This window comes from Stegodyphus dumicola, chromosome 4, assembly GCF_044657685.1.
Source record: "Stegodyphus dumicola isolate Sdum_Otavi_A_Nest chromosome 4, ASM4465768v1".
Classification (NCBI taxonomy): domain Eukaryota; kingdom Metazoa; phylum Arthropoda; class Arachnida; order Araneae; family Eresidae; genus Stegodyphus; species Stegodyphus dumicola.
Window position 1 is genome coordinate 98,283,914 of NC_140771.1, and position 72,089 is coordinate 98,356,002.

The following is a 72,089-nucleotide window of genomic DNA, read 5'->3' on the forward strand; positions in this document are numbered from 1 at the left end:
AGGAAAAAAACTTAAATACAATTAGAACGTTTTCTGCTGTTCCTTGTAGTTAATATATATATGATAGTGAAATACTGCTGTAAACATAAGAAGCATATAAATAATTTAAAAAAGCTATAAAATAAAAAAGTGATATTAAGTAAATAAATTAATAAGAATAAATGTACAAAATAATATCCGAAAATTTTACTAAAACCAATCCATAGTGAACTGTAGAGAATAGTATATTAGGTACTGGTGCCAATGCTGACTATGTAATTACACTAAAGTATGTTATTGTATATTAATAATTAAATCCTATACATATTTTACTAAATATCTACTAAATTATCTACATTACATTGTTGAATATTATGTACAAATAGAAATTCTTATATTTTACTAAGTCTTACTAGTCCAAAGTTAGTTCATAGTAATAAACTTCTGAGTAGTTGGAGAAAAACCCTACAGACTTTCCATTCTTGCTGTATTGAAAGAAGCCTTGTAAGATAAAATTACAAGTAGTTAAGGAATTATTCAGCTCCATAAATAGTTTTAAGATAGTCTCTAAGCGTCATCCTCATTATCTGCATAAAAGTTTGATCAATTTAAACAGAAAGTTATTCGCAGCAGTTTCTTTTTGGGCAGTGTCTTGCGATCTTCTCTATTTTACCAAGGACTATTCTATTTTTGAGTGTGCTCTATTTTACCAAAGACTACTCTATTTTTGAGTGTCCGTATTGGCAAGGCGCAGTCCGCTGTTTTCTTCAAGTGCCACACTCTCGTATTAACAGAGTGAAAGTAATAATGGTTCTTCTCGCCTTCTCTTCGCACTCTCAGAAGGGAGTATCCCTAAGTCTGAATCTCTCGAGGTATATTGAGAATGGGCCATGACCTGGCAGGTGTTACTAGTACGGTGAGTCTTGATTCCGTGCTAACTTTTGGTTAGAAGGCGAATGTCTTTTGCGCCTATCTTTGCCTCTAACTATCTATTTTGTCGATTTTGTAGCAAGCTTGGGAGATCTGCTATTTTAATACGAGACCAAGGAAAGTTTAGTAACTTGTTCAAGCAAATCAGTTCTATTAGCTGCTTATTTGAGCAGGAGGTCCGCAGCTTTATTGCCTGAAATGCCTGTATGAACGAAAACCCATTTTAGAGCGGATCTTTGTGAAATAGCCGAGTGCAAAGCCAGACTTTTTGAATTCAGTATATCAAAGGACTTCTACTGTTTTGCCCTGCGATAGCTGTCAGACTTGATTGCTGTGTATGGAAAATTTCTGCTGATGATACGTGTTGTGTGCCTGCTGCTGACATGTATTAGCAAAACAACAAATAAACAGAAACTTGAATATCGTGTATCATTACACTTCATATAATAGTTTCGAAAATTCTTAAAACTATTACTCGGAATAAAATTTTGATCATCAATTCGTATTAATCAAGAGTCTGCGTTAGCGATAGAATTTACTCCATATTGTTGGAGAAAATAAAAAAACAAGTTTATTTTTAAAACCATTTCCAGAATTTCATGTCATGAGACACCTCAAATGATTAACAACACTCTGTGCAATATATCTGCATGCTTTGGGTGAAAAACATAATGCTTAAGTTATTAAATTCTTAACATTAATTAAGCCCAATTCTTCAAAATGAGTGGAATTTATGGTAGGTTGCTATTTTTGACAAAATAAAATACAGTTGACAGTTAAAAAATACTGTTTAAGATATCAAAGTCTTTTATTTTGGACAAATAGTTAGGAAGGCAGTTTATAACAATAAAGCGTAGGGAGGCGGCACTTTTTATCTTGACTAAGGATTTTGATTAAAAAAAGGGAGGAGGATTCTATTTGCTTTTGAGGTGGACTACAAAAGCGCCTACATAGCTATATATATAGCCTTTTACTACTGAAATTGAGCCCTAAATGAAACTATTAGTCTTCAACTATTACCTCCTGTTGTGTCATTTCTTCATTCAGGATCTGTCTTTCTATTTGCTTTTGAGGTGGACTACAAAAGCGCCTACATAGCTATATATATAGCCTTTTCCTACTGAAATTGAGCCCTAAATGAAACTATTAGTCTTCAACTATTACCTCCTGTTGTGTCATTTCTTCATTCAAGATCTGTCTGCTTCTTTTAACATTTGGCTGCTTCCAAGATATCCAGTCTCATGTTTCGAATTATCAACCACAATTAATTTCTATATGACTTAATTAAATTAACTATTTTTTAATAAATCGTTTATGACAGTTACTGACTTTTGTATGATCATTGGTCCTTTTGGATCTTAAGCTAGTTCTTAGATTTACTATCTATTATTCACGGTATCAATTATGTTAAAATAATGAATTTTACTGCATTTACATTCTGGTTTATGAATTTAGTATTTAATATATTTGTGTGATATCCCAATATTCAGTACATTTGTGTAAAGATAGTAAAATTTGTAAGTAGTTAAAATTAGTTCTATGTAAGTTCAACATAATTTATCGTAATAACGAATCTTCTGATTTCCATTTAACTATGAACTGCTTATTAGATAACTAATTGTATGACGACAAAGACCTGAACATTTCGTTTGAAGGTATGAATTAATTACTCGAATGAAAAGAGGTAAAATGTTACCATAATTAATAGGTCCAGAACTACATTAAATAGCTTGCAAATAATTTACTAATAAATATTATGTCAATACGTCTCTTACTATAATTCTTATAACTGATACACATTTTATTTAACTCGATACGAAAGGGGTTATTATTAAATATTATTTATCACATGCACTCATATATGAAGTTATTTACTATTTTGCTACTTTCCTGATTTGCTTATAGCTACTTAGCTCAACTTTATGGTTTGGTTTGATGATCATGGCAAAGAACTCAAGGGCTATCTGTCTAACGGGAGGGATGTCTTTATGGAGGACTTTTAAGGGAAACTGTCTCCTACACACGTTACACATGCGGAAAACCACGAAAACGCCCATGCAGTCAGCCCACTCACCAGGATTTCATCCCCGGACCGAACTACCAGTGTTCAATAATTTTACCCCTCTGCCGCTGATGGACCCAAGAGCTGAACTTTATAAATTACCGAAATAGTCTTTTTTTAATAATGCAGAGAAAATTTGATGATATCTTGATGAAATTTCTATGATCACACTTAAAATAAATACCTTTATTGATCCTAAAAATTGAATAATTTGTATATTATACAAATTAGACAAAATTCATAATAAAGACTATAAATATGTTTCATTAAAACAAAAATTTAAATAATTTATATCACTCTGTAACCAAATGAAAATAACTTATTATATTTTATATTGCTTTATAACATTATTATATATTATTATATTTTATACTGCATATTCTCAGCCTACAAATTCTATTATATAAGTATAATCTGAGACATATTATTTGTTATCTTTTTATATAGACAGCAGAAATTAAAAATAACACAACGACGGAAACTCAGACTGAAGACGTTTCGGATGGAAAAGAAGAAAGATCGTGTCTTACCAGTCATATGGGTGTTAACTTTATAACACCATCAATGGAAATGTTATCACCAGCGAAAAAAAAAATATGTTCAACATCGAAATTTGCATTTTCGGATGGCTTGAATAAGTATGTAAGCAAAACTTTGAAAGAAATTACTAAAGAACATCTTCCTTATTTACCTGATAAATTTACTGCACTTGAGGTAAGAAAGGAAGAGATAATTCTAAGCGAAGTTATGAAAAGGAAGCATGACATGATTGAAGAAGATAAAGAGCTTCCATTGATCTCAAACAAACATGAGCTCAAATCTGTACTCTATACTTCTGATACTGTAGGAAGCAAAGATGCGTGTATCGCCATTGACTCTGATAATTCAAAAGAAAATTCTATACATGTTGACGATGAGAAAAATGAAGTTAATTCTTTAAAGGATGGTAATATAAAAAGCGATAGTATTATTAAGAATTCTTATGAATTAACCGCACTTAACGAACAACCTAATAAAACTAAAGAAAATGAAACTGATAATGAAAAGAAGAATGAGCAGTTTCGTGACATAAGTGGATAAAATCATGCTTTCCAGTGATAAAAGGAATTGAAACAGTGAAATTTTTTGCGTATGTTATTTTTATGTTCTTTAAAGCAATGTTACATGAAAATGTATTTAGTGTATTGTGTTAATATTCTTTCTGATGTATGGATGAAAATCTTCGGCTCCAAATAAAAAAGGTTTTTTTTTAATGTAAGTCTGAAAAAAATTTGTTAAATCAATACCTTTGAAGAAGTCCTTAAAATTTGATCTTCTATCAGCTAATTAGGTCTTTTTAAAGTTTAAACCTGCAAACATTATATTTTAAACATTTGGCGAAGTTTTAAAGCAATATATAATACAATAAGAGAATATTTTATTTTTTGAGTTGTACCTTTCACTAGAATAGCCCTCTAAAGTAGCCAGTACTTTTCTGCACGTAATTAATTATGATATCCAGTGTTACCTGCAGTCACAGGTTTTGAGGTGACCACCTCTACAGAAGACCAAAAATTGTTTGGAATTGTGAGCAGTTATTTGAGAGAAGTATCATTCGGAATGCATTAAATTTGCCGCGAATAAAATATCGCGAAATTTAATTGCATTAACTGCATTAGAACTTCTCAACACTGCCAGAGATTGGGCTTCTGTTTCAGTTAAAATTTGCCTTGTATGATTTGTTGCTGCCTGTATTTTAAAATATTTCCAAAGTGAGCATTATCACTGAAAATGCTTTTGATGTAAGTTGTCAATGTTTTATCTGGGTGATGTATCACATGATGCTTTTCATCTTACCCCATTTTGCACTAATTTCGAGGATTAGAGAAATATCTTATTTTCTCATACTCTGAAAATACGTTCTCGACAGTAATTTGTGTTGTTGCCTTGAAGTTGTTCAGTTCTTTCCTACTGAGCTCATATTTACAGTTATCTAGTTAAGTCTTTCACATCTCTGCTGTTATCTATTTATACCCATGGTTTTACATAATGACAATATTGTTACGTATTTTCTATTTATTTAGTTTTCTATTTTTAATATAATTGTTATTAAAATTGTTTTATATTCCCGTGCAATGCAGCACGAGACTTATTTGAAGAAAAAGCTACGCCGAAATAATTAAATACAGGAGCACGCGCTTTAATAACAAATATCTCGTAATTGTTTCCTAGGGCTTTGCACCTACTATAGAAAATTCGTGAAGGACTTTTCTTCCATTGCAAGACCCCTTCACAAGCTGACAGAGAGAACAAAAGTTCTTGTGGACAAAAGAATGCGAGGATGCATTTAACAACTTAAAGAAACCTTTAACATCTGCTCCAATCCTGACGTATCCTCAGCTCGACAGATCATTTATTCTTGACACAGACGCGAACAATGAAAGTGTCGGTGCTGTTTTGTCCCAAGAAATAGACGGCCAAGAACGTGTAGTAACTTACTAGAGCAAGTGCCTGTGTAAACCAGAGAGGAATTACTGTGTTACCAGGAAACAGGTGCTCGCCAAAGTCTTAGAACATTTCCGTCATTATCTATACGGTAGATAATTCCTGCTCCTCACGGATCATGCATAATTGGTGTTATGTCGTGGAGCAAAAACAATTTTACTTTACACCTGACTGCCACTGGCTCCGACATAGCAATGTGAATACTCTACATCTAAAATTTTAAAACACCATTCCAAAATTTTAAATGTTTATTTAATAGAATTCTATTCATATATTTGCAAGTTATACACTATAAATACAATAAATAAAATTTGAATTTATCTACACCAGCGTGAATAAGCCTGGCATAATATTCAGAACTCGACGCAACTTTAGGAGGAAAATTACCGCAAATTCAAACACAAGGTTTCATCCCTTCCAACGCAGCTAATTTTCTAAATATATTTTACTAATATCCGCAGCGGGACAGCGGATTCATTTCATTCACCCAAAACTCAAATGTTTTAACGCAATAGTATCGCAAAGGAAACATCGACTCAAAATCAAAATATTAAAATCTATAGAATATCATCCGCTGTTGCCATTCCAGCACTGCCAAGTTTTTCTTCCTGCAGCTGTTGCCAGACTTATCCTCGCTTTATGATGAGAGGTACAACAATTGGCATGGCTTTTAAATCTCAAGAATCCTGAGGGTCAAATAGCCAGGTGGATACAGAGATTCCAGAAATATGGCATCACTATCCGTCATCGGAAGGGATCATCACATGAAAGCGCCGATGCCCTGTCTAGAAGACTTTGCCCAGAAAGCTGCCGATATTGTTCTAGGAGCGAAGCAAAATGCGAGCTGCTGAGTTCGGTCGCACGACACATTACGACATAAACATCGGCTGATCGAGATCCATGGAATGACAGAGAAGTCAGGAAAGACCAGCTGGAAGACGGCGACATTAAAGCTATAATTGAATTGATGGAATTTTCAAACAGAAAGCCTACCTGGCAGAACATTTCGATATAAATAATAAACTTCTTCGAAAAGTTTTCTACGGGTTCTAGGATTCAACATTTTAGTCAATAATATATGACTGAAAGATGTTATTTGCCTTATTTTATATTTGTTTGATTTTATGATAAAAGAATGTATTATGATCTGTTATATATGTGTGGTTATATATGCGACCGCTAATAAAAGCATTTAAGCATTTGTATATTTAGCTTACTTGTATAGTTAAAACGCATGTCTTGAAGCATGCTTTGTAATCGAGAATAGATTTTAAATGAAGATATTTAAATTAAAAAAATAAAAAAACTTCTAGTAAGAAGAAAAGACTATACTATAAATTTCCTCCATATGAATGAGAGACCATATAAAAGCACTTTATACAAAATTGTTTCTAGTTACAGTATTCAATATGTTAAATAGGGATCAAGCGATTTCACAGCCTTCTGAACATCTTCGCTGTCTTCTTCCAGGTCCTCATTTCTTTGGTCTTTTTCACTGAAATCTGTACCGAATACAGTTTCATCTTTTACACCTGTTGTATTCCATACTCGAATACTCCCATCATATGAGCCAGTGAAAAGTTTTCCCGGTACAGTCTAAAGAAATTATACACTATTTCAGCAATCATACTGTTAAAAGATATTTAGACTTCGAAAATTATACAGTTTAAAATGAGAAAATAAACATAATTTTACAAATAATATCATCAGAATTTCTTTTGTGTTATATATATATTTTACAATGCAAAATCTCTATCTCTACATATAAAAGAAAGAGTCTGCATGTGTGTGTGTGTGTGTCTTTCGTTCGCGCTGCACGTAAGCTAATAGACCCACGACTACGAAATTTGATACATAAGTGCATCTAGACAAGTGCCAGTGCACCTCGAAGTGATTTTTTTTTCCAAATTCGAATTCGAATTTTTTTAATTTTATGTTTTGTGACGAAATCGCGTCATTTTGAGACATAATGGGCTATAGGAACGCGAGATTTTACTCTACACACTCCATTTTTACATCGCCATGAAACTTAGGCACTTAGCTATTTTAAGAACTTAAAAAATAAATTTCGTGTTTCAATAAATCGATTAAATACGAATTTATTTAACAAAGTGAGCTTAACACCTTTTCAACGGGATTTTTTCTAAAAAAGTTTATTTTTAAAAATGTACAGTTTATTTTTCTTTGATTTTTGGACACGTTAAACTTTCATCCTTGCGACTGTTTTTACAAAAAGAATTTTGGAAAAATGATAATATTTTTAAAAAAAATTAAATGGAGCTTAAAAAAATTAAAAAAATTAAAATTTAAAAAATTAAAAAATTTAAAAAAAAAATTAAATGGAGCTTCCGAGTACACTTCTCATATCTCACATCTTTAAAAATGTGATTTTGGCAACAATTTTCCTGTCTTATTGTCGTTGACAGATTTTTGATGAAATCGCATCATTTTGAATAGTTTCATTCTTTTAGAAATATGGGTTCGGCAACAATTTTTCATCGTATTTTTTATGTCACTGTTTTTAATCGTATTTCTTATGTCACTATTTTTAAGAGATTGGCATATTTAGTTGTCATTTTTTATATATATAATACAATTTTATTGATATTTTTTTGATAAAGTTGCCCTGCAGAGTAAAATTCTCCGTGGAATTTTTTTGTTTTTTTTAGTTTATTTCATGTTAATTTTTGCTTATTTCACTGTTTGCAAGATATTGAAAAATTTTGCATGATTTGGTTTCTTCAACGAAAAGTTGGTTAATTTTTTTATTAGGATAATTAATATTTGTTTTAAGAGATATAGCTCATTTCATTCTAATTTTTTTCTCTTGAAAATATAAGATAAAATGGCACAGCTTTAGTATAGCCCACCCGGAATTTAAAAAAAAAAAAAAAAAAAAAAAAAAAACCGCCAAGAGTGGCGATAAATGATATGATCTGGTAACCCATACTATTCGCCAAACGCAATGTAAACAAGAGGATGGAGTTACGGTTACAGCTAATTTAGTAGTCAGTTACATTTATTCAATTTCAAATACAAATTACCGACATATCCGTTTACTCAAAGTTTAACCCTTTGAAGGGCACCGGTATATAATATATACCGGTTGTTTGTCAATTTTTTAACCTCCGAAAAAATGCTAACTTTTCTACACCAAAAGCTATAATCGTAAGTGTCTAGTATTTTCTTTCGATTCTAAATGGCAACATCACTCTATGAATGCTCAATATTTTACAGTTATGAAATTAATTTACGTCGTTCCAAGGTATCATGTTGGAAGATTGATAAATTCTATTGGAGGGAAAGAAAAAATTCAAAATCTGCAAATATATGACGTACACATGCTGAATCTTACATATTTACTTCATTTCAGTCAGAAGTGATAATTAACAGCAAATTATTTATACGATTTTAAAACCGGTATATAATATATACCGGCGCCTAAACTGAGGGTACCGCGCCAATAGATGGCAGCACCAGTCTTCTCCTTTTCTATTCTGTGACGTGACAGAATTTCTTTATTATTATAACAGTTTATGATGTAATAATATTTCATGATTAACTTATAAGTCGTTTAGGATTAAATATTATGTTCATGGAGGAATGGGGAGTTTTCTGACTCTGCGCTAGGACTGAATACAAGTATATTAGTTTCATTTATTCTTTGTGTACTCAGCTCAAGTTTCATTCGTCTGTGTTTAGCTAAAATTTTTATTTCAGCACTTATCTCTTTCCAAAGAGAAAGACTCATCGATTTCAAAATTCCCGTCTGGGGTCAAAACTTCACACAATTGTGGGGTTTAAACGTGGCATGCTAGCCCCCAAAAGACACCTGTTGCTTCCTGTTTTCCAAAATCCTAGAATGTAAGAAAATGAAAAGAGATGATTGACAACCAATTTGTCTTTCGGGAACCAGGCCTTCTTCCCTTTGTGAAGTGTGATAAGATCACACAAAGGGAAAGCTCACTTAAAATGGAAATGTACTTAAGGTCCATCTCATAGTGTAATCACAAAAACTGCTGATTTGAAAGCATGCTTTTATTCTTTAGGGAAATTCTTTTTAATTCTTTGTTAATTTCAGATGAAAGACTAGAGAACACAAGAGAAATTTGCGTTCTGGTTGATACAAATAGGTTGTTTCACAAATAAATTTTCACAGTTGGTGAAAGGAGGAAAAATATTTCTAAGCCCCGTTTTAGATGCAAACTAAAATTTATCCAAAAGTTGAAAAGGATCCCCTATGAAGCCAAAGGGGTTGAAAATCAGAATAAGAGCTTTGAGGTGTATCAAATAATAAATTTGTTTAACGGTGTTTCTTCCTGAACAAAAAGATATATTACAACCTATATTTACAAAAAATAAAAAAGGGACACTTACGGTCCTCCGTGATCTAAAGTGTGTGTGCGTGAAGGGGGGCAATTCTTCGTATCATAGTATGAAGCATGGTTTTTTTCACATATTATCTAAAGCATAAAATACAACTTCAAAAATGCAACATAATTTCTCAGCTGAGTCGGTCGTAGTGCTTCATTTTTCAATTTTTTTAAATTTTCGGCTGAGTTACATCTGCTTGTAATATTATACTAGTTCAGTTACAGCATGATACGATTTACACAAGCAGTGTTATATTTGCTAATTTTTTTTATAAAATAATATTGAATTTAAATCAAGTTGAAGAGCTTTTTACCCATAAGTATGTTCAGCTGGGTTGCATCATCAAAGTGCATAAAAACATAAATTTTATTTTTAAAATTTTAAATTTCTGCCGAAATTTAAGAAAATTTTGTCTTTAGACTTACATAACTATATTCAAGCACTCATCACTACAGACGCACATCAAAAGTACCCAAAATTAATTTAAAAAACAAAGATTAACAATTAGCAACTACCTGGAAAAAAATGTCCTAGAGGGGCGCCGGTATAAAATATATACCGGCTCTCAAAATTCCGGATCTCGCTCTAGAATTTTTTTAAGTCTCAATTTTGTGTCCTTAGGGTCCATAAGTTATAGTTCATGCAAAATTTTACCACAATTTAAATTATTTTATATACCGCCCCTCAAAGGGTTAATGCACGAGCCCTGTATTCTTACTTTTCCGGTATGGTATAGATTTCTCTTAAAATTTGTCTCACGCTGCGTTGCAGAAGAAAATACAACATTTTAAATTAGAATTCTACTAAAATTAATATCTAAATACACAATTCGTAACAATGTTATTGGCGATTGTTTAACGCTCAGATACCGTGAATACTATTTTTGTATATATTTTTTTGACTACTATTTTTGCGTTTAGTTATTGCTTGCTCTAAAACTGCTGTTAGTGATGTTGTAATTAAGTATCAGGAGATTATAAAGGAAAATTTAAGGTGGGAGTTTTCAAACGAGCCTAAAATTTTGGAAACAGATATTTTATGTATGAATTAACAAGAGATTATCAACTTTTTAGAGGATTTTTGATGGATTGTCGATTATTGAAGGATAACGTTTTCTGTGAAAAATGTAAGATACCATGCTGGTTAGTTAGTCAGGAAAAGTCATCGAATGGTAGTACTTGCAAGAAATGTACGGCTGAGAAATCAATTAGGCTAGGATCTTGATTCGCCTGTAGTAAGCTCAATTTTTCTATATATATATATATATATATATATATATATATATATATTTTTCTACAACGCAAATCAATGGAGTTGCTTATGCACGAATTTCTTCAATTCTCCGATTTCTTTTAAGTGAAAGCATATTTCTTAGTATATGAGCAATGCAGAGTTTATTCAATGTCTGATTTTTAAGTGAAAAGAGATCGCTATATACATGTGCAAAGCCAATGCAGTGCGCAATGCCGAGGTTGTGCGCGGTGCCTAGTTTGTGCAATTCTAGGATGTTTTTTTAAGTGAAAATAGATCGATGTGTACATGGGCAAAGCCAATATAGTGCGCAATGCCGAGGTTGTGCGCGGTGCCTAGTTTGTGCAATTCTCGGATTTTTTTAAGTGAAAATAGATCGATGTGTACATGGGCAAAGCCAATGTAGTGCGCAAAGCCGAGGTTGTGCGCGGTGCCTAGTTTGTGCAATTCTAGGATGTTTTTTTAAGTGAAAATAGATCGATGTGTACATGGGCAAAGCCAATGTAGTGCACAATGCCGTGTTTGTGCAATTCTCGGATGTTTTTTAAGTGAAAATAGATCGATGTGTACATGGGCAGAGCCAATGTAGTGCGCAATGCCGAGGTTGTGCAATTCTCTGATATTTTTAAGGTGGAAATAGATGGATGTGTACATGGACACCGAGCTTTGATGTTTTTCGAGCGAATGCGGATCGTTGTGTACAAAGGAAAACGAGATAATGTGTGATGACGAGCTGTAATGTAACGTATTTTATATGCAATGTTTAACATATCGTTTGTGAATTTTAAATTTGTATTCTTGTTTTAATTGTGAATTATATTTAAGACGTCATTTTTCATTTAAATTGTATTTTTAATTTTTTGGTTTTGATATGTTTATAATGCTTTCCGACTTACGATATATATCGATAGCCCGACGATCTACTCAACAGTAGCAAAACTGTAAACTTTGACCCTATAAGTAACTTTTATCTCATTATTATAATACGTAGTGTTTGCAATCGTAATCGCACTTGATAATATGAGTTCTTTGATAATACAGGGTCTCACAAAAGTGATGGGACACTTGTGCTTTACAAAAGGAAACTGTAATAAAATAAATTAAAAATACATGTAAAACTTTTTTGTGGGTGTGTTTCATACTTAAATTTAGTAACAATTATTACATAACATACATTTTATCAAAATATTAATTTAATAAAAATACATTTGTTTAGAACGGAGCAAATAATGGTTCACATAAGTGATGGGACACCATTAGATACTACTACGTATTATGCAACAAAAATCGTCTGAAGTAAGCAATAAAAATACTTTTTGGGGTTTTTATTTTTACTCAAAAGCAATTGGCAATAATTTATAAAATCGTCTGCAGTATTTCTCTCCAGTTTGTTTTGGAATTTTTGTGTTTTTTATCTCTGTGCAGCCATGAATGCTAAACGAAAAGAAACTTTGCCTGAAATTCGAAAATTAGTTATTAATTTGCATATTCAACATTGAAATTCTATTAGAGAAACTGCTGAAATAGTTAACCTGAGTCATTCAACAGTTTTTAATATCATTAAACGATATAAAAAGAATCATATGATTCAGGATAAAAGAAGACCTGGCCGACCATCAAAGCTATCCAATGGAATAAAGGGAATTATTGTTCGAAATATTAAAAAAAAAATCCAAGAATGAGTGCTCCTAAAGTTGCTGTTGATTTACAAGCATTGTATGGAGTAATTGTTAATCCTGAGACTATTGGAAGAGTAATTCGATCTGCTGGATATCAGGGTAGAGCAGCCAGGAAAGAATTCTTCGTGACTGAAGAGAATAGAAACCTCAGACTGGCTTTCGCAAAATCCAACATAAATAAGAATTCTGATTACTGGAATGAAGTTATATTTGCTGATGAGAGTAAATTTAATATATTTGATTCTGACGGTAGAATTTTGGTGTGGAGAAAACCCAGGGAAGAATTTCGCAAACAGAACTTGGTGCCAACAGTACAACATGGTGGAGGAGGAGTTATGTATGGGGGTGTATGTCGTCCGCTGGAGTTGGTAATCTTGTTTTTATTGACAGTATAATGGATCAGTACAAGTACATTGACATTTTAAATCAAAATTTAAAATCTTCAGCACGAAAATTGAACCTTCATAACGATTTTAAATTCTACCAGGACAATGACCTCAAGCACACTGCTTTGAACGTTAGACTCTGGCTGCTGTATAACTGTCCTGAAATAATAAAAACACCACCACAATCTCCAGACTTAAATCCCATAGAGAATATTTGGCAAGAATTGGAATCAAGCATTCGCAAACACACCATTTCTTCAAAACAACAATTAAAATCTGTGCTTCAAGAAAAATGGGGTAAAATCACTCCAGAAATCGCAAAAACATTAGTCGAATCCATCCCAAGAAGATTAAATCATGTTTTAAAAGTAAAAGGAAATCCAACAAAATATTAAAACCTTTTATAAAGTAAAATTTTTGGATAAATATTTGATGAAAAAGTAAGTGTCCCCATCACTTATGTGAGCCATTTTTGGCTCCGTTCTAAACAATTCTATTTTTATTAAATTAATATTTTAATATTTTGAGAAAATGTATGTTATGTAATAATTGTTACTAAATTTAAGTATGAAACACACCCACAAAAATTTTTTACATGTTTTTTTAAATTTATTTTACTACAGTTTCCTTTTATAAAGCACAAGTGTCCCGTCACTTTTGTTAGACACTGTATGTGTGTGTGTTTGTGAAGCATTGCTTAGTGTTCCTAATTTGTAGCATTTATTTTCTTATAATATTTTCTTTCGTTGGCAGAAATAAAATTTTTTATTTATTTATGTGTAGAATTCTAGTATGCCTGCCTACAGAGAATATAATTTGATTTAGGGATTTAAGAACCTGTTTTTCATTAATGTGAAGTTTAAAATTTTTAGAAAATAATGATAATTGTCTACTTACTGGTATATAAGGGATCATGTTGTTACGTAGCAAAACGTTAATTTGTAAATATGATAAAATTGATATGTTCCAGAGTATTAATTGAAAAAAAACTTTTTTTATTTGTATAAATGTTAAAGCTTAAAAATCTTTGAAAATACTAAAGCTGTATGAAATACAAGTATGAGAGACTGCGACGTTCTTTATCTTTGTAATAACTGGTAGAATTCGCTTACTGTATCATGATAATTTTAAATATAAACAATTTATTATACTTATTTTCAGTTACGCCTAAGCTCAGAAATGTAAATTTAAAGAATTTGATGTTAATTTACAATAATAAACAATTCATTATTTTTTAAAGAGAAAATAGAAATCACGCGTAGCATGGAGAATATATTGTGACGTCACACCAAATTATTTATTAAAGGTGAAATAGCTAAAGGTTTCCAGTATTGTTTTTAAAATTACATCCTTTTAACCTTAATCATTTTTATTAATCATTTCTTAATATTTCTTTCTCTTAAAATCGTGTATAATAGTCGTAAACTTATTTCTATTATCCACGATTTCTGGTGAAATCAAGATGGCCGCCATTTTTTGAAACACGGAGTTTCGTCGAAAATCTGGATGGCAACCCTTTTTCAAAACAACGTATTTCATGTGCTTTGGCGACAAACCAAATTCGCCAAACTTTGAAGGTGGCCTATACTAAAGCTGTTCCGATAAAATATCATTAATTATACTTTGCTTTTCAGAATTTTCTGTTTTTTGTGTTCTTTTATGTTATTTATTGCTCATTTCACTGTTTTTAAGATATTGAAAAGCTTTGAGTGATTTTTTTTTTAGAAAACAAAGTTCTTAACCTCCTTTATACCATTTGAGTTCTTAAGATTTTGCAAAGGGAAGTTGGTTAATTTATTTATTAGGATAATTAATATTTGTATTAAGAGATATTGCTTACTTCATTGTAATTTTGTTATACGTAATAACTTTTTTTTATTAAGTTGTTCTGCAGAGTAAAATTCTACGCAGTTTTTAAATTTAACGGTTGGTGTTCCCTTCAGTCATTTTTCCGGTACATTTAAAAGCCAGTCGAAGGCTGGCAGCGAAGCTGCTAGCAATAAATAAAAACGAAAAAAATTGCAATACATAATAGGAAAAGTAAGTTAGAAAAGCTAGCAAATGTGGTTTAGTCAACTTGAAGACAGGAGAAGCATTTTGCAGATGCTTTCTTATAAATACAAGCTAATCGGCCAACGATGTTTTCAACAATTACCAATAATTTGAAAAAAAATCCATTGATAATTCGATTCACAAATACCATTTAGAACAGTGATTTCTTCTTCACGAAGAGAAAGGAGTTAAAATTACCTGTGTATAGTATAAGGTTTTAGTGTAATATTTTGTTATTTAAAAAGGAAATTCAATGATTGTGATCAAAGTTCCAGTAAATATTATTATATTCAGAGATGCTATTGATTGTATGATTGTATGTAGAATCAATAGGATTTTTTTGTAGCAGAAGTCATGAAAAATGTGCAGTGTTCTCGCCGCGACTCGAACCTCTCGAATACTCTCCGAGTGTGCTGGCCATTACACCGCGAAAGCATGCTAAGAAAGTGGAAGAAATACCAACACTTGGTTTTAAATACATATTCATAATTGTTTTACTAACTACTGAATTGATTTTATTTCTAATATTAAATATATTTAAGTGGAAAATTTGCCACTTCAGAATTATACGACATTCAGACTTTTTCCAACAGAACTGGAAGTAAATGATTGTTTTAATCTGGTACCATGATAGTTCCATTTCAGACACCTTGTACCAAAAAAAAAAAAAAAAAAAAAAAAAAAAAAAAAAAAAAAAGGGATAGTTCTATATCTTCGGTTCTGCTGGAACGATTGTCGAAATTTAACTTGCGTTTTCCATTTCTCGAAAGCATGAATTAGAATATATATATTATATATTGGTATGTTATTTCAGAAAATTCCGATTTTGTGTCAAAATAATTATGTTAGGAAAATGCTCTATATAAATCTATTATATATCTTAAGTCGCGTTTTCGAGATATAGGAAACGAAAGTTAAATTTCCGCAATCGGTCCAGTAGAACGGGAGATATAGAACTGCCCCATTTTTCTGGTGCAAGGTTTACTTAATGATAACGATATTTGCAGTGGCAAGGAAACTTTGGTTAAAACCTGGTATTAAAAAAAAGAAACGGTAGAGTTCAAAGTAAACAATTCACCCGCCAAGCAATCCAAAAGGGCTAACAGAAAATAATTAACTGAAGTTATGCTTGCTGTTCCAAAATCTAAGTTCCTTCAGCGAAGAGAAATTCATATAACATCAATATACCTGTTTAGCATATATTTAGAATGGTGGTATTAATTCAGTGAACTTATTCTATCATGGCACTTTCATGCCATAACTTTTATGGCACTGAAGAATCATTTGGAAGAATGAGTTTACAAGCAAGTAGGCAATTTCGAAAGCAGCATGATTAGTGCTTATTTCAAGGCACGCGATCTTTGACTCCGTGAAGAACATTTTCATGAAATTGTCGTTTGGAAGCTGGGACAATAACACGGCAGAAGAAGAATAACCGTTTTTCAAGAGCGATTCCTATGCGTAATAACTGTCTTCTGCAACAGGACATTTAACTACTTGGGAACTGAGTTTAGAACTTTCAGCGTGCAATGAAGCCTTTGTTTCGTTGCAAACTATATACAGGAAACTTGGTGAGAAAGTTTTATGCCAGAAAGGCAATGTGTGCGTTTTATTAACCTTGCAACAAAAGCAAGTCTAATGAGTTTAATAAGTCTGCCGCAGACAACAGCAGAGCACTTGCACCAATGGGTTCGGGTTTTTTTCAGTGTGAAATGGAGGCTTTATTTAAACAACTGATATTAATATCACATCGAAGGCGGGCCCAAAAGACGTAAAATATTACCACCATTACAGAGAATATGATATTAAAATTCATAACATATTTTCACTTCTTACTAGTCTCACAGAACGATTACAGAACTATTTTTCATGGTAAAAATATCTAATACGATAAAAAGGAATTTTCTTACTGAATCGTTCTTTGCAAGGGGTTTGCAGAAAGAACTTAAATTTCATATTTTTCTTAAAAGGTATAAAGTAAGTAAAATTATAGTTGCCTACACTATTTGATTTATTTTTCAAATTATAAAACATGGATTTAATAGTAAACTGTTCAAGAAATCTTTAACCTTGCGAAAGGTTTCAGTAACATTAATGAATAATTTCAAGCATAAATTTTATTTACATGAATCCAAATATTTTTTCGATATTTGTTTAATTATCAGAAGATTATTTTTACTCTTATTTTTCGGAGTAATATTTTATTTTCTATCTAATCAATCATCATTTGCATCATTAATTATGATTGTTTTGCCAAATTTTTGTCAAATTTTCAATTTAAAATAAACTCATGGTTTTGATGAAACAAATTTGAGGTTGTCTTGAACGTCAGTGGTACATCAAACCTTTAATTTCTGAAAGTTACATAGAAAGAAAGAAATTTTGATCTGATAATGCAGTATCAGATCAGCATGGCGAATCTCAGAAATGTATCATGGAAGTCTTTGTTTTCTCTCGAGTTAAATTTTTACATCGATTCAGGCATTCCCATGCTGTAGAATGATTCTTTTTTGTTCATCGGAGACGGAATTTCTTAACATTTCTTTGAATAGCCATTACAGTTAATGCCAGAAAACGTATGCTATAATTGTTTACCCATGTTTTAGCAGCAAAAATGAATTATTCTAGTGTAATCTCATCAAATACATACAGAACATTTTCCATGCTATGCTCAGTTTTGGAGTAGTTAAGCTTGGTTGAGAGAAAGCCATTCACTGGAATGTTTCAGATTCATGGGTAAGATCAATTTTTCACCCCCGGTGACAATCCTACTAAATATGTTTTATTTCAGTGTCTAATCAGTAACGATACACAGACTATTGCTTTGTTCTTTGCTCGCTTTCGAAAAGTTATAAGGAACGCGAAAACTGCCTTAATTATGCAATTTTTTTTAATTTCCAGAAGGTATATACGCACTGTCGACCAGATGATTTTAAGTGTGTCAGTTGCTTTCTCGCAAAATTTATCATGAATGTTACTCATTACCTAGTATATAAGAATTTTTTTAAATTTACGAATAAATTACTTGAGTAAGCAAACATTTTCCAATGCACATGAATTAACTTTTAGAAAAATTTATCACGTATTATAAACTTCAATCATAATTATTTTGACTGTGAATTAAATTATAATATATCATAATAATTTTCGATGCTAAGAATATGATTATGACACAGTATATGAAAAAAACATGTGTAGCTATAACTAAGTAAGCAAGTTTAATTTTCTTCAAATAAAACAGGATGGCTCTTACCTCTACGCAAACAATTGCATTTTCGTGACCTTTGAATATTCTTTTGAGTGTTCCTGATTTCGCTTCGAACATTCTAGCCATTGTGTCTCCACATCCTGTGTATACTGAAAGTATAAAGAGCATTTTTAGAGAACAGACTTAAATAAAAATTTAATTAAAATCTTTCAGATATATCATGATTTAAGGCAATTATTCATTCAAAATTAAAAAAAAACGCGAATGAATATTTAAACAATAAAAATTTCTAATTAATATTATTAAAATGAAAATAAAATCGGATATTTCCTGATAAATTAAAGTTTATGGACTTGAAAAAAACTGTTATGTTTACGCATTCCATCAGATAGGCGAATGGAAGATACTGTATGTCGATGTCCAGTGTATATTCTTGTGCATTCTCCAAATTCTAGAACCCAAGACCGTGCTGATTTATCTGAGCTTCCCGAATATAACATTCTTTTATGGATCTGTAACAAATAAGTCAATGAGTTAAAATAAATTTAAATCAAATTGTATATAATATCTTATAAAAATGATTCGTTAATATTTTCATTAAGAACACCAATTAGCTCAAAAAGAAACACTATAACATACATGTGAAATTTTCGTAAAACAGTCATAAATGCTGAAATTATGAAATAAAACACTAACCATAAAAGCATGAAAATTCTCTGGAATAATCAATAAAGCGTCTCCCGTTAAAACAGCAAAAATCTTTATTTTAACATTTAGAAACTTTCTTAAAAATGTTTTAATTTTACTTCTTCTAATTAATATGGGAAAATACTAGGAGATTAGTTCTATTTTAAGGTTATTTGACTATGACAAAGTCACAAGGGCAATCTGTCTAAGAGGAGAGATATCATCTTGGAGGACTTTCTGGAGGAATTTCTGACTTGTAGTCATGTTACACATGGGGAAAGCTCTGAAAAATAATCATGCAGCTAGCTCTCTCTCCTGGGTTTAAAGGTCAAATCAGGTCGAACTACCAAGTTTCCATGGTCTTAACCACTCGAATACTAGTGGGGCAGTTCTAGCATGAAGATCATTGGGTATCCTTAATGACAAAATTCTGCATTTTAAAAGTAGCTCCGGTTATTTATCCAATTGCCGTCCAGCCGATATAGTGGTTAGCAACGTTGACTGCCGTATCGATGGGCCAGTTCTCGAATCTCGGATAAAGCGTGGATGTTTGTAAACGTATAGTGTTTGTGCAACAAGAGGATACTCAAAATACACGCTATCCGAAATTTCCTCGAGAGGTTATGGCAGGTGTAGATAGATGGAAAAGCATCGGATAACCCCCTGGGATATTCTTTCAGTTCCTACCTGTATCTGAAGTCAAACCATTTGTGTGTATTAAAAAGCAAATTAGTGTGCTGCCCCCAAACTGTATATCCCATAAATATCAAGTGAAATTACTGGTACTTAACCTTCATAGTTTTATATCATCGTAATTGTTTAAGATGCAATATAAATCAACTATCATCAAAGAAAAAAGTTTAAAAAAAAACTTTCTTTCAATCTGTTTCATACGATCATATACAGATCGCGCCGCTCAGACGGTATAGTGGTTAAGGTCCGAAGCGATACCGAAGGGTCCGGGTTGGAATCCCGGAGAAGGCATGGATGTAAATTGTCTATTCTCTCATAGGAGGTATAACGGTGGCCGCCTATTAAGTGCCTCCAGAATAAAATGGCCACCACTTTCGGCCTTAGGAGTGACCAATGCTAGAAAGGCAAGTGCCCACCGTAAAAAAAAGAAAAAAAATCAGATCACGATTTACTATGAAACTGAAGTAAATTACCCTAAAATAATTGAATAATGTTAACCATTAAATATTAGTTCCAAATTTACCATAAGGCAAAATATTGGTCCTTCATGACCTCTCAGTACTTTGAGCGCTTCTCCTGACATAAGGTTCCAACTTTTTATAAGGCCATCTCCGCCAGCTGTGTACAATACTTGCTTTCCATGATCAAGAGCCAAACAATTTAGTGGAGCAGTGTGGCCTCGGAAGATCTATAAAAAGGCGTATTTATTAAAAGCACAGACTTTATATGGGGTTGAAAGATTAGTCAATGGGAAACGTAAGGTAACAGAATAGAAACTACATAAAAAGGAAGACTACAATGATTACACACAAACAGTGAAACTGATCAGTTATGGAAACAGAAAGAAGGATGAAATGGTGTACATAAAATGTTTCTTCGAAATTCATGACTTAAGCATCAGATTGTGCAAAAAATGACTTACGTAAAAATTACCGAATTTTTTTACTGTAAAATTTCGTAAGAAAGTTTATTTACATTATTTTAATTTGCTGCACTTTCCACAAATATATCAGTTATAAAAATACTAAAAATGTGTACAGCGTATCTTTACAGTGCGTAAGATATTATTCTTCAATTGAGTTGCATGGTGTTAAAAACGCCATACTCATACTTAAAACTAATTGAGTGACAAAGTCGGTTTTTGAATACCGTATTAATCTAGTTATTTTACGATACTGAATTGCTTGGAATTGTTGGAAAATAGAACTAATATTTTAAAAACAGCAAATGTTCCAAATATGAGAAAAATAATTTCACCTACTGAAAGTACGGTTTTAAATATTTTTGTAAAAAAAATAACGCAATATCCTTGAAAGATATTTTTATTTATTTTTTTACAAATTTATAGTTTACGTTTACAATCATAATTTTAAAATTAGTTTCCATATCGTTTAAATTATTATATATAATTCATTAGCCTCTTGAATTAAATGTTGATGGTTAAATCTAATTAATTAATATTTTGTGTTTTACTCGTAAACTGAAATAGTTAAACTATTCATATCATATTTTAGGACATAATTTTAAAGACGTATGACTCATTTTTTTTAATATTTTCATATAAAAAATATTTTTAGAAGAAAGTCATTTTTCTACTTGTAAAACAATACAATACTCCATATTAAAAGATTTCATTCAAATAGTCATCAAAATCTCAGCTCTAAAAAAAAGGGGGATGGCATGAAGTTCAATAATTAGTCAGTCTGTGTTCACTATTTTGAGAGAAACTGAAAAACAAGAGCCCCTCTTTTCGCGAGTTATAATTTTATTCTTATTGAGATGGCAACAAATTAAACTTGTAGCTGGGCCTCTATATTATTTGGGAAAAGTTCTTTAAGCTTATCTCCTCGAAAATTGCACCTATAGGAAAAGAACATCTTGTTTCTAACTAATTATGTATGATGCATATTTATTACATTTTAAATTTGTAAAGAAAAAATTGCATTCTTTTACGCTTGTTCTCATGGTGGAGGAGGTTAGTAAGTCTAGCCAACAAAGAAAAGATCTGTGGTCTGAAACCTGCGAGGCCACATTTACTTTTTGCGTTTTCCGGCTCCGAAAAATCAGACTTGCTCGTCGGTACAAATTTATGAGCATCATTTAAAAAGTTTGATTTTGGTTTCAGAAACATTTTCCCCTTTAAAGCATTGAGATTTTTTTCATGGAAATCTGATTTGCTATTTTGAAACCTTAGTAGTGGAATATACATGGTTAAGACTTAATATTTAAAGTGAAACAGGGCCTAATCTATCATTTTCGAGCTTCTTATATGTAATTTTATACCTATATTTAATTGTAAACAAATGGGTCAATTATATCAACGTAATACATGAAGAAATTTAAAGAAATTCTAACTTACCTTTAAGCATAAGCCTGAGTCAACTGACCACGAACGAGCTGTGCAGTCAGCAGAGCCAGTAACGAGAATGCCAGCACCTAGATCGAGTCCAGCATCTTCGTCCATTGGTACATGTATCAACGGATAAGTACCTTTTGTGTGACCCTAAAATATTTTTAGATGTGAAATCTCGTTTGACTAGTTATTTTGTATATCATGCATATGAATATTTAAGTATCTACCCTACTATGAAGAAGGAAGGAAGACATATTAATGAGTTTCCATGAATTTTTATGAATTTTCATAATCATGTGTTCCATTCCCTTTTTTATTTCATTTTTAAGTAAAGACGAATGAATCTGAGATGTATTGCGGATAATTTCTAAAAACAATTCAGATGCAGGCTTACTCTTGGACAAAATATCGCTCGAAAAGAAATACATTTTAAACAATTTATATGTTATTCTGTTCTTTATGAAATTGAACGCACACGGATAACAAAAAAATAAAATTAAATATAAAGAAGTTTTAAAGTAAATCTGATGCGAGAGATTAAATTATTGAATATTTATATCGAAACTTCTTAAAAATTGAATTAAATATTTAAATCTAGAATTGTCTGTATGCGAAGAAAAGAGGAAAAACCTGCTCAGCTTTGGCTGAAATGCTTTTAAACGCCTTGCTGTAAAAGGCCTGAACTCTAAATTGAAACGAGATTGAATGTTTTTTTCAAGTAAAAATACATATTATAAGGTTGGTTCATTGAAAGTGCACTACAGATACTTTAACTGGAAACAACTGCCCTCTCTGCAACAGCATGACATTATAGGAATGAAGTAGTGAAAAGCAAGAAAGTGGTAGTTTAAATGTTAAGTAGAAAACATATATTTTGCATGATCTCTTCCTTAGCTTATCATGAATTATTTTGCTAGAACTAGGAACGAAGGATTAAGTACGGTTTAAAATAAACTTGATTTTAAACTTCCGTTATTACATCTAAGATCTATAACAATAATCAACGGAAAACATAGGTAAAAGCGTATTACTAGAACTTAAAAGGTAACCTAAAATAATGCTGACAAATGTTTCCTGGTATTGATGACATAGTACTGCTCTTGTTAGGATAAGTTGTAGAGTCATTGCGAGTTTTTTTGGAAGCAGGAGAAATGAAAATTAGCAATCCCCTTCGAGGGAATCGAACCACGGACCTCGGGAATACCGGCCCAGCGTGCAGAACCACTACACCACGAAGGCACGCTAGGAAGGCGGGAGAAATACTTTATATAGTGAGTGTCATAGAATATTGATTCTATGTAATTAACAATTTATTTAATGCATAATAAATTAATAAACATAAATATCCTATGGTGTGAGCAAGAGTTGCTAATACATGAGTAATAATTGTTGAACTACGTCCTTTCCAACTGTCTGAAGTTCACTTTTCCATCTTCAGAGTTAAAATATGGTAGGCATTTAAGTGGTGATGCTTTAAATTTCACTTTATATAACAACGAGGTTTTTCTTGTGCCTTAAATATCCTAGCTTGAAACAATCGCCATTGTACAAAAGTATGATACCTTTATAACACAGACGTATGCATAAATTTAAATCGAAACTAAATCTCCATGAAGATGACCTTAGATTACTCCTTAATTCGATACAGTTACAGTAGTTTCAGACAGCACTTTTGAATATCATCCGGTATTTGGTTAATCCTGTTGCACGTGCTGTATATTTTAATATTTAATTAAAATTACTTAAATATTCATGCCTTAAAGAATATATACGTGGCAGTTTTCAAATCTGAGCTGAATTTTAAAAAAAATTAAATTCTGTAAGTTTAATTCTGATTAAATAAATTAAATAAATGAATACGTAAGAATTACTCGTTTTCAAATATTCTTCTAATATCTTTTAGTATACTTTTTCAAAGAGTAAAATTAAAACAGACAGGAAGGAATGCTGCCAAATTTTTTAGCAAAGTGACATTGTCAACACAGTAGTGCAAAATACAACTCAAAGGAGCCGTTAAAGTATAGGCGGAAGTACAAAGTGGCAGAAATGTATACAAGCAGAAGAACTACTACAAAACACCTCAAACAAATTGCTTCCGCTGCACTTATATAAACTCTTGAGATTATAAAGTAATCTTATCGGAAGAAAATTTTATTTTAATTTCTAATAGGAAAAATAAAAATAAAGTAATTTGCGTGTTAAATGAGAAATAAGTAATAAGTTGAGAAGAGTTACTTGACCAGGGAATGGTTGGAAAACTAACTCTTTTACCAAGTATTCGACGTTAACCGGTAGCGGCTTTAAGTAATGAATATTCAAATTCGCCCTGATTAGTCCGTTACTTAACTTAATGTCCTATTTTTTCCCTTCTTTTTCGCATATACGTTCTTGGCGTTTGCAAATGAATTACTTTAAAGATCCCTGATAATTATGCAGATTCTAGATGAAATCAATGCAATCTAGGTCCCCTTGGTAGTCAGCCAAATTCAATTAATCAAAATGCAGTTTTAACAGATTTTTTAGACCGACCTTTCTATGACATCTGAATACATTATTTTTTCTCATGTTGTTATAGCTATGATTCTTAATCTGATTCCCTTTTTACTCAAAAAAATTAATCCCAACTTCTCTTGATCTTTCATATAATTAAATGCAGCATTGCGTAGCAAAAATAACACTAATTAATAAATTATTATAACCAGTTTTAAAGTATATTTAAAAATTAATTGATTTTAAATGAACTTTTGACTGGGGAAACAATAGATTATTACTAAATATTAGATGCTGCTACTTAATCTATAGCAATTTATTACGTATCAAAATTTTTAATTTCAGCACTTGAATTTTGATGCAATTAATAAGCAATGGTTTAATAAATACGGTTTGAAATGCTTTACAAGTTTCACACTCTCAAAATTGTATTTTTCTTTAACATTAATTTCTGCAAAATGAGGTTCAGTTAATTTTGAATCAAAACGCGCCCAAAATAACTTATTCCGGAGCGAAATTAGAAGTAACAAAAGCGATTACATGAGTGCTACGAGTGTAAGATTTCACAAATGTAACATTCAGGTCCTCTAATGAGAATAGAGAAGGAAAGGAAAAATATTTGTATGATAAATAGTGTTACACATGGTGAAATAGGAAATTAAGAATCAGAATCAGCAAATGGACTTGACTTCTGATGCATTCAAAAGGCTATAAGATATATGTATAAAGATCCAAAGGAATCTAACTCACAGTCTGAAAGATCTTAAGAATATACCTTATGATATTTAAGAAGAAACAATGGAAGGATGGATGAGAGACTTGTCGCTCATGACTAGAAGAACAAAACTTTCTAATTTCCCGTTTAAAGATTAGATAAGTTCACTTCATTTAGTAAATTTAGTACAATTTTGCATTTCTTAATTTTGAATTTCTATGTCGTCTTAGTTAGCTTAATATAATATATAACGCGTAATTAGGGAACTATGATCTCCCAGAATATTTTCATCATAATGTTTTTTAGAGATAATTTACAAGATTTGAACCTATATATTGTTCAAGTAGTTTTGTAAATAATATTTGGGAAGGGGAAATACTAGTTAACTAATTGAAATAAGCTTATTGTTTCATGTGAATTCGGTCAGTCTTATAATTTATAGACAAAAATACCAAATAAATAAAAAGTGATATCTTTCTCGTATTTTTAGAACGTTTGCAAATGTCGATTCATGAATCTCAGATGCTACATCTGTTTGGTGATAGTGTGTAAGATGTCTGGTACTATCGATCCTACACATCAGAGTTTCCTCAAAAATAAAAATAATAATATATTAACTAACTACGTTGTAACTACAATTTTAATATTGCACTACTTGCATGTCTTAAAGAAAATCACTTACGAATTTACTATAGGTATTTGCAAAATACGAAGTGATATTCTCGCTGTTTGAAGAATATACGCTTTATTTAAAATAGACATATATGTATGCTTAATTCATGATGCATGTTCATGTTACTGAAAATGTTAAAAATGTCCATTACAAACCCGAACCCGAAGGTACAAATTTGCAAACGTTATTACAAGATGCCCATGCTGATTGCAACAAATTGGTGTCTAAAGTTTACAGCCTTAATAATAAATGGTTTCCCTTTTAAGGCTTCAAAAAAAAAAAAAAAAAAAAAAAAAAAAAAAAAAAAAAAAAGATTTCAGAAGAACTAGTTCATGAGAGCATAGCAGTCAAAGACACATTTAAATTGATCTCTCCATAATACGTTACGATTTCAGTCCTGCTTTTAAGCTATTTATGCACATTAAGCTTTTAAATTGAAAACAGCCTTCTTCAACTTAAGCTGATTCACAATTGTTTTGAAAATTTGCCAGGAGCAGGCAACGTTCAAAGTATCATTGAAAATCAAATTGGATTAATTAATGCAACATCTGAACATTATGTTTCACCGTTTTCAGTTCCTTTTACTCTCGAAGTTTTAGTACCTTTTATCCCGTATTTACTATTTGTGAGTTTTCGGGGAATATTTTCTGGGATTCTGTAGAATAAAAACACCCTTTTTTATTACGAATGATTTTGAAAGTAATAATATAAACAAGCAAACGTTTCTAAAATATTTGTACAGAAATTATCAAGCAGATTTTATTCACAATTAGTCAGTTTAACAAAAAGAAAGCATGAAAGTGCTATATTGATCACCTGAAAGACTTTAATGCAAGCTTCTCCTTGTTCATCGGATACTTCGCTCAAATCAAACAGCCAAGCCCTGGTGGTATGATCACTTGAAGTGGAGAATATAAGATGACCCACACATAGAAGCCTGGATATCCGAGAACTATGTCCTGTATAGATGGCCAAGCATTCTGCAGTAGCAATAAACCATTTGCGTATGGTAGCGTCCGAAGAGCCTGTGATGACACACTGTTCATGCACCGCACAACATGTAATATAACCTATTTAGAATAAATAAATTAACTAAGATTATAAGCAGGGATATCAGATATCAAATAAAAAAGCTTCTTTTATTTGCACCAAACATACATAAATTTAGACATTTCGAAAACACGTATTTAATATTTCTCAGTTATCTTTTTGATTTTCAAAGCAGCATATTTTTTATTATATTGAGAATCAGAATTTCAATTTTGCGGTTTATTGGGGTTTGGATTTCCTATTATTCTTCCGTTGTTTATCTCTTGACAGTCCATTTTCAAAAACTGTGTTTTTAATTTTAGCAAAATATTTAAAACTAATTCAGTTACTATCTAAGAACCACTTGCTTTCTTCTAAGTGATAATTATACGTGTAGTAAGTACGTGTAGGAACTACACAGGAGAAGGGTTAAAAGTACCCTTTATTAAATTCTTTAATTATTTTTATTATTATAATTATTTTATTTTATTATTTAATTATTTATTTATTATATTATTATAATTATTTTATTTTTATTATTATAATTATTATTATAATCATTTAATTCCCAATGCGTCGACTTGACGCTAACACACTACTCACTCAGGCGATAACTGAAATTACAAGAACTAAACTAAATATTCAAAGATATTAACAAGTAGTAGAAATTCTCTACAAGGCTCAGAAAAATCCTGTTACTTAAAACCGCGTCGAAAATTAGTGGCAGCAAAGTAAAAGCTGTTGTGCCACGTAACCCAGCAATAACTGCAGCAATAGAAGCTCACACTACAAGAGGTGACGGGGAATGCCCAAAACTCTCTCACTTTCCTTCTAGAACTCAGTATTTACCGTATTTGACGGCATATGAGACGCACTGGCATATAAGACGCACCCTTATTTAGACGGCCACACACAAAGGAAAAAAGTTTCAATAGCGTGGTTTCTTTTAGTTCTCACGTTTCGTAAAAGCCAAATAAACAATTATTGAATGCAATTACCTTCACGTATAAAGACTGTGTACTTCACGTATAAGACGCAGGTAACATTTTTGAGACCAAATTTAGGGAAAAAAAGGGCGTCTTATATGTCGTCAAATACGGTAAACTTTTCTCCTCAAGGTAGAATCTGCATTACTTCACGCGTACTACCAAATTTAAATATTCTGGCACTAACAATTAGGGGAACGAAGGCTTATAGGGAAGAACGTAAAATTAAATTAAATTGGTTATTTAAAATAAATATAAATCCCTACAACTATTATTTTTAATTTATGTGATTTAACTGTAAGTAAATTTCCAAATAATGGAATTTTCAACACCGCGTTTAGAGAAGTATTCACTCCCGCTCTCAAAAACAAAATCAGAGAAAGGAGCCTCCCTCGAATTTAAATAACGAAACGTCATATAATTTGTTTCACAATATCTTAAGCAAATTATGTCCCTTAGATTGTAAAAGCAGCGACCTTCCCTATCATATTCGCGTGTTCTTAAATATTATGGCTTGTACATTTAGCGGTACGTGTACCCCAGAATGGAAATTACTGAACTGGAGCAATATTTTTTTGATATTAAATGATAAAAAAATAACAACTATTTACACTTTTCAATTGATATTAAAGACAAACGTGTAACTTGTCCAAAATTAATTTCTAATTTTCTGAGTAGGGCGTACTTTAGCTATCAACTAATTTCAAGAAATAATTACTTGCGAAGATTCGAAACAAATTCGCATATGTGTTTGAGAAAAGAAAACATTTATTCTTTCCTAATACAAGAGGAATTATAAAAATAACTTTAAAATAATTAAAAAATTAACGGATATTACAAGTGCATTAAATATTTTAATACAAAAATATATGTGTTTGAATATTAGTACGTAAGAAACTGTCAAATGAAAACAATTTTTTAATCAGTATTTGTACTTTCCTTACGCTGAAAGCATATGGAAAATCAATGCATATAATGCAGTTCATTTTTATTAGTTGTAAATTAAATCTATTTTGCAATAAAAAATACAAATAAATTAGCACTTCACGCTCATTGGAAATTCAAGAAAATAGCATCAGTTGTAGTATGGAGAAGCAAATCAGTTATGAACTTATTTGATAAATTTGCCATCGAAAGAGAAATTTTAACAGGTCTACAGTTTTCTGCAAAACAAATATTTAAGGCTAAATAACTCTGCTCTTATTTAAAAGTTAAAAATTAGCAATGCATACTATAGGCATCTGGTGTAAGGTTCATTCCACGTTTTACTGTTTACTGCTGATACTAAGAATCTTCTAAGGGCTGCAAAATCATCCTATTCACGAATAATATTATTTTTTGGCACAGAAATCCAGGTATAAAATTTACTGAATCTCAGATTAGTTCCTGTGTGTGAGATTTTTGGAAGACTCAAGATTTTTAAGCTCGATTTTAATTATCCACAAGTCCACAGATATATTTTGCCTTATTAACTTTGCAATTATTCCGTATTTGTTAAAAAGTAAAAATGGTACTGAAATACGAAAAACATTGTGCTAAGAATAACGTTGTTACACGAATAAATACTCGGAATTAATTTTTGGTTTTAAAGTAACTAGCAAAGACAAGGAAAGTATGAATGTAGGAACACATAGGAAAAACTCTCTGAAATAAATTTAAGTCCGAGACTTGGCTGTATATGACATTCTGGTCATCGCATACTTCATTTACAAGAAAAAATTTAAAAATACGGGTTTCATACCTACAGTTCATCTCTATCCTCAAATTACTAAAACGCGAGAGTGCTAGCAGATATCGTACTTATATGCAAATCTTTATCTTCTAAGTTTAGAAGGACAATATATTTTGTTAAATACTGTAGTAACATCTTCAGCTCATCACTCAAAATCACTCTGAATATTTTTAATTAGCTGGCAAGAAATCAAAAGGAACGTAGATTGGACAATGAAACTGTTATCCTGTATTTGGATTGCAGTATCAATATAGTGTGGGCAGAATAATTCCAGAAATGATCGATACACTTCTATACCAGTAAAATGCATTTTAGTCATTTCTGTTGCAGAACAGAAGCTATTTCACTATGTGATGGTGGAGGAAGAAAACGTTTGCGAACTTCATCCTCTAGCTGTGCACCCCTGACAGGCTCAAAAACTTTGAAATTAATAGCTTGTGGAGAATATTAAATCTCATTTTCGTGTTGTTTTAACCATGCAATATTCGAAAAATTGGGCAGTGGTCCTTAGGAATATATCGGTAACTTATTTTTGTCACTAACTATCAGTATTACTAGAAACTTCTATGGCAATGAAATCCTCTTCAGTCTCCCTCTGCTCTTCAAGCTTCGCTTTAGGCAGGAGATAGTTTGGATCATATGTCTCTAAAGGAATTCACTAAACTCTGGTAAAAATGGGCAAGATAATGAAGGGGAACTGATCACTGAGAAATATATATTTTGTATTGTATATTCACGTTTTGAGCTGTTGATGTCGTTGAAGCCGACATTTGGTATGGGCGTTAGTTTTCAAAGGCTATTCTACAACTGTCTACACTACAGTAAATACACTGTTGGCCATCCAAATTGCACCACCAAGAAAGACAAGAGATATCACAACAAAATTTATTTATTAGATAACATGTTAACCAAGTATCAAATGATGAAATTTAATTTTTTCAAAGAAACCACACTTCACAGAAGTGTGGTTTCTTCCAGAATCAGTAGCCAGAGTAGCCGCTATTGTTGGAGATCACCGCTGTCACACGCCTCGGCATTGATTCAAAGAGACTTTGGATGTGTTCTTGGGGTACAGCAGACCAAGCAGCTTCCACACGTTGCCTAAGTTGATCTGGTGTGGCTGCTTGGAATGTAATCGGGGCCAATCGTTCAGCAACCAAGGACCACATGTTTTCTATCGGCGAAAGTTCCGGACAGCGAGCCGGCCAGGGAAGCAATTCAATCTGGCGACTGACGAAGAACCCTTGGACAATACGTGCCACGTGTGGTTGCGCATTATCCTGTTGAAATATGGCTGTGGGCAAGCCCTGAAGGACAACTGGTTCCAACACCTCGGAGATGTAGCGCTAGCTGTTTAAAGTACCGGCAATGCGTACTAGAGGAGTGCGAGAGGGATATCCAATACCGCCCCATACCATAATATCCTGTGCAAGACCAGTGTGATGGAGCATAACGCAGCTGTTCAGCATCCTCTCTCCACGGTGTCTCCAGACTCGAATCCGACCATCGTGTTGTTGCAGACAGAGAGAGAGAGACAACGGAGGACGTGGGCACTATCCCCTTAAAAGTAATGTCAGTGACAATTTCATTCCAATCTGCGTCCACATCCTTCTTTCATCACACCATTGTCAGCGGAGACGTCTGTGGTTCTGCGTCAAGGGTAGACGAAGCAATGTATGTCTTGCGGACAGACCACTTTGCTGTAAACGGCGTCGAATGGTACGCGGAGACACTGGATGATGAGTTACAGACTGAATGTGCTGTACTATGGTTCGTGATGTGACAGAGCGATCCGTCACTGCCATGCGCGCAACGTTCCTATCGTCACGTGAAGTGGTTCACTGAGGTGGATGCGATCGATCCTGTTGGTCCGTCGTACCCTCCTGCATACAATGGTCACATATCCGCATTACAGTAGTTTGGGTTCGTCCAACATGACTACCGATTTCCCTGAAAGATAATCCACACTCTCGGTAGGCCACTATCCTTCCTCTGTCGAACTCGGATACTTGATCAAACGATGATCGCTGTTTACTAGGAGGCATAATTGATCGTTTTTTTTTGAAAAAAACCGCAAGAAAAACACAATTGCCGAACTTGAAATCGTCGAAAACTCCAAGCCCTAAATATTGCTTTGTTTGAAGTGGCGCCACAGACGCGCGTGATGTGCGTCTGCTCTGAAATTCTAATCATTTGCGTATCTCACCTCCGCTAATGCATGTTGTAACTTTCATGTTATTTTCATGCTTCCTTCAGGGTGTAGCATTTACTATGGCCAGCTGTGTATTAACTTTGTAAAGGCGTCAGCTCTCGACGGAAAGGTGTTTTTTTTTTTTTTTTTTTTTTTTTTTTTGTAGAGAGTGATGAATGTAACATCATTTTCAGGTTTACTTTGACAATTAATCTAACTGCACAAATTGTTTTTCTAGCTATTCTAGGTATACATATAATAAAAATGGTTAATCCATGCGTCATTGTATAAAAAGACCTGCTGACGTGGCAAGATATGTAACAAACAAACTAGCAAGAGCAATCAAGTCTTTTGAACTCCGACATACCACCATTCTTGTTTTATTGTCCTTAATATTTAATATATGTACTTCTAATACTGATAATAATTCAATATTTGATTGATAAAATTCGAAGTAATTTATGTTCTTAACGGAAAGTCCATAGGGTGAAGATTTAAAATGCTATATTCAACAGCTATTTGAACTTCATTCTTAAGCGTCTGCAGTCTCGTTCATTAAGGTTAAAAATGAATCTGCTTTACTCAGATATGTAATACCATATTGAGCCTTTGACATCTCTATTAATACAAATTTTGACATCTCTATTAATAAAAAATTTTAATTGTCATAATTTTTGAGTAACTGGCTTTTAAAATCCATGAATATACACATTGAAGTTATTCAACAATCACATTAAAACCAAAATCGTATATGATCGAACTAAGAAGGAGTGATCCTGATTATTGCTTGATATTTCATTCTGAATTAATAACGATAAACGAAGTATTTATCCACATAACAACCATTATAAGCGACGTAAAGTATTTAGAAATTACTTGGTAGTCGGAGATCTGTTCAACATCTGAACAAATGGAGGGGTGCAAGATAAAAATGCATGAATAAAAATCACAAACAGTCTTGTCAGAGGCTACGTCCAGTCCTTTTAACCAGAGACAAAAATTGTTCTCCTATCTGCCAAAAAGGCTATTCCGAACCAGTTGCCTGACGTCATTTTTTATCCTTTGAATAGCCCCAGGAAAGTCTTCAGAGATGCCCAGATGTAATTTGTTTTGGATTCCTCGAAGGTGTATTAACAAATTAAATTGAACAAGTTTTGTATACTAGTTCACAGAAGATTGGAAACAATAAATGAATACGACTATATTGACGTTGAAAAAAATCACTTTTCAAGCTTTAATGAAGCAGAACAATATTTTACGTTAGATAATTTAAATAAGAACCACAAAGAGCCAAAAATCTATAAATATATTTTGTGACCACTAATACTTCCATAAAAACTGCTTAATGAATATAAAAGGAAATTCGAATGTCAAGGGCTAATATAATTTGGATAAAGATTCTCCAACAAGAATAAAAAACTGAAATACTTAAATAAATTACGAGAAGGCTTCGGATAATTAAGCAATTACACTCTAGTTAAAAAAGAAATTTCGAAAATAATGTATATCAACCTTGAAAATTAATAATAAAACAATGCATCATCGGGTAGAAATATATCAAAATAATTGATTAGAAATACAAAAATAAATCAAAATATGCATAACCTAATTTCAACGTGATAGTATAATTATGTTTAACTGTTAAATTTCGGTAACTGGAGGAAGAATATCGAGGTCGAGAATATAAACGGAAATTTTTAAAATGAAGACTGTTTTTATTGTTTTCCAGTACTAATGCTCTTACAGTTGCTAGCAGAAATGTTATCCTAAACGTATTGAAATAATTTGACTAAATCTAAATGCATGTGGTTTTGAAATATGCATTCCAAATTTTAAAGTTTATACTCTTCAATAAAATCCTAGGCGGCAAGTTATCGAAAACGTATTTTAATTAAATCATATTCAAGGAGAGGAAAAGAAAATAGTATTTGTGTTCTGAAAATATTTGACAAAGAAAAACTAAATAATCGTTACTTCACAAACTTCTTCTCCACAGCATTATATACGAAGCTGAGATAAAAAAGGTACAAGGGTTACTTATAAAAATAATATTATATCTTATTTCATGCTTATTTTTTTCCAGATTCATCGTGTTTAAATTATAATAAAACCAGTTTCAGTTTCAGAAGCATTAAAAACATTTCTATAGTTCTATTGTGATTGAAATTTTCAAAAAGTAATTGAGATGTATTGCTAGTTTATGTTTATTCTTAACGGATTTCAATCGCGAAAATTATTATGCCGAAAAAAATGTGATCTACAAATAAGTGCTTCGTCAAATAATCAGTAACATGAAACTTTATAATCATTGCATTTCAATGAATTTGTAGTTGAAGTATATTAAATTTTGTTAAGTGTATTTTGATTGCTATGTAAAAACATTGCAATCAAGATATTTTTCAAAAACATAAGACTTATGGCCGTAAAATGTCACTGCAATGAGAATACATATTGCAATAATGCACGCATCAAAATGTTTTGAAATGAGAGTATTGTTTTTCTTTTATTTAAGCTAGCGTATATTCTTTTGCTCTAAACGGAGCAATTATTACACAAAATACTTCTAAGCTTTTAACATTGCTGCATTTCGTGATAAAACAAGAGTAATATTTGGCTATTGAAACAAATAGATTAAAAGAACAGGAAAATTAAAAAGGAAAAATTTAAATTCAATATTTGTTCTTTTTTTTTTCAGCAACGTTACATTTTTACTTGTAGGGACTTATTTCATTCTAATCAATTATTTTTAGTTTGACTTTTCTTTCCTTCCTGATTTCAGTTTCCTGCCGAAATGTAAATTTGCTATGACGTAGATGCTAATCTAAGCATGTTTCAGAAGCAGTATTTAAGCTGCGTCTCAAGAGTTCGAAAAGAGTAGTAGCGGATTTAGTCCCGAGTTTATGCTGCGTGTTTGACTTTAGCTCTCTATTTGGTGTTGGACATCTTTCAGTTTATACTGATATTTCTCGGCTCGGCTTTCCTGTGTGCATACGATTTAGCGTTAGTTAAGCTAAGGCGCCAGTCGTTAGATATCAGAATTTATTAGTGATTTGTTATATTCTTATTTTCTGTTAAATTTACGTTAGCCACAAGTGGTGGTGATTTGTGAGCAGCAAGTGAAATGCATCAAATTTAATTTAGTTTAATTAAAAAGGTTATTTAAAATCTTCTTCCGCAGTATTTATTCTTCAAGACGTAGCAAGAATTTGTTTGTTCATCTTCTCCACATAATCTACAGTATATGCTACCAAAGAGAACCCAGAGACTCTATATACCTTCTGTTCTAGCATTCTAGTACGTATTATTGGAATTGATAAATGCATTTAACAGTAGTTTATTGTCATTTCTGTTCACGCTTTCAAAATATCTATAGTCGACAAAGAAGTACCTCGTATATTCAGTTACAATATCATTATTTTAATGAAACATGTCTTTGTAATCTGCATAAAAGATCTAGGATATCACAAAAACTCAAGGAATCTCTAAGCTGTGGAATTTTTCAACACTGAGGCTTGAAAGAAGTTTTACGCTTCAGATGTTGCTTGTTATTTAGCAAACGAAAATATTTATTCTAAGTTGTCTAAATGTAATATCCCATTAAGTAACGATCAGAAGGTTTTTGTTAGTTTCTCTGTGCAGATACTGAGTGTGGATAAAAAGACCACAAAGCTTTTTAGAAATGATACCTTGGTGTAAAGAAATTCAATTATCTAACATCTCAATATTCCTCAAGCTGGAACAAAGAAATATATTTTTAGCATTGTTCATTTCTACTACTACGTTACTGCCAATTCTAGCACCCTCTGACCAGTTTGATAACATTCGAGGTCATTTTCAGGTACATTTCATTATTTTGTTGCATTTAAAAACATTTATGAGACACATTAGGCAATCAAGGTAAAATATGATGAAGGTATTTTGATTATTATCACTTACATAAATACTGAAATATTAAAATTGCATGCTATCTAATGAGTATAGGAACGGAATGAAGCGATACCGGCACCTGCGCATTCAAGTAAGCATATTAGGTATTGCCGGGCCTTGTTAAGTGCTAAGTTTCGACCCCGAATGGAATTCCGAAAGAAAACGGTTTGGTGTCCTTTTACCCAGTGGAATTTTAGCCACGAGGGAAAATCGAGAGTGGACATCACCAAGAAACCCGGGGTTGCGGTTCTGAGTACCTCTCACCCCTCTTTGCTTATCACCAATCTCTGGAGAGGATTTCGGCTCGCTGTGTATTTTGAGTGCTACTTTGCGCACAGACACAGTATGCTCACAAATGTCCGTGACTCGAAGACGTATGTTTCGCTATGGGAGTCAGAGTCTCTAACTATAATAACCTCTGAGCGGCGGATTTAATCAGTAGCTACACAAGATTCGGAATGCAGACCTGTGTAATATTAGTAATTTATGCAATTATGAGAGTACGAAACAATTCAAAATTCCACACGTTGGATATAAGTATGTATGTAATCAAACATGCTACGTTTAATATTTGTTTTCATGACACTCCATATTTGTTTTATTCTACACACGCAAAAACTTCGATAAAGAGTATAAAGAACTATTTCTCATCTTTTGCATATTTATATTGTTTGTTTTCACTTTTTCTCATCTGCTTTCGTAAGACAAAAGCATACATTCGTATCCAAGTGTTATTATTTGAAATTAAGAAATCGGATTCTGTGAAAGTGAAACTACTTAATTCTCTTAAAATAGGCACAAGAATATCTTTTGTAAGATATAAACGTTTCTTACAAAACAAAAACATTTCTTTCATAAATAAATGAATAAATTAGGCCTAGAATTCTATTACAAATACAGTATTACTGAAAAAGTTTGTTAGTATAATAAATAAGCAGTTTTTACAAAATAAGAAGAAAACATTTATTTATAGAAAAGATCCTTTAAGGAAACTTCTATCTATCTAGCTATATTTTGAACTCCCGTCCGTTCAATGAAGAACACTGCAGAGAATTAACAGAGTATGCTTTGAGTATTGAAGCTAACTTACCGTCATGACCTTCCAGTATCCCTAAACATTCTGTAGGATCTGAAAGCGTGCTCCACATTCTCACTGTTTTATCATCACTTCCAGTTACAAGAAGAGATGCATCATCACTTAGTACCATACAATTGATGCCTCCTTTGTGGTCTCTGATTTCTTGCAGAAGGTATTTCTGCTGCTTCGTCCCTTTTTTTGTTGCAGATCCTTTGGATGGACGACATCCCATTCTGAATTAGCCTTCAGGAAACTGTGACTTCTTTGAAATGGGAAGATTTGCCTAAAACGCTAATTTCAGGCTGCATGCTAGTATAAATGATAAAGTATTTATATTAGAAATACTTGCTATTAAATGAAGATCCTGCAAATACGCAATCTATGTGTTCATACGTCGAAATAACATATAATATAATATTTTTGATATTCTATAAAGCGAAGAATGACCAGAATGCTGACTCATTCGCTCTTTGAAGTTTAACTTCAATTCTAATAAACAGTATAATAACATATAAATTTGTAAAATTAAATAATCAAATGTAGAAAATTAATTTCAAAAATTAAATGTACAAAAGAACATAATTCTTAAGTAACATATTTTAAACATTTTATTGTGCTTCAGGTAAAATGTTAAAAGACTCTTAAAGTATTCAAACATTTTAAAATGTGAAATGTACAGATGAATAACAAATGAAAGTTATTGTGATATTTTTTTTTTATCAATACAAGTACAGATCGTTTTTCAAAAAGAAGTTCAAAATTCTCATTTTTTTTTAACAAATTAAAAACGATCCCTGTGATTAACTTAAAATTTATTCTTCTTCACTTGAAAAATAAGTTATTATTTCCAGAACTTGAAGAAATGTAAGAACAAGAAACGATAATTAAGATTTTTAAAGCAAATTTAAGGTTATTTAAAGATTTCAACTAATATCTGTCATTTTAAAAGTCAGGTCATCGCGTTTTCACACACCTCAGGAAAGAAATCAAATGCTTGTATAAACGTGGTAGCATTGTAGAGTCATTAGGTTAATTGGAAGCAGAAAAGATGAAAAATATGCAACCGCCTTCGCCGGGAATCGAACCACGGACCTCTGAAATACCGGCTCAGTGTGCAGAACCACTACACCACGAAGGCTCGCTAGGAAAGTGGGAGAAATACCTTATAGCATGACTACATGTTTCAAGGAATTGAGCCTTTCTTGTCAAATTTGGCAAATTTCGCAATGGTTTCATTATAGTAAAACAATGTAAATGCATCTCCAAAGAAATGACATAATATAAGGTGCATTAATTAAATCATTCAGTTATTTAATTTATCAATATGTAAATTAATGAACATTGAGAAAGATTTCACGTTTTTTACAGAACATTATAGCCAGATAATCAGTGCAAAACCTGTTTTTATTGAGATTATTATAGTTTCCAGTTTAAAATTTTTGCATTTAAGATAAATTTAAAGAATGAACTACTATAGCATTTCGTTCTTTGACTTATTAGCAGATTTTTGTCGATATATTAGTTAACCATTTATTGTCATACACTAGGAAGGGCGGTAAAGTCTCTGCACACTGGTAGTTCGGTTCGTTGTTTCAATGACGGGAAATGGGCTGGCTGCATTGGTGTTTCGTTGTTTTCCCCATGTGTAACGTGTGTACGAGCCAGTTTTCCCTTAGAAAGTCCACCTCAACGGCATCCCTCCCCTTTAGCAGATAGTCCTCAACGCTTCGCAGTAATTAAATAAACAAATAAATAAAAAAACCATAAACTAGGAAGCTATTATATACGATGTTTCTGCGGTACTCTCTCCTTACATAATTCTGATTGACATGAGGAAAGTAATTTTATGCTATAAAAGGTATCCTTACAACAACGAAATTTACTTGCTAGAAAGTTATCAATAGCTGTTATTCAAATATTGTTTATCTCACGGACAAAATTCCTGAAACGGTTCAATAAATAAATAAATGAAAGAAACATAGAGTTAGCTGTAGAAAGAGAAGATTAGTCTCATTGTAAGACACTGGTATGAGACTGATCTGGTTCTCCTGTGACCGAGTCAATAGCCTCCTTGAATGCTGGTCAGATCTGGATGTGAATCCCAAATAACAGGTTGGCAGCATGGACATTTTCATGGTTTTCTTCATTTGTAACGTGAATACCAGCTAGTTTCTCTCAGAAAAATCACCAAAAAGGCATCACATCTTTGCAGATAGTTCTTGCTTACTTTCTCTTAACTTACACAAAATGGGATGAACTATTTGCTTCTTGGATAAAACGGCCGATATTTACGGGATATCGTCTGGTGCTCATCACAATCTAAAATCTTTAATACATTTACTTCGTATGAATGCTATTGAATATCACTTATCCTATTTCATAGCCTAAATAAAAGTTTAGCAATGTCTTTCTGTTTACTATTGCTGATCTATCTGTAACTGAAAGCTATTAATGAAACAAGGGTCTACCAGTAGAGATAATAATAATAAGAAGAAAAAGGAAATCGGAAAGGATTCAGAATTTAACGTCGCACCAGATAGTTTGTTAGTTTTTTACGTTCTTGCTGAGATCGTTTCTTACCAACCAGTTCTTGTGCTCACAGATGCTAACACAACTTTTCTTGTCTTTTAAACTTTAGTATTAAACATCGTTTTCTTCGTACTTACGCGATATAAAATTCAAAATCATAAAATTTCTAGCCAGCGCACATTTGGTTGCTATCTCGCTGTTACGCTAGTACGCCCCTTGGCCATTTCGGATAATTGTCACTCCTGTTAGATTTTATTGAGTCAACCTAAGTTAGCCATACTTTAGCGTGCTAATGCAGCACTATTCTAATTAAACTTGAATTGATTTACACTCATGTCCACAAATTAAGGATAATTCGGAGTCACGCGGAAATCGAAGGAATACAGGGAAAGAAGTAAAATTGTTCGCAGGCGCTTTATAAGCATTTCAGTGCAATAACCGAATAGTTAGAACACAAAGGACACATTTGGATGATTTTTTACGCGGTAGAATTATCGGCCGTCTGGAATGTGGGCGTACCCAACTGGAAGTATCAGACGAACTTGGAATTGCCCAGAGTGTCATTTCCAGGCTTTAACAACGATTCCAAGATGATGGTAATGTGAGTAGACGTTACAGCACAGGTCGCCCCAGAGTTACAACGCCGAATGAGGACCGGTATTTGGCAATTACTGCCAAAAGAAACAGGCGGAGCACAGCCTCAGACCTGTCACGTTAACTCTCTTCAGCCACTGGTACGACAATTTCAAGGCAGACCGTGTACAGACGCTTAGGGTAGATTGGTCTATATGCTTGTAGACCTGTCAGATGCGTTCCACGTACTGCAACTCACTCTCGCCTGCGGTTAGCCTGGAGTAGAGAGCATGCATTGTGGACACCGCAACAGTGGGCTTGTGTGATGTTTTCCGACGAGTCCAGGTTTAGCTTGCAGTCTGATTCTCGCCGGACTTTCATATGGAGAGCTCCAGGTACCCGTTACCACCAAGAAAACATCATTGAACGACACCGTTACGGTGGTGCAGGAGTGCTCGTTTGGGGTGGAATTATTCTGGGTTCCAGAATTGACCTGCATGTTAAAATTGGAACCATGACAAGCCAAATCTATTGGGACGTCATTCTGGAACAACATGTACGTTTGGTTCGGGGCGCCATGGGTGCACAATTTGTATTTATGAATGATAACGCCCGTCCTCACCCTGCAAACATCGCAAGCGAATGCCTTCAATCAGAGGATATCACCTGTATGGACTGGCCAGCATTCTCACCGGACTTGAATCCAGTAGAGCACGTGTGGGATATGCTTGGCCGACGAGTTGCAACTCGTCAACCTCCTCCTACATGTCTATCGGAACTTCGGAGAGTATTGCTTTTTGAGTGGTGTAATATCCCCCAAAATCAGATGGTTAATTTGATACTCAGCATGCCTAGGCGTTGTACGGACTGTATTGCATCGTCTGGGAGACATACAATGGATTAACAATCATACCAACCATGAAAAAATCGCTAATTTTTATAATAATATCAAACATATAGCATCTTTTTTTTTTTTTTTTCTCTTTACCTTTTGTTTAATAAATAAGTTTTACAACTAAGTCAAATTTGTTTTGCTTCTAACTGTTCCTTTGCCTGATTTTGCATTATCCTTAATTTATGAACATGAGTGTATATTCTATGTTTAAGTTTCACCGCAGGTTAACAGTATTATTGTAAAGCACGAAGATCGGTTAGAACTCGCCAGGTTTATTGTAGCATCTATTTTAGTTTATGTGGAATAGAAGAGAAATCTTACAACACAGCATCCTTTATTTTTATTTTTTCTGCTACTGGGAAACTGTCAGGAAAGTAATATGAAACTACTTTAAAAAGAATATTGGAGTGCATTTTATTAAATATTTATTATTAATTGAAAGATGCTTGGCAGTAAACTGGGAGATGGAAATTAATCGAGGCCGTACATTTAATTATCTTCTCGCGACTGCCAAAAAAAGTCGTCCTGAATATATATTAAGTACAGTGAACTCTCTTGTAACGATCATCTTAAGCTTCTAAAAATGACCAGTATTTCTGAGACCAAAACTAAATTTGGCATTGAACATAACATTGGTATGATGACCGTTTCCAGGAATAGGATAATTATCTAAAATGCTATGTATCTTTTCATAGAGAAAGTGTTCACATTTTAATTTTATGTAGGGAAATATATATAATATATATATATATATATATATAAAACAAGTCTTTCGAAAACTAAATATAAACATGTCTAGTATTTTCGCGCTTTAAGCTGCAGAAAAACTATCATTAAAGACATAAAGTAAGAAATTTAGAACTAATATTTCACAAAGACCAAAAATTGAAATTCATAATTAATAAATCTGAAATTTAATAATTATGAATTTCAGTTTTTGGTCTTTGGGAAATCTTAATTCACAGATCATCATTCGTGTAAAAGTCGTGCGGCCTGTTGAGGCCTTTACCAGTCTATATTCCTTAAGTTCCTAATGGCATAAAGATGAGGGAAAAAAAAATCCGAAAAAGAGCAAAGTCTTAAAGCACTGGGTTCGGATATCATAAGCGAAAGAAGTACGACGCCATTTGTTGACTTGAGTAGAATCTTCAGTAATCGCATGCGCCATCTGATTCCATGGGATAAAGCATAAGCAATTTTATATTACTTTGAAGAAGGAAATCTTAGTTCTAAATTTCTTACTTTATATAAAAAATATGAAAACAAATTTCTAATTTTAATTGTCTATAACCCCTTATTTTTCATTTAATTTGTGGACTCATCTATCTTTGTCTTAAAAATAGAGCAATAAATCTAAACTGCGTCATTCCAATTAATCATGCGATTTTACGTAACGCTTAATGCAGATGCCTCTTGACCAATCACAAAATTGTAAACCAAAACTGAAACTCTTGCCTTCCCCCTTCTTCTTCTGCATTACTACTGCCACACTCAGTCTCTTCTGGCTTTCGCTTTCATCCTGTTAAGACGCTTTGATGCAATCATGTATGTGTTGCTATGATAGCTTCCACGGGTATAGTATCAAATTGTGAATATTCTGAAAGTGGGCACGATTGAAGTGCCAAGTGAACTGTGGCCACAAAATGTGAATTTAAATAAATATGGAATGTAATTTGGCTCGACTGTTTATTCTTCTTCAAAATGGATGGACGCTCTAAGCATCAAGTATCTACGCCATCAGCCATTTCTACATATCTACATTTCAGTGTTTTTACATTCAGTGCCTCCAAAAATGTTCTGTCATTACATTCTTCGGCAAGTTCTAATTATGAAGAAATCTACTCGGGTTTGTTATTCTATGTTCATAATGAATTACGGAAAAAGTCCTGCTTCACCGAAAATCTTAACGCAAGTTTGTGCCGCATTCATAATCAAATCATTCATGTCGTGTCATCAAACCGCAGTTTCATTACACACACACACACACGCATATATACACACACACACACATATATATATATATATATACACACACATATATATATATATATATATATTAGAATGATATAAAGTATGTAAACATGAATTATAGTTTAAATTAGCAATAGTCCCTTAATGCAGAATTTTAATTTGGATATTTCTGCTCTCTATTCTAAGAATAGTAATAACATTTTCTGAACTGCGTCATTTCACGTTTAATCCATGCCATATGACACTTACATAACACTGGTGACGTAAATGGAACTAAAACTCAAACAGCCAATACTAATTTTGCAGCGTTATTAATTATCCAATCAAATGTATTGAAAATCGGAGCTAACTCATTCTAAATAAGGATTTCATACTGAACATAAGTCACTTGCTGTCTGCGCTTCGGCCTAGATAAACTGCTGTTTGCTGCTTTTTTTCTTACCGCAAAGTTATGAAAAATGTAAACGTTTTGAAACAGGCAGGAGTTAGAGTGCGAAGGTGTTTGTGGCTGCAACATGTTTTTTAAAATAAAAATGGAAATTTAATCTGCTTCTGCTGCCAAGTTGCTGTTTATTACGGATCAATATCAACGAAATGCCGCATTTCAGCATTCTACGCCATCAACTTATATATCGTGATGCATAAACATATTAGAAATCAACACAGCCGGTTAAACACTTCTTTTATTCTTGATCAAAGTAATCATAGATAACTTGGCATAGTAAGCATGCCTTTTCATGGAGTAATTTTTCATTTTTTAGACTTGGCGATAAGAAAAGCAGCGACAGTGATCTAGCTAGCCAGAAAAACAGAGAACGAATGCGAAGTGTCCAAGATAAAATCTTCAATCAAAATGATTTAGATTTTTGCTTTATATTTATTTTGATTGTCTAATTAATAATTTTATAAAAGGTTAATTTCTAAAATTATTGGTTAATTTCTAAAATTATTATTATTATTTGCTATGAAAGTAAATATCTGCGTTTTGAACGTTTTGCAAGAATAATATAACAGATTAATTTTGAAATGACGCAGTTTAGAGTCATTTATTATAAGGAGTTATTATTTTAGGATAAAAGGGGAAGAAAATTAATATGTAAATACTAAATAAATACTATTTCATGATGCATTTTTAGTTTCGTCAAAACACAGCATATTGCGCATGCCCATGAAGCCAGAATACATCAGTTACACAGAAGCTCACTTCCACTGAAGTAATTCTTTGCACTCAGAAAATGAAATCCATTGTGTCGCAACGGGACAATGCCATTCAAATATATGTCCTTGAACTTTAAAATGTTGCTAGTACACAATCTGTACCATAAAGGTCAAAGAAAATAATAAAATAACACAATTGATTTCTGAATGCTAGTGGAGGTCTATAACAAGATTCTGAGCTATAACAGAGCTCATAACTAATACTTTACTAGCGGATTAATTTTAATTATAGATTAAATCTTGTTCAGTGTTGTGTTTAAAATACAAATGAATATTAAAATAAAAATTAAGGTTTGGAAATAAGACATAATTCTAATTGCTGATGAATTTGAATTTTATTTAAATAACTTAAAACTTGACTTTAAATGCATTTAACCAGAAGTATAAAGTAATTAAATTTAATTATCAGGTAAAAGTATATCAGAGCAAGAAACGTGTGTGTGTGTGTGTGTGATTAGGGCAAAGCCGCGAGGGCTATCTTCCTAAGGGGAGGAATGCCTTCGTGGAGGACTTTCTAAGGGAAACTGGCTCGTATACACGTTATACATCAGAGCAAGAAACAAATAGCCTTATCATAGCAAATAAAACAAATGCTCAAACAGCACAACTTTACTTGTACGTATTTAAATGTTTGTATAGAACCAGAAAGTAAAATTCAAATGAAACTAGACAGTAAAGAAAGGCAAAGGATTAAACTTCTCAGTAAGGTAATAATAAACACCCTAATTAGAAAGACAGTATTCATTTCTTTTTTATTTCTTTACATCCGCAGCAGAGAAAATATGCTTCTTGCATAGTGACATTCAATAAAAGTAAATTATCTATATTTTGAAACAAGTTCTAACAGCTTTCGGTATTTGAGTAAACGCAAGAATAGACTAATATGTCCGATCTGTTTTATTGTTCTGTTTCCTTTAAATGCATGAAGGAAATGTGCTCAGAGATGAAACTAGCCTCAAGATTCTATTATTCTCAGTACAGGATATATGAATTCCTTTCCTCACTCATATCCTACAATGTTTCTGCTGTCTCACATTCTAGGTTTGGGGATTGTTTGAGCTTGTTAACTATCCTTGCGTTTGAATCCAAGTTTCTGCTTTTCTGAACGTAAGTAAACAAGAATCTGCTTAAGAATCTTGTTAAAAGACAAAATCGTATTCGTATGGTAAAAGAATAATTCAGATAAGAACGAGTATTTCTTCGTATGCTTCATGAATGCATAGTACCATATCTTGTATCTTTTCAAATTCAGAGAAATTTGATTTCTTTTTGCTCTGCTTGAAAAGAGATCAAATTTCTCTGAACGAAATGTATAGAAAAAGATCCAAATACAGTTTTATATCAGTTTTATTTAATTCAACCCAAAACGTGGGGCTGTAATTATTTAATGCTGGAAAATAAAGACTTCATCAAACTTCTTTTAATACAATGGCTATTAAATACAATTTCAGAAAAATTTATGCACCAGTTATTTATAATAATACTTAAAAATGTTTATACATTGAACTTACTAAATATCCTGCTGATATGAAATACTGAAAAAAATTATCCAAACAACTGTTAATAAATATTTTTATAATAATTTCTTTTCTTAATTCTCGAGTACTTAAAATTTTGTGATTAAATTGATTCTCGAGTTTTAAATTTTATCAGTATATCGATTTCAATTTGAAGTTAAGGAAAATTTCAAATTCTGAGAAGTTTTCCTAAACAATTTTTCTTGAAATCCAAATTAAATTCTTCTTGTCAACTTGACATTGTGACCAGCTTTCATTCTACCAGCCTAATGTAGGAAACACAAGAGTTAAGGCGATTTATCGCCAACTCGAGTGTATTATGACCTAACAAATTACCTTACAGCGTAAATAAAATTAAGCGTAACTAAAAACGTATTTTAACCGTAGCCAAAGACTTAGCTTAAAATAATATTATATAAAAATTTGAAAAATTGCTAATTTACGAACAACTGACCTGAAACATCAAAAATTTACAACTCTAACTAGGCTGCTGGACGTGTTCTAATACTCAAAATTCAATTTCCAGTTATTCAAAAATGGCTCTGGAAATCACCGTCAACAGAAACTCAGGAGGAAACTCCAAAAAATATGACCAGCACGCTTCTTCAAGCAGCAAACTAAACTGACTAAGCTTTAATTTCCTGTGCAGTTAATACTGCACCATTTAACCCTACTTCAGTATATTTGATATTTGCATGAGTTTCCGAAGTGGATAAAATATTAAAACGAAACTGAAATCCAAAAACTTAAAATTAACTATTAGGAACCTAACATAATTATCACTCAGCTATGCAAAATTTCTTTATTTCATATAAGTCACCTTTCGAGTTACTTCAGATAATTTAAACAAATGCACATTTTTATAAAATCTTTTGCATCTTGATATAAGAGTAAAATGTACATCTTGATATAAAGGGGGGAAACTGATTAAAGGTAATTAAAGTATGCAGTTCCTTTAAATGTTTCAGTATCAAAATTATTTTTAATTTCACACTTTATTATACCTGTAAGGATACAAGAAATATTCTTTTTAAGAAAAAATAAGTAAATAATGCTAATAGGTTTCGCATATGATGCAGAAAAATCATATTTATTAAATTCATATTTAAGAGAAATTTGCTAACAGGAAAGTAGTTTTAATTTAGACTTTTTTTACTTGCTTTTATTTCACATATTAACTTTGATGAGCATGTATGCATGTGGAGGTTTTGTTGAAGTGTTTGCTCTAAACTTTGGAAATAATATTCATTTTTTGGAATGCATAGTTATTTCACGCTTAACTAGACTAACGGTATTTTAATATAAGCTAAAGAAAAGTTGGATTCCTTTGATATATATATTTTGCCGCTATTGTGAAATTTGTTGTCGCTAATGTGAAATTCCAGCATTAGCCACATAGATGGGCTTCTTGATTAATCATGGATAGGTGCATTATTTGCACCTGTTTGTCTCCGACCTTGAATGCCATAAGTGGCAGTACGCTTTTTTTTTTCAGCTCAGTCCCTATTTTGATGAAAAATGAAAAAAAAAAAAAAATATTTAAATATGAGAGCCTCATATCTTGGTTTCCTAGCACCAATGACGTTTGGACACTACACTAGAGAGAACGGGCTCCCAGACCTGGATTTGATGCCTTATATAGTTATAATGCCCCAACCCTTAGAGGAGATCCAAGAAGTCATAACAACCCCCTGTCAACTCAGGGGGTCAAAAATACACACAATTTGGAAATAAGAACACACGTCAATGGCTATTAATTAGCAGTCACCAGCGAAGAGAACAGAGAATGTCGTAGTCTATCCCCCAGTGTTGGCCAAGGGGAGCCAAATCCCGAGGACAACTTTCGATATCAAACCATGTAACGTCCCCACAACCAAAGGGCAGGCAAAACAGTACCATTACGTAGCTAACTTGAACCTACCACCGAATAAACGATGTTTCTAGTCACTGTGAAGACTGATTATTTATTCCAGCATTCGAGGTTTTCAAGGTAAATGTCGTAGCCAGAACACCAGGCGTTGCACCCTGTCGACCGCGGGAGAAGTGACTTTTGGACAGATGAGTTTTTAGTTTTCGCATAGGCACTACAGACATACATACTGAGGTACCCAGGTTTCTCATACATCCAGGCTTCTAGTCGAGCTTTTTGCCAAGAAAGCAGCTTCCATTGACCATCATAAATACTGACTGATAGTGCTTGTAGGTTAGTATTGTACTTTAAAAATTAAATTCTCAAAATTTATGCTTTTAAAAGAAACTAATTTAACCATTTGAAATAAAATAATTAATTATGCAACAATAATTTGTAACGCTGCGTTTATCTCACCAGTTGTTTTGATTTAAATCTTTACCGTCACATCTTCCTTCCGTTACCCTACCAGAACGCAGGTGTTAAGGTGACTACTTAAGGTGAGGCTTTTCAGATTGGTAAGTCAGAGTGTGTTCTTGCCTCTCGAGGACAAGATACTAGGTTTCGTTAACTCAGGTATGATTGTATACTTTAGCATTGCATTATAATTGTCGACATTTAAATTGGTACGCCGGTGAGAAATTTTGTGCCAACTTCGCGTTAAATCATTTGGCTATTAGTTTTTAAACCTAATTTTGACTGCTGCTTAAGTTTAGTTGCTTTTTGATTGGTAAGCATGAATCTTGCTTTTATATTCAAGTTCTGATTTAATAAAAAGTTTTGTTTTAAAAAGCTTCCCAAGACTCTATCGTTAACTTCAGGAGCAGCGGCAATTCGCTCCCAGTCTGCTAGGAGTTTGGAATTAGTTTATATTACCAAAAAACTAATCTCTGTAAATTAATAGGTAATTATTTTACAGACATATTTTAAATTAGCTAATTTTCCATTAACAACAAAAAAACAACAATAATTTATTAAAACTAAGTACAGAAACAATATTCATTATTAGAACCATTTACCATTTTAGAACCTAAAAGGAAATGCTAAATATTCAAACACTGAAACAAAAAGCTAATTAACTAATAACTTGTGACTGAGTATGAATGTCTTATTTCTGTTATTTTTCAAGGGGATGGACAGAATTAAATCAATGTTAAAGGTTTTCAGTGACACTAAAATACAGAACAACGGTTCTGAAAACTATAAAATTCTAAACAATTTAATAAATTTTATGTGTGAAGAGATATAATACAGTATATCAAAAAGGAGACAAGGGAATGAGATGAGATATGCAAGTTTACGTAGGAAAGATTTAATGTGATGAAAATCCGAGAAATAGAAAAGAAAAAATTTTAGGTACTTATCTACGAGTTTTACGTAAAGTCAGTGTTAAACTATTCCGAAAGTACACATAAAACATTTTTTTCTGTTTTCAAATAAGGTCGGTACTTGCGATGCAAATTTTAAGTACATAAATTTATTTTTAAAACATAGGCTATCAAAACTTCTTTAACATTTCCTGTTTTTTTAACATTTTCTGTTCCTGGACAGTTTCTAAGCAGGTTGAGATAATACATTACTTTAAGAAATCACTTCCAGTTTTCTTTAGCATGCTAAATATTTACATATATGCATATGTATTTGGGATTATTCATATTTAAATATTTTTAATATTCTATAAATCTATGAAGAAAAATATTTCCTCATTGATGAAAATTAAGAGTCAATTTAGTTATAATATTTTTCTTTCGCAAAGACAAAGTTCGTAAACAAGTAATAAATTTATTTCATAAATTTTCATTAAAAATGTAAAAATATTTCACACGAATGAGTGCAAATCAATAAAAGAGGAAAATGTGACAACTTACTCTAAGTAAGACTGCGTATTGGGCAAACAAGGAAATAGCCTCCAGGAGAATGCAGTCGCTATGGCTCATTAGAGAGATCCATTGATGGAAAGAAGTTCCAGTGCAATTTAATCGTCTCGTGACAACGTGCAGCAAGGACTTATACTGTCTGGACGGAAGCACATTACTGTATATTTGCGATGTTTAGTAGCCGCGGACATCGCAGTCTCTATGGTGACTGGAACAAACAAACTATAAGGTGACTGTCATGTGTGACCAGATCACGCGCTCTGAATATTAGGAAGGAAGGTTGGGCATTAACCGACTTGCATCTCCGAAAGAGATGTACTGATTTTTTATCGCATTCTCAAAATGACACGACCACTAAAAGAAGCAAAAGTCTTTCTGTGATTCAGTTGAAATGGTTTCTTGCCTTCATAGCAACACAAAAGCAAGAGATAGTAAATTTTTAACACCTTTTATGGCATTTGGTGCTTTAATTTTTTTGTGTATTGTAGAAGGAAATTTTAGCTTTGAATACTGCGTAACGAAAAATCCATTTTATAAGTATTCGATATCCAGAATTAATACTCATATACATTCCCGCAAGACATTAAAAGTGATGCAAAACATAGCATTTTAACAACCTAAATGTAGTTTCACTGGTTAACAGTAATAGATTTAGAAAAGACTATGATCTGGCAAATAAAGTATTATGCTTTAATTATGACATATTTGGAGTATATGTTTTATGAAAACTGTCTAGGGTGTTTCGCCTATTGATCACAATATGTTAACATAATTAAGTCAACAAAGCTGGATGAAGCAGTAGATGGAATTTTTTCCCTCGCAATAATTTTCTTGCCCGTATAGTTAGGAATTGTTAAAACTCTTGCAATGTTTGCTTCTGGTATAATTGAAAATAATTATCTCTTCAAGCGTAATTTGATTCTATTAAAAATTCTGTATCCATCTGTAAGTCTACCACGAAAGTTAGAGTAATGATATTTCGGAGAATTATTTGCATCTAAATTTTCTCAGTGTTATTGTTACTTATACCAAGTTTTTCAACTAGAATAACTATAAGGCGCATAGGGGTTTATCTTGTCAGAGATCGTGGATAAAAATTATAACAGTATGGCTTTCATATTGTTGTTATCTGGGTCTGGATTTTGACAACCTGGAAGTTCATTGAAAATGCCCCTTAAAATGGCTGGAAAAGGCTTAAAATGAAAAAAAGTACTCCCTTTCCCTCCAAAAAATATTAAGAACGACATAGCTAACAAACAAATAGCTTGTTAAATAGTTATCAAATAGATTAAGATTCAAACAATTATACACACCAGTCACTTTAATTTTTGTTTTTGAATTTTCACCCTTACACAAATGTATTATGATTGCACTGAATTATCAAGCGCTTCTTGATATTTTCGAAAGTGAAAGACCTTGGGTTTTTCAGTTTCTATATCGTGATACGTTTCTGTCGATATTCACTACAGTTATTAGAGCATATTTGAAAAATTATATCATTTCAATTTCGAAAGAATCTGATTCTCCTGTCAGGATGAAGGATATTTTCCTTCATCCAGGATGCAAATTTAAAGTTAAGTGAAGTGAGTATTTAAACGGGTGACTCTTGGATTTCGTTCGTTCAGTTCATTTCCGCTAGCCAGCGCACGTTACTAATCTGTCCTTGCTGTTACGCGGAGTTGTTGATACGCCTTTTTGGCCATTTAAATAATTATCAGCTTGGTAAGTTGTCGAGTGAACCAAGTTAGCCTTAACTTAAAGTGCTAGTCCAGCACTGTTCTTTAGCATTGAACTGATTTTGGAACGATTCTTAAGTTTCACCGTAAATTGTCGGTGTTATTGTAAAGCACGAAGTATGTGCCTTTCTGTTTATAGTTGATAAAAATAAAGGGTTATTTTTATCCTTCTGTATTGTCATCATTTACGCCTGTACCACAAGTCAGCAGGGTCCTTAATAGGATCTCGTACGGTTTATGTGGCCAAAGAGTGAACGATCCTGTAGTTGTTTTAACTGTTTCAAAAAATGAAGTAATATTATGTAGAGTAAATCAATCAAGATTGCGATCTGATGACAATGAGTTTAATTGTTTAAATTTGAAATGGATAGTTAATATTTATTACATTATAAGGGAAATATTAAACTGGGTAAAATCACTAATTTTACTACTATTGAATGCTCCGCCAAAATATATTTACTAGAAATTTGAATTTGATGTTGAATGTGTCCTAAAACGTGTTTTAAGTCAAACCATTGAAACTTGATGGTTAAACGTAAATATAAAATTATGCATGTTCAAATATTTGTAATTAGGCACATAATTCAGGTTAAGTATTTACTAAATAGGGTAAGGTATGCAACAGCTGTCTGCTAGACATAAGTCTTTCACCGTGGTCGGAATGTGGGTACATTTGTTACGGACCAGGAGAGGAATTCCTCTCCCCACTCCGAGATTCAGCGGAGATAACAGCACTATGAGTTAGTAAAGTTTTTGGTAGCGAGAAAGGAGTGTGGTTATCTGAGAGGAGTCAGGACTTTCTTGTTGATGCTAGCAGTTTGGCCCGCTAGAACTATAACTCCTCATATATGCTGTGATCTCGCACAATCCTATTTGAAAAATTTTCTGAAATTACGGGACTGAATGCCCACATCATTATAAATCGCAACTGTTAAGGCTTGTTCTTAATTAAAATAATTGTTATTGCTAGAACTTGAGTCAGAAGTTCATTTCAACCCTGTATTTACAACCGGGTTTTGTGTAGCGGTTTCGGCCACTACGCAACACATATTTGTTACGTAAAAAATTATGGTTTATGCTAAGTTACTGCAAATTACTGTACTCGAAAAATATAATGAATGCACAGAAATTAAAGATTTACATACGCCGAAAATGAAAAATATTAAATATATTTGGGTCTTTATGCATGTCCTTGCAAAAAGCATCTATTTGCCTTTAACCAAATAAGTAAATATTTATTAAATTATTTATAAATGTATTTGGAAATGAAGGATTTATTCCTTCATAAACTCCCGTGAAAGTTACTGTGAAGAACTCTAGTTATTAAATACATCTAAATTTATAATGATTATTAATATTATCTAAACATATAATAACCTTAACATTTAATTGTAAACATAAACTGAAATTCTGTTGACAAATACGTTTACAAAATGATTTAAGCAAGAGTTGTTCGTACTGGAAAGCAATCTGTTAAAAAGTGCGGTAAAGCAAATTCTATGAGATGCGTACTTAAGGAAACAGTAAAGAAGAATTTTTAGAATATGAGTTGTTGAAATTAAGGGTAAAAAAATCTGATAAATATTAAAAGAATTAATATTATTTCCTTGCATTTTATAATAACTCAGTTACAAGTTTGAAATAAAATTTTAAAAATGTAAATGTTTTTTATTTCCATTCAGAAATATTCATAGAAATTTAAATACATGGAAATCAGCAGCAATATTTAAGGTATTTCACAACTAAAATTAAAGGTGCTCTAATTTGAAATGAACCGAAAAGAGCATTAATTATAAAATGACTCAGATTTTTTATTTAAAAGATGACCCAAAATCTAAAAATCATCTCATATAAATATTTCAGGAAAAAGCTCTGTAAATAGAAAAAAATAATGCATAACTTTAATATTAATTAATAATACAATGAACTTTGTAATTTTTGTAATCCTTAGCCGAATAAAATCGAATTACCTTATTTTTTTTCTAATGCAATTAATGAAAACGTGGTATTCTTTTCATATACTTAGGACTCTGAAATATTGTAGAAAAAGAAAAATATATAAATTTATACGTGTATTTACTATATAATTACAAAGCTTACATCCGAACATATCAAGACCCATTGATCTTAATGGAAACTCATTGAATGTTTTGATCTGCACGAGCGGATCGCCACTATTTCAAAGTAGTGCGAGGAGAAATCCAATTAAGACCTCTCCTCATACTTCTTACCTCCATGGTCAGCGCTTTCGTAGAAGAAAACAGAAGAGAAGGAAGGGGAGAAAGTGGGCGCTGACATAATCACAGACTTTTCCACATCCAAAAACCTGCGAAGAGAGCAGTCGACGTGTCCGTTGCTGAGAGAGGCATGGAAGTTAGCTGTTGAAGAAAAGGCAGATTATTTAGTTATTGATCGTCTTTTACATCACCAAGAAAAAAAAATTTTGACAGATTGTTTTCAATTTAGTGCTTCTTAATAGTAGAGGAACGCAGGTGTTGGAATTAGCACACACTTCTATTTTAGAAGCACATCTTGGAATAAGGGAAACAAAGGTGATATTCATATTTTTACCCGGATAGCACAGGATGTCGAAATATTTTGTAAAACATTAAGGAATGGTCAGTTGAAGAGTTCAAAAGAGAGATCGGACAAGGTTCCCATCACACCTGTCAGATGACCAGAATTACCTTTTGAAGCGGTGAATATTGACGTAATTGAACCTATTGAACCTCCTTCTGCTAGTTTCATAAATAACTGTAATGCTTGGGAGATCAGCATTCCCGATGGCCAGAAGCACTTCCACAGAGAAGTATGCACTTCTGGAGACATTTATGAGAACAGGAATCTCTAATACAACAGCTAATAAACACGGAAGTATGTTTTAAAATTAACCAAAAAATATCAGGAAAAAGTTAGGTTCTACCCCTAGATTCTCTACACCTGCTTACAGAGCTTCAAATGGATTGGAAGAAAGATGGAAAAAGTCCCTCAAACAAATGTTACATCATGTCATCAGGACTCATCTTTTGAATTCGGATAAGCACATCCTATACTTGCTGTTTGCTTACCGGGAAATACTAGCACCACCGGAGTGTCACTATTTCAGCTGATGTTTGAAAGACAACAAAGAAGTCCTTTAGCAGTACTGAAGTCTTCATGGTCGGAAGAAATACCTGTACTACCTAATCTAATGAATCGGCCGGTGGATTATTTACAGCATTAAAAAAAGAAGTTGGAACAAGCAGCCGAACAAGCCAAGTTAATTGTAAGTGAGAATAAAAAAATATGCTGAATATTTTAACCGAAGATAAATACCAAAAAATTTCAAAATCATAGAATAAGTCTATTTACTCATCTGAGATTCAAATAACATACTCTATGCAGGTTTCACTGGATCAGGAATTAGTCATTTTCTACCTAATTCCTGTCAAGTAAAATTACCCTAAGGAAAGATCAAGCATGTGCATTTAAATAAAATTCGAAAATTTCAAGTTGGTGTCAGCGCAGTTGGACTGATATTTGAAAATGAAGAAGAATTCGGAGAAATTATACCTTTGCCAAGAAAAGATTTTTTAAGTCTCTAAAAAGATTTAAAAATAGACGCGAATCTGAATTTAGAAAATTTTAAATCCCGAAAAAAGAAGTGCATGGTGTTATCAATCAACACCATGCACTATTCGCCGGAAAGCTGAAAACAGCCAAAGCTGAAGCTCATAAAATTAGATTACGCCCCAATATGGACAGGAAGAAACCATATACCTACATGACTCCTTGAAGCATTGAAAACCAAGGTTGGCGAAGAAGTAGAAGATTTATTGAAATCAGGACTAATAGAAGAATGTAATGCAGAAATAGCTCACCTAATAGTTTGCATAAGCAAAGTAATCTGATGTGTAAATCACATGACTTCCTTGTACGGAATATTAAATTATACACATTTTTTTCCTGCATTTCATTTAAACTTATTGAATTGAATTAAGTCTATTTCGGTAGTAGCGCATAAACCACAACAGAATAAATGCACTCTTTAAAATCCAGTATGTTTATTTACCATAGCGACACTCTGGAACTCACTAAACAGAGCTACATCTCATTCATTTTATACCTCAGAATGTACAAAAATTATATCATCTGAAGAATTATCTAATCCTTGCACATGTTCTATTGAAATCCTATAATAAATCTAAAACGATGTGTAAAAGATGTTAAAGAAATAAAAGAGAAACAGTTTTTCACAGACGATTCAGCGCCGCTTACCTAATGCGCATGCGCTATCCGTAAACATTCTTCTCTGCCCGAGACAGACTGGCAACAATATTTTCTGCTAATACGAAATACTTATTTCCTCGAATTTTATTAGAGATGTATTTCTCATTCAATCAATTCAGTTCTCACTTCGCGGCAAAGGAAAAATGCATAAAACCTCAAAATATCTTCATTATAAAACGAAAAATATAGAAAAACCTAAAACACCAGATAGAGTTAAAACAATTTTAAAAATTTACAATTAAAATTATTCTGCGCAGAAACAAGCAACTCGACCAGCAGGGAAGAAGGCAGATTTTTCGATGCACAAAACTAAAAGTTTCCTTTCGTTCCCATTCGGCAAAAAGACACTGAAGGTGCAGAAAGACATAATTCCATATTGCGCTAAGTTTCAAATGTAAACCAATATGGCTGGTATGGTAAGAAAATTAGGCTTAGCCGCACATACACAACTTTTAAATTGTTGATAATTCTACAACTACTACATGCAGATTAGCTAAAGGCACAAAAATCTTAGCCGGAAGTTAAAAATTTAATTCAATTATATTTAAAACAAAAAAATGCGTAATTTTCCAACATATAAGAATAAAGAAACTGAGCTCACTGAGCCGAGCAACAGAGTGGATATATATATATATATATGTGTGTGTGTGTGTGTGTGTATGTGTGTGTATGTATTGTGTATTTATATACTTTTGATGCGGTCGATTTTAACCAAAAAGGGTGGTGCACAACTACATGTTATATCAGAGCTATACACAAAATTTCAACGTTCTGAGGCTACTCGTGTTTGAGTTATGCCAGATACATAAATACGTACGTACAGGCGCCACGAAAAAAATCCTTTCTGAATCAGTTTTATAATTCTTTTGGGGAGTCTTTTATTGTGTCCTTACGTACAGATGTCACCCAAAAACATTGTTAAATTGCATTCCACAGCCATCAAAATGGATATTGCAATTTTCGTATAGAAAACGCCATTGATTTGTTGTACAATATAGGAAGAGCAAATGTCATATGAATATTGGATTTACTCAAAGGATAAAAGGGCTATACCGATGGAAAAACGAAGTAAAGAATACACATCTTACATCCTTTCAAAACTCATCGAGGTCAATGTCAATTTAAAGTGTTACGTTTTGTTCTAAGGAACGCAGCAGCAACTTTTCAGAGAGTAGTGAGTAAATAAAGCATTGAAAGAATTCCAACAATTTTCAAGAACCTATATTGACGACGTAATTATATTTTCCTCCGGTTTCGACATTCATCTCCAAGTTTTGGACAAATTTTTCACCAAACTAGAGACACTTGGATTTACTATCAATTCGAAGAAATGTTTTTTTTGCAAAAACATAAATTGAATATTTAGAACACGTTATCGGATTAGGCAATTTTATCGGACAATATTATGCGCATTAAAAAACATTTGAAACATGGATATTCGGTTCAGTTTTCAAAATTGTGACCGATCACAGTCCACCAGAATTTATGGTGAGAAATGCTCTGCAATCGTGCAAATTGCAGTGATGGGCCAATGCATTTCAGAAATATAATCTAGAATAGAACAATGCCTTGGAAGAAATATGTTTAATGCTGATGCATTATCTATACTCCCCACCAGTGAACTTTGAACATTAATGATTAAGTATTTCTTCTCTTCTTGATTATTTTACAGTTTTGTGCAAAGATATATATATAATTTGAAATAAAAGGGAAAACTATATTGGGTAATAGATATTTAAGATAAGTTGTAAAGTTGGATATTTTTTCAAGGAGAAAGATTATGTTGCAACAGCATTAATTAAAGAAAACTTCTATTAGAATCTGTCTTAGAGGAAAAGATTTTCTGGGTAATAAAATTGTTCGCTTTAATTGTAATAAACGGTACACACGGGATTTGGTGACATTATTATGAGCAGTAAACGAATCAATTTGATCTTGGCGACAATTTTTTAAATCGCGCGAAGGCTGTACTCTATATTAGGATTTTAAAAAATTTCCCCCTCTTTTTTTTTCATGTTACTGAAAAGAATAGGATTATATACGTGTTTAAGTAATCTGAATTGAGAAATTTTGATAATGTTTTTATTAGTAATCTTCATGTGTAAAAAGTAGGAAGCTAAACTTTGGTTTCATTATTGGAGTAATTCTAGCATAGGTGTATTTAAACATGTTTATAAAGAAAATAAACTTGTTTTTTTTTTGTTGTTGTTATTAAGAATTAAGAAATTGTTATAAAAATAATAATGTTTGGAACTATTAAGTGAAGTTAAGGAAGAAATGCGCTATCTATGTTTTAAAAGTAAAACGATGTGTAATTGTAGATATTTCATTATAACTATTTTTATTAGTTGAGATTTCAATTTTAGTGTAAAATGTTTAAATGTAAATGTATATATATTTTTCTTTTTCTCACTGATCGCAATCATTTGTTCGATTTCAGTTTTCCAGACTGATAATTTGTAATCAGCATCAACAACAATTCTTACGACAAGGGTGTAAAATCTGGCGACCGTTTCGCGATCAATAAGGTGCGCTTGGCACGTTTCGCCTCTTTTCCCAAAAGGTTGCGAGATTTAAAGCAACTGAGTGTTTGCCGCAGATGAGTGACGTACCCGCTTTTTTTTATGTTCTGTAGGAGGGATGTTCTGCTTCGAGTTAAATTGTATGGCTTAATGTTATTCTAATAAATATTATGTTCCGTTTTGTCAAACTGTGCCTTCTTAACCACGAAGTCATTACAGCCTTCAGCAGGCAGAACACACTTAGACTAAGTAATTTAAGCTCTCCTCGCTTTTTACCCAATTTGAATATGCGTGAACTAAAATTGCAAATGAAAGGAGGGAAATTACAGTACATATTTTGAGCATAAAATAACTGGTTATATAAGATAAGTAAAAATCTTAAAAAATTCAGAAATGTTTTAAAAGAGGAACATACTAAAAAAAGGAAAAAAAAAAAAAAAAAAAGTACGTCATCAAAATCCTCTTCTTAATTATAACCATTGCCTGTAGTCTAAGCCAAATGAAAAACGCTACAGCGCTGTTTAACAGCAATCCATCATTCTTCTGCTTTTATTAATTTCTCGAAATTCGGCCACTGGTCAAGTGTCTAAGATCGCTGAATATTGCTAATTTTTTTCGGGCTCAGCTGTTAAGAATCGGCTAAATGGGCTTTCGTAGTTTTCTTTGTCTGAACATAAATACATATAATTTTTCGCACGTTCGGATAGCAATCAGGAGGTTCGGAGTTCAAATCCTGGGGACGTACTGCGCAGTTTTTATGTTTCCTGCTTCTACAAGTTTAATGATTTTATAATGGGTCTCGTTCTAAAAATGAGAAATCTGGTGTCAATTAATTCATCACCACGAGGATTGTCACTTAGAATTGCCTCTTTATTCATTTTAAGTTAGGAAGAATGCAAAGTATTTTCTCCCTCTTTAACAGTGACTCGAACGTTGATTCTAAATGTTAGGCATTCCGTTTTGGTGTATATTCTGTTTTGACGTATAATTTCTTTGTAACTGTTCCTCTGCTCTGTTAATAAATACTCTTACAGCTAGCCGGCTTTTGTGTTCATAGATGAACGGTTACAACAGTGCATTTTATTTTTATTTTCTCTGTTTAAAATTTAGTTTAACCCATTGCAAATGGATTGGCCTTCTCTCTGATTCTATGTGACTATTTTAAAGTTTCTTTATTTTGCCTGTTTCATTTTGACATGTTTCTTCTCTTTTAAAATTGTCCCAAATTTGGAACTCTACGAAACCTTTATATGACTTTTATTTTGTTTAATTTATCAAACACTTAGAAGATTTTTAATCTTTAATATACAATAATATATTAATAAAGTCAGTAAGGTCTATCAGATTTTCAATTTCTATTTCTGCTTGCTTTATCTGTCTATACATCACGCAAGTGAGAGTTTTGTTAATCTCTTGACGTATATTAAAGGGGATGAATAAATTAAAGATATTTAAATCGTGTTATTATGCCTTTGAGGCTAACCTATAATACTTATATTAAATAAGCATTTGAATCAAAAAGTATTGTGAATAACGTATTTTTTATGAGAAATATACTATTTCAATTACTATGTAGGTAAGCTGAAAACCAGCAAAATATACAGACGTAGTCTTTGTCAAAAGGAAGTTACCGTTTCGTTAAACAGAACCATATTTAATTCTGATGACAGAAAGAACATCATAGAGGAAACATTTCTTATGTCATCATGCTTCTTGTAATGCATTTGTCATCATCCTATGCCCCTTTCCCATTAATAAATTGGTAGTGACATTACTTGAACCAGACGTACACAAATGTGCACGTTCTCTTTGGATAATGAGTTTCTATAATGTATTAATCAGTTGACTTCCAGTGATGTACATTTGACTAAGGATATATAAACCGTAACATGTATAGTGCATTATTTTCACAGAAAATATATTATTTTTATATTTTTCTTGAAGGACATTTTTAATTTAAAAAAAAAATTTTTTCTAATCGGAGCATTTAGAAAAAATTTAATTGTAATTTTTTTTTAACCAAATTAAGTTTGGAGTGCTTTTATAACCAGAATATTTAGAAAAATGTAAAACGTTATCCATTCAGATTAAGTTTGCGAAAATTTTGAAACTGCTAAGTATATCATTATCATCATGCTTTACCATTATAGTGTGTTCTGAGTATAAAAATCAAGGTGTTATTTTGGAAACTTCTGTAATTGTTTACATATTCAAGCTACATCCCAACAATTTTAATTTTTGAACATATATATGTAAAATAAATTAAAAAAAAAAAAAAAAACACGGTGGCTTTGCTCTATGCGAACAAGGAACCTCTAATTAACTTTCCGCAATTTTAGGATCTTCCCTCTAGACTAATGCTTTCCAGAACATTCCAGCCTATTACGTAACCGTTTCTATAAATAGAGAACTCGCGCCGTTTTGCGTCAGAACCTTCGAGGGAAAGGCGGGGGTAAGAGGAGGTTCGTCGTAAAGATATTGCGCCTACCACCAACGGTCTTCGACCACGTGATTCTGTGCTAAGCTTCGTGCTTCGCCATGTGATTATATACGCTTATCTAATTCCACCGCCTGATTTGAGCTATATTTGCCAGTAATTGCTGCCGTTTTAGGATTATTATTTTTAATATTTACCAAATATATAATTATTATCTATTATTTTAGTATTTTTCGCATTGGACTTGTAATCTGCATAAGTTACCCCAAGCTTTTACTGTCAGTGTGAAGGGCAGGGGCCTCACAGATTTCCACCTGCCCAGCCGTCTGCAAGAACACTGTCAAGTAGGTCCTGTTCCGTGGCTCAGGTTATTTGATATATTTGGGCGCTGGATTTGATGCGATCATGGACTCGGTTAGGGATATGTTTCGACAGCTGATTGCGAATTACGAACAAGAACTGGGCCTAGGTACACTGGATGATAGGAAATATAATGAATATATGTTATTCCAACAATTACTAGGTAGTATAGAGGCTTTCATACAGATTTCGAATTCTAAGGAAAATGATAAATCACATGATAAGGTTTTAAGTCCTACGGAACAGAATGATAACAAAAATACGAAAGCTGCGACTGCTTATGAGCTGAAACCCTGTACAAATGATCTTAATAGTGATAGTGAGAGATCGAGAAGTCCCATTACAATAAATGATTATACACAATCTAATCATTTATTGTAATGGCAAAAAAGAGGCAAAAAATTTATTGTAATGGCATTAAAAGAGGCAAAAAAGGTTTTTGAAAATCTCGGAAGCTTTAGTTGTGGTAATTAAAAGCTCCGGCCTTTTACTCTCTCAACAACTTAAACAAGCACAAAACATAAATAATGACAACCAAAATTCTGACTCAAATAATGGGCAGACACTACATTAACAGATTCCCAATTAGACTAGTTGTGTGGAATGCCTGGGGCATTCTCAATAAAATTACGGAACTTCAAAACTTTTTTATTAATTATGATGTGGACATAGCACTTATTTCAGAGATCTACGCTATGCCGTGTAGGAATATAAATATTGCAAATTATCGGGTATATAGGTGTGATAGAAGGAGTCACAGAAGTGGGGAAGTTGCGATTTATGTACGCGGCACTCTTCAATCCTGCCTCATTAATGAGGATTGTAGCAATAATCACGAAGTTGTTACTGTTGCTGTTCACCTGCCTTATCATGGTAATGTTTACTTTAATGCGGTATAGAACCCGCCAAATGCCATTCTGACAGATAATATTCTCCCTAGTTTCTGCCCAGATGATAAACAGGTTATTGAGGCTGGAGATATCAACGCGAAAAGTACTGAATGGGGCTGCCGTTGTACAAATAGAAACGGCAAAATTATGTATGATTTTCTGATGCAGCACCTAGTTGCAATAAATGTCCTTCATGAGTACACATATCGGACGAGAAATCTACAGAGAGCAGATAGTCTAGACATTCTGCTTACCAATACCTCTATTCCCATGACAATGGATGTCAAACACGAGCTCACCTCGAATCATATTTCAGTCTTAGTTACTCTCGACATTATTAAAGAAGTTAACTCAGAACGCATTAAAATCACTAACTGGAATCTGTTTCAAGAATTTCTTCAAGAAGAACCTCTATTATTAATGAATTGAGAACAAAAAAGGGCATTGACAGGGCTATTGATATTTTTACTCAAGAAATTAAAAATGTTATTGACAAATCCTCCCGTTATATTACTAAAGACAATTATGATAACAGATGTGATTTTTCCGGTGTGTAACGAGTATACGCGCCAGTTTCCTTTAAAACATCACCTACTAAGTCATCCCTATCTTTACGCAGATAGCCCTCGAATACTTTACAATAATTATGTAAACCAACCGCAATTTATCTCTATTCTTTAACTAGATCATTTGAAACTTCTACACCGTCATCGAGTGTTTTGCGTAATTAATATTTATTATCGTGTAAAAAAGGAAAGAACACTTTTACATTCTTGTGCGAAGTAAGATAGTAGAAAAATTTTGAAATTTCGTTATTTTAGCGAAAAATTTAGGGTTAACGCAAATTATTACTTCAACAAAAATATGCATTTTAGCCGCTACCGAATCCATTTGAACAATATTTTTGCGTGAAATCTGTATGTCCAGACAGAATAAAGGACTCTTTTTTTCTCCAAAACCGATTTAAAATAGATTCAGAAATGATCTTTTTGTGACGTCTGTACGTATGTATGGATCTATCTCGCATAACTCAAAAACGAATTCTCTCAGAAAGTTAAAATATTTTGTATGGGAATGCTATAACATGTAGTTGTGAACCTCTCTTTTTAGTTGCAATCGGCCGTACCAAACATATATAAATGCATATATATATATATATATATATAATATATGTATATACCCACTCTGTTACCCAGTTTACTTTTTTATTCTTATATAGAGTAGTTACGCAATTATAACCTTTAAAGCGATTGAATTATGTTGTTCTTATGTTCCGGTTATGGTTTCGATTATTATGCCGCCTTTGGTTAATCTGCATGCAATAGTTGTAGAACTATCAACAATTTTAAAGTTGCTTAAATGGATTTAAGCCTAACGAGGGTACCATTTGTTTACATTTGAACTCTTGTTCGAACAGTGAATTTAGTTAGATTTTGCATCAACTTCAATGTCTTTTTGCCGAGTGGGACCAAAAGTTAACTTCCAATTTTGTGCACCGGAAAATCTGTCTTCTAGCACGCTTTCCAAATTGCTTGCTTTTGCGAAAAAACTCTGATTTTAATCGTAAAAAAATATTGTTTTTAACTGCATTTTTTTTTTTTTTTTTTTTTTTTTTTATTATACAATTTTTATGCAGATGCTTTGAATTTTTATATTCCCTATATTATAGTATTTCCGCGAAGGGAGAACTGAATTAATTGAATGAGAATATATCTGTTGTGAAATTCGAGGAAATAAGTTTAACTGAAATGCAGAAAAATGCGTGTATAATTTAATAGGCAGTACAAGGAAGTCATGTGATGCACACATCAGATTTTCTTTTTCCTAGAAAGAGCAACATGCATTAGATCATCGAGTATTTAAGGTATTGAGTAGTGACTGGTAGTCGAAAACCCTGTTGCCAGGCAACACACAATGGATTATTTTAGGTCCAAGTATAAGAAATATCTTTCATTAATCATTATAATGCTGCAAATTTTTATAAATATAAATAGAGAGTGTTCAATTTAAAAGTTGATCACACATTTAAGGGTTCATAATTTTAAGTAAATTTTGTTTTCTTAAAATCTTTGATCCTTATCTTTTAGTTATATGTAAGAGGTCTATAAAGAGAAAGCATGAGTTCTGCGGAGTAAAAGGAGGTTTTGTGAGAAGGATTATTAATTACTGTCTTCTTCTGTGTTATATTCTTATTTTTGATTGCTTTCAGTCAAAACTTCATTTGTGTTGACATTTCAATTTTTATGTTATGTTTATTATAGATAACGTATCATTTCATCGAAGTAATAGCCAAACCTATCGAACACGAAGCTCTGAAAAAATGTATTTGTTTATTGAGTTTCATGTGCCTCTTAAGAAATTGTCTAATATGCCAGCATCCGGCTTTGTTTTAAACAACCAAATGAACGGGGAATCCTACTACGATTCTGTCATATTAATTGCTTAATTGGCGTAGAATGAACATTGTAACATTGTACATAGAGATAAAAAGATTGTGAGTAAGTTATACAGCGAAGTACAATGCTAAGATGCTACGAGGAGTTTAGTAACAGAATCATATCTAAAGTTTATGGCCTTCGAAATCTCCAACTCTTACTAGTCTAGCTTACTTTTAGTAAGGATGCTTAAAACAAATTTTTATCATAATTATCATACACTTATCTTGGAAGAGTTAAAAATCAGCAACACTCCTCTTAACCAACATAAAGATTATAGGGAAAAAACAAACTCTATAATATTACTAGAAGCATACTGAAGAGTACATATACGTACACTTACATTTTCTATGGTTAAGTCCACTTATAAATTGAATATTCTGTATATAATTGAATATATCATAAATTATATAGATTGCATATAAAAATATACAAATTGCATCAATGCGAAGTATTACAAAACAGGCATATAATAATAAATAAAAATATTGTTTTTAAATTTTTCATCATCAAGCATTGTATAATTTAAGTCTAGAATAGTGGTTAAATTTTATATCATGTTACATGGCAAATTTTAGGACACATAGAGTATGAGTTAAGGATTTTGTGTCACATGAAGTGGAAGATTTGCAAACTCGCTTCCATATTGAATTAGACTGTTAAAATGTTGGTTGTTCCTTGCTTTTTCCTACATTTAGTTTCTCAAATTTAAATATTAAACTATCAAAAAATTAAATACTTTACTGAATATTGCTATTATGTAATCGATAAATATCCCTCTAACAATAAAATTTTATCAGGTTTCGTTACACAAATAAAAAGATTCATGTGATTTTACTACAGCATTTTTTCAAACGTCATATAGGCTCAGTAATTTTTTACGTGAATGTATCTATATTATTTTAAAACATATGTGTATCAATTTGTCATATATACAACATATTATTCAGAATGCTGCACAATACATGCTTAATATATTTATTACTAGTTTATTATTACAGATCGCACAGAACATTATGAAGAGTTGGAATGTATTACGCAATCTACGATGATTAATATACATAATCTCTGGTACCACTTTCATCAGATCTTAGATAAAGACATAAAGCAGGTTTAAATATGAAAATAATACAACGTATATTATGTGTGTGTGTGTGATTATGGCAAAGCCTCGAAGGCTATCTGCCTAAGGGGAGGGATGCCTTCGTGGAGGACTTTCTAAAGGAAACTGGCTCGTATACCGTGGAAAACCACGAAAACGCCCATGCAGCCAGCCCGTTCGCGGGATTCGAACCTCGGACCGAACTACCAGTGTTCAGCGATTTTACTGCTTGGCCGCTGGTGGGCCCCAGCGTATATTATGTAAATGCGGTAATTATACGTGTATATAAAATAATTTTAATATATACGCATTTGTTTGCCATGCTGATAACTTCTTGTTTAGAAAATTGTGCAACACCTAACACTTAATATGCTATTTATCATAAATTACACTGTGCATTATACACAGTACAAAAAACAAAGGTAAGAGCAATACAGAATACCTTAAATTAGTTAGTATATTAAATAAGTCGAAATAAATGGCGAACGTAACATTTAAGTCCGTTGCAATATATATGTATGTTGTTGCGTTCTACAGGTTCGTGAATTTGGAGTGATTGATGACAACACTTAATGAAGAATCAAAACACAATTTATTCGCCAGTATTACACATGAGAGTTCCAAAGATACGTTTACCGTAGTCGAAAAAACTACGATAAACACTATGAAACACTCAACAATACAGTCTTTAGGTTACCATGCTACAACGGTGAAGATAGCTTCACGGCAAAGTACTAAAGTACAGCTCACGACTCGGTCGATCGCTCTTAATTTAATCCCTGAACTCAAAACACTACTACTGAACTTAGCATACTCTCCAGATATCTCACTCCGCATACAGGCAGGGTATATATAGCTTGACCTACCTTCGGAAACATTCTCGGGAAAACCAGTAAGGATTCGTTCTAGAATGTTCTCATTCAGTCTATGGCATATTGCCAATTTCGTCATCAAATTTCGCCAAATGGGCGATTTCGTGCCAAATATGTCCACCCTGTCTTTCCTTGTCACTTTCTGGCAAACCAACACCGCTTTGCGGGGGAGCTATCTTACTGAAGTTGGTCATTTTAGAGTTATGGATAGAATCCGTTTCTGTACAAGGAGAAGTATCCTGGTTTGTTTGAAGGTAAGTTTGTTTCTGTACAACTTTTATTATGAGATATACGCTTTTCTTGCAATTTTCTTGGAATACTGGAACACTCTACCTAAACTGCACATCAGCTTCTCCCATCTCTGCATCACATGAATTTTTAGATTGTCCAATCCTTGCTAACCGCGACTTCGTAACTTCACTATCAGTTTCTACCAACGTAACAGTCACATTTTTCACTTTCTTCCATCTCTATTTCACACACTAGAAAATCAGGAGCTTCTTTCCCATCTTTCATTTCTTCACCTTCTCGTTTTTTTTATCTCATTAGATGTTCCATTCTTCATTTCTTGATCTTTCTCAGACAGCTCATTAGCTACTTCCTTTATCTCTTCATTCTTTGATTCTTCAGATACTATTACCGTCATTTTTACATCTTCTATTTTGGCTCCTGTTTTCTCTTTATATTCTACGATATCGCTTCTAATCTTTTTTTTACTCCACTACCATCCATTAGAGTTGCTCTTGCAGCTTTTTTGTACGGCTTTTAGTTTTTCTTCATCTTTTCCAGTACGACGTTTAGAGCTGCAAACACGCCCATCAAAGTCTTCATTATCTCCGCCATGGTTTTCTCCTATAGGCGGGTCACTGGCATACACTCACAACTCACCCTTCTGACAACAGTTTTTGCATTCTTTGGGTTCGGGGATTTGGAGTGGTTGATGACAACATTTGATAAAGAATTAAAATACAATTTATCTGCCAGTATTACACAGGAGAGTTCAATGTTTACAATCATTGAAGCACTACGATATAAGTAATCAGCAACACAGCTGAAACAGTCAGCCTTCAGACTACAACGGTGAAGACGGCAAAACACTAAAGTACAGCGCCCTACATTATCGATCGCGCTCGAGCTGAACTCAAGACACTACTGAACTCAACATACTACTACTACTACTACGTGTACAGGCAGGATATATATAGCTTTTGAACTGACTTCGAGAACATTCTCGGAAACCTGATAAGATTTCGTTCTAGAATGTTCTCGCTCCGTCTACGGCATATCGCCAATTTTGTAGCCAAATGGAAGATTTCGCACCAAATCTGGTAACCATGCTTTTTCAGGTCACTTTCAGGCAAACCTTAACCCGCTTTGCGGGGAAGCTATCTTACCGTAGATGGGCGCTTCGAATAATATATTGAAGAAGAAATATTTTACCTAATATATTAATGAATATAATAAATATAGTATATAGTACGGTAATATAACGAGCTTTAAGAGGATTCAGCATATTTGTTTCGTCGGGTATATAAGTTTTAAGAATCAATGTTAAGTCTGAAAAATTTGCTCAGAAGCTAATTTTACTCTTCCAAAACACAGTGCATTAATTAAAATTATGCACTTATGTTCTAGATGAGTTATCTTAATTTCGGAAATGCACCCTTTCAGTACCTTTCATGCTATATGCAGCCATTGGCGAGTCCAAAGTCCGAAGTTGATCATCCAAAGTTAAAAGTTTTTTCCTTCCTTGGGTTTCAGGCAGATGCACATTAGAAGCATAATTAGCTGTAATACTGATATTTATAACTGGCAATGAAGCTATTACATATAATTTTCAGTTTTAATTGGTAGACATTTCAGTAACGATCTTGCTTTCACTCAGAATTTATTGACCTCATTATTTAGAGGCATTAAAAATGTAAGAAGTGGGATAATTTGTTAATAGTGTACCCATATTCATCTTGGTAAACAGTATAATTCAAGTAATTTTTTTCTCACATTATTTATGTTTCTAAATTTTTCCAAAGGTCTTTTATCATTTGTTTTAAGAACATTTCACGCAAGAAGACATATCGAAGTATCGGTACGTATTTCGTTGAATCAATATTTCGATAAAAGTAAATCAAGTTAGTAAACACAGTTCAGTTACTTACGATTCTAAATAATAACTAATTGTTCTGTTGGAGACAAATGCAGTATAATATATTTTCTTTTATAAAATTTAGGTTTTCCTACTCGTATGTATTAGACAGTTTACCAATAAAAAACTCAGATATGATCGAAATATTTTTGCTTGGTAATCAAAAAAGCAGAGCAAGAAATATCATAAATCAAAATCCGGATAACTGGGATGACTGATTCTTTACCATTCTTAATAATACCATTTAAAGAAAAACCAAGCGTATAAAAATCATACTTAGTTTATAAAACTGCTTATCCAGTTTCAAAAATAAATTGCAGAACTGTTTTCTAATAGCTATGTAATTTATTTATGTTGTTCTAATGTCCTCACATGCACTGAAGATGTTTCTGGTCCGAAGTTTAAAGTCAAACTTACTTTAAGGGTTTTTTTGAGACACGTAAAGTAAAAAATGTTTAGAAACGTAACGGTATAAGGAAATCTGCATGTATATTTTTGTTTTGAACATGCTGCAGAAATAAGAAGACCCAAAAATGAATCTTATCTTTCCCCTAAATGTCATGCTTAGCAGCTAATAACAATTCATACATATAAAGTATACTGACTAAGTTTACAACAGTGTGGCTCTCAACCCTTTTTTTCTCATGCACTGATTTCACCAGTGCTAGAAGATCACTATCCTCCTTTCCCAAACTAAAAATTATCTATATATATTTTTTCCTGTTTAGGTAATTTTTTTTATTTAAATCTAAATAAATTTATACATTCTTTAAACAACATTTAAAAAATATGCTGTATTATAAATCAAATAACGAAAAGTACAGAAAATGTTGATAAAAAACAAAATTTGAATAAAAGAATCTTTTTATATTCATGAATTTAAACTAATTGCTCAACTGCTAAACAAAAAGGCTGACCGCATTCAACGCTGGTTTATAATTAGAGTGCAGTAAATCGAGAGGATAAGCAGGTGTGCCTCTGTGAGTAGAACCTTCTTATACCATTACGGAAAGAGTGGACATGCTTGTTTACACAAGAGGGGATGGATTACTTGAAAGTGGTCCTAGATTAGGTCGTGTTTTGTACCCGTAGTTTTCATGATGTGTAACGGGAATGCGAGTCAGCTCCCCTTAGAAAGTCCTCCACAAAGGCATCTCTCTCCTTGAACAGATTTCGTGCTTTCCTATTTTTAAATAACCTAGCCTAATCTAACTTACCAACTCTTTAGATTTTAAGCATACACACATCAACAAAGTTATTTTTGTATAAAAATTCTTTAATGAGGGATAATTTTGCATTAGCTTCATGAGTTTCGAGCCGAAGTAGCGAAGCAATCAAGGTTAAATCAAGGATATCATGAAGTGAGGCGTCGGTAAATTTGAATTAGATTGTATCTATGCCAAAAATGATGTCATATGCTCATATAAAGAGTTAAGACAGATTAGAGTATTTTTAAGTCAATTAAAGACGGATCATCTGAATCATCTTATTGCTAAATTAAAAAGTTTTGACAAAAGACGATAAATATATTTTTGCATAGCTCTGCAAATTTGAAACATTTGAACTATTGCAAAAAGTGCATTATGCATAAAAATATATAGATTACTTATTTTGATATATGAAATAATTTATTATAGTTAGTAGTTGCCTTTCTGTATTGATAAATTTTAGGCCAATTTTTAAAAAGAAAAATGATATAATCAATTTTAGAATTCGATGCACCCTTTTTCTATAAAAGGAAAAATATGCATATCACTGAAATCCAGTTCAGCGATTATTACATTATTATGCCGAATTACTGGAATAATACTGAGTAATTACCGGCAGTTTGGGCGAAACATAATACCTTTGCTCTTTAGATGAAAATAATTTAGACATTTTCCTAGGATATCTGGGTAAAATGATCATTATTAGAAATAAAATTTTTTCTTTCAGCATCTGAATGTCTTTTACTCTTTTTAGCGAAATTCAAATAAAAGCATACTATTTATTTATGAAATAAACAAATAAATCACTATAAGTAAACTACTTGAAATTAATAAGAAAACTTGTCAACGATATACTCGTACATACAGTTTATTCACCTGATGATACAACAAAACGCATATATGGAATAAAAGTTAGGAGTGAAGTCAAAACTGTCAGCAATACATTTTGCGAGCTGATGCAAATATCGACATAGGTATTTTCCGCTTTACGAAATTTTATACTGCCCCTCTTCGCTTCTAAGAAAGCGCTTCAGAAAGTCTCATTTTAAGCGAAAGAAATCTAAAAACGAATAAACCAAAAGATGAAGAAAATAAATTAAAGGGTACAGGAGACACTGGATGAAAAAATTGTAAGAATATATTCACTTTTATGATAACAAAAAGAAGAAAATTAAAAGTAGCATATTTAATACACTAGTCGTAAATAGAAAATATGTAATTTCAAAAAGTACATAAATTTATTAAATTTTCAATTCGATTTCATTGCACATTACTAGAATTTTTATGAACATGTCCAACATTACTTTAACTAATCATGTCTAACATAAATTTAAAGTAAAATTAATTATTAAAGTAATGAACATGTCTAACATTACTTTAATAATTAATTTAAAGTTTCCTGGAAATCTTGAAGGATATTTAAAGCGTAAATTCTGTATATGAAACGCTTTTTGAATCCTAATAACGCAAGTATTTGTATAGGTGTTTTTGAAACTATCTATTTCATTTGGAAAAACAGTGGTTAGCGGAGAGTGACAACTAGCCTGAAGCTAAGGGTGTGCGTTCGACTCCAGTGTAAGACCAGGATCTTAGTAAGGAGAAGGCCATGACATTCGTAAACTGACTTTGGGCCATGACTTTGGGAGCTGACCATGCAGTATTCATATATTCTTGTTAAGTGCTAATTTTATCATCGTGTAATAATGTTATTAAAATTTGTTGATTGCTGAAGTTTAAATCCAACCACGTTGGAACATAGATGAAGCTCAAATTCCAAAAGATGGCAAAAAAGAAACAACTACATTGTAAAAGAATTTCGTAAGTTTTTCTTCACTTAATTAGTTTTTTTTTTCAAGCGAGGTTTTTGTCACTTAAATAAGTGCTTTTTGTGAAGATGTTTTTGCGAAACTATTATTATAAGAGAAGGAATTTTTACAGGCATAAATGAATATTAACAGGCTGTTTGCAATCTCGATTTGTTTTATATCATCAGATGTCACAGAATATAATTTATATGATTCCGTAGGACGTTATGAAGAGTGAACGAGATAAGCTTCAAATGAGAAAGGCGTTAGTTCAAACTTTCCTGTCTAAATTAAATGCCACTTTTACGAATTACCACATATTACAAATTTAAAACCTTGTCGACCTTTCGTTTTTGTTGTAATCAAAGCGTTGCGGATTTAAATGCACTGATAAACGCACAATAAATTTTAATATAGTACAAAGAGGATTCCAGTGTTTGTTGTTCGAAATTCTGTACTTTCCGTGAATAAATAAAAAAAAAAAAGATTGAATTTAGATAATGTATTGAATTTGACAAAAGATAAGAAAAACCTTTTCAAAAAATTTAAAATCGGCGCTTAGGTTTTGTTTTACTTTTTTTTTTTAGTTTATACAATTATTTTATACTGCTTAGTAAGGAAACTTGCAGTCGATAATTCTTTGATATGGTAGTGAAAATACTGAATACATCTACAAGGTTTTAAAGAATATAAGATTTTTATTTCAAATTGCAGTAAAATAAAACAACTAAAGTTGCAGAGTGCAGATTTATTATTTTTCTTACACTATTTTAAATTTCAGACGCTGCATAATCTGGGCTTTTGAAAACCTACTGTTATATTTTTTTATTAGATCAATAAAAAATGTATTTTTTTATTAGAT

At 32.4% G+C, this 72,089-nt stretch overlaps 2 protein-coding genes across 2 annotated transcripts in view; one reads left to right on the forward strand and one right to left on the reverse strand.

Moving 5' to 3' along the window:
* Nucleotides 1-4,224, forward strand: part of LOC118200602 (coiled-coil domain-containing protein 73-like) — a 71,957-nt gene extending 67,733 nt beyond the window's left edge. Inside the window, exon 10 of the mRNA XM_085815256.1 lies at nt 3,419-4,224. Within this exon, the coding sequence (XP_085671382.1) occupies nt 3,419-4,051 (633 nt within the window). The 3' untranslated portion in view covers nt 4,052-4,224. The remainder of the gene's footprint in view (nt 1-3,418) is intronic.
* A 2,569-nt stretch (nt 4,225-6,793) lies between these two features.
* LOC118200601 (uncharacterized) lies at nt 6,794-49,598 on the reverse strand. The gene is made up of 8 exons (XM_035372565.2): nt 49,440-49,598; nt 36,972-37,268; nt 26,833-27,086; nt 22,145-22,288; nt 20,309-20,473; nt 18,782-18,917; nt 18,451-18,554; nt 6,794-7,051 (listed from the first exon to the last, which is right to left on the reverse strand). Exons 2-8 carry the CDS (start codon nt 37,189-37,191, stop codon nt 6,860-6,862), a joined length of 1,215 nt encoding a protein of 404 aa, XP_035228456.1. The 5' UTR covers nt 37,192-37,268; nt 49,440-49,598; the 3' UTR covers nt 6,794-6,859.
* Between the last annotated feature and the right edge of the window lie 22,491 nt (nt 49,599-72,089).

What these genes read in the sequence shown, in the direction of transcription:
- LOC118200601 (XM_035372565.2), bottom strand. Translation starts at nt 37,191, where the DNA reads ATGGGATGTCGTCCATCCAAAGGATCTGCAACAAAAAAAGGGACGAAG. An exon ending in GATACTGGAAGGTCATGACG is followed by an intron (nt 27,087 to 36,971) that starts GTAAGTTAGCTT and finishes TATTCTAAATAG; the next exon opens with GTTATATTACATGTTGTGCG. An exon ending in TCGCCTATCTGATGGAATGC is followed by an intron (nt 18,555 to 18,781) that starts GTAAACATAACA and finishes TTATACTTTCAG; the next exon opens with TATACACAGGATGTGGAGAC.